General features: G+C 38.0%; 2 protein-coding genes and 1 pseudogene across 4 annotated transcripts in view; all 3 read right to left on the reverse strand.

Moving 5' to 3' along the window:
• Positions 1-22,453: 22,453 nt before the first annotated feature.
• On the reverse strand, positions 22,454-24,020 carry LOC104669417 (annotated as a pseudogene).
• A 2,318-nt stretch (positions 24,021-26,338) lies between these two features.
• REXO2 (RNA exonuclease 2) lies at positions 26,339-37,555 on the reverse strand. 2 transcript variants are annotated; one of them, XM_010372357.1, is made up of 7 exons: positions 37,266-37,555; positions 36,205-36,288; positions 32,359-32,436; positions 31,640-31,751; positions 30,229-30,337; positions 28,745-28,798; positions 26,339-26,777 (listed from the first exon to the last, which is right to left on the reverse strand). In XM_010372357.1, exons 1-7 carry the CDS (start codon positions 37,410-37,412, stop codon positions 26,648-26,650), a joined length of 714 nt encoding a protein of 237 aa, XP_010370659.1. In that variant the 5' UTR covers positions 37,413-37,555; the 3' UTR covers positions 26,339-26,647. The 2 variants fall into 2 exon arrangements, with proteins under 2 accessions (XP_010370659.1, XP_030774162.1); XM_030918302.1 differs by lacking the exon at positions 28,745-28,798.
• A 29,079-nt stretch (positions 37,556-66,634) lies between these two features.
• Positions 66,635-72,089, reverse strand: part of RBM7 (RNA binding motif protein 7) — a 9,289-nt gene continuing 3,834 nt past the window's right edge. Inside the window, exons 4-5 of one of the 2 annotated variants that reach the window (XM_010372361.2) lie at positions 70,883-70,973; positions 66,635-69,467 (exon numbers count right to left, since the gene is read on the reverse strand). In XM_010372361.2, coding sequence (XP_010370663.1) covers positions 69,105-69,467; positions 70,883-70,973 — 454 coding nt within the window. In that variant the 3' untranslated portion in view covers positions 66,635-69,104. Of the gene's footprint in view, positions 69,468-70,882; positions 70,977-72,089 lie in introns of both variants that reach the window. The other variant, XM_010372360.2, reaches the window with a different exon arrangement.

Genomic DNA, 72,089 nt, shown 5'->3' on the forward strand with positions numbered 1-72,089 from the left:
CTAATATGCAGAAATTTCAGTTGCCATAGTTTAATTAACACCAGTCCCTCAACAACATGGTTCAAATTTCAGTTACCATGTGAATTAAATATGAGTAACTGCATAAAATAAAAACTTCACTGCTAGCTCCTCAGTCCACAAATCACCATGTAAGTAACAGATGGGCATCGTGATCAGTGACCAGTCACATCATTTCTTCCCGAGTCTACTGGTGATTGGCTACTGTGTGTGTGTGTTATTCAGTTCAGGCAGAAATGTCCAAGGGTGTAGTTGTGTTACCTTCTGGTCTCCCAGTAATAAATCTAAGTGATATTTTACAAAAGTGGATAACTGAAAGAGGGAATTCACCAAAAGATGAAAGTGCAGCAAGGAAACAAAAAGTGATTTCACTGGAAATGACATTCAAACTGAACATAAATGGGGTTACAGAAGAGAGAGCTAACTATGGCAATGTTGGCACTGCCACTGTTGGAAAGACTCTAGATATGCAGCCCGAGGGACACCGAGAAGGCAAACTTACTGGACATAAATGAGGAAAGCGGCTGTGGCAAAAAGGATGAAGATGCCCTAGAGGAACTGATGCCAGCAAAAAGTTCACATTAAGGCCAGGTGTGGTGGCTCATGCCTGTAATCCCAGCACTTTGGGAGGCCAAGGTGGGCAGCTCACGAGGTCAGGAGTTCAAGACCAGCCTGGCCAACATGGCAAAACCCCGTTTCTACCAAAAATACAAAACTTAGCCAGACATGGTGACACACACCTGTGATCCCAGCGACTGGAGAGGCTGAGGCAGGAGAATCACTTGAACTCAGGAGGCGGAGGTTGTAGTGAGCAGAGATTGCACGACCTACACTCTAGCCTGGGCTACAGAGCGAGATTCCATCTCAAAAAAAAAAAAAAATTTAAAGGTCACAGGACAATCATAATCCTTCCCACTGATTATGAAGATTGCTTTGCATAGTTTTTGCTTGCATGGTCCTTGCTATCATGCAAAGCAAGGACTGCCTCAACTCTTTATTCCTCATTAAATAAAATATAAGTACCTGAAACGGTATCTGTCACACAGTAAGTACTCAATATATGTCATCCATTGTTTCAAAGACATTACATACCATTTTTCACTTTTATTGCAAAGCTTCTTTTTTTTATGTCTATACTTGCTGCTCCTATTTTGCTCCTTCCATTCTCTCTTGAAATCATTTCAATCAGGCTTTGTCCACATTCTTCACCAGAACCGCTCTCATCAAAGTCATCAATCACTGCTGAATGTCTAAATCCAATGACAGCTGTAAGTCTTACTTGATACACTTGACAACAGCATTTAATTCAATTACTCAAGAAAGACTGACTTCTAAACACCAACCTCCCCTGGTTTCCTCCTACCTTACAGGCTGATCCTTTTCCATTTGCTTGCTAGTCACTACTCTCTCTGACATCTAAATGTCAGAGTGCCCTGGGGCTCAACCTTTGGATCTCTTCTCTAACTACAATTACTCCCTTGTTGACCTCATCCATTCTCATGATGTCAAATGCCATTCACATACGGATGGCCCCCAGATCTTCACCTCCAGGTCTGACCTTTCTTCTGAAATCCAAGCTTGTATGTCCAACTATCTATTCTACATCTCTCCTTACGGTGGCTACTAGACAACTGAAACTTAACTGTGCAAAAGCAAATTGATGATCCTTCCCAGACCTCTTCATCTTTCTTAATTTTTTTCCACTTCATAAAGGACACTTTAATTTACTGGAAACCTTGAATATAACTCTCTCTCTCTCTCACCCCCATCCTTCCTGCCCTCCACCCCACCCCAGCCTTCTCTTCCAACCCAACACTCTCAAATACACACTGAAGTCATCAGCATATTCTGTCAACCTCTGAGCTACTCCCATTTTAGAGGTAAAGAAACTGAGCCATGAAAAAGTTATTCACTGGTCCAAGGTCACAAAATTAATTTGCAGCAGAACTGAAATGGAAAACCAGGCAGCCTTGCTTTAGAGTTTTTAAATGGCAATTTCCTCAATTCTAGTCCTCAAGGATTCCAAAATATTGAGGTCTAATTTCCAGAATGCTTTTGATAAAGACCAAACTAAACAATTTCTAACATTTCTTCCAATGAAACAATTCAATAAGTAAATGTATACCTAATACAAAACATAGCTTTGTAAACCAAAGCATAGTCTGTAATGAAGTTTTTCAGTTTTATAACCTCTGTGTTTGTATATATTATTCTTGAAAATTGAGAGCTTTTTCTGTTTCTTAATTTGTTTTTTAAAAATTCACAGTGTATCACAACATTTTATCCATCATAACGGAATGCCCTAGCTAAAAGTAAATTCCAATTTTTTGGAAACCTTGAGGACTAGAAGTAAGGAAATTTGTTATTTAGAAACTACAGGTAGTTTTTATTCTTCTCTAGAAATAGATGATTGAAATCACCTTAACACACTGATTGCTGTGGCAAAAACACTCTTTTGTGTTGCAAAGATGAGGCAAAGAACTTATTCTCAAACAGGAAATGTTGAGAAAATCAAAAGCAATTTTCTCAGCAAGGAGGCAAGAAAACTGGATAAGCTTGATCAAATCTAATCTGATTTAATCACTATCCCAAGACTGACTTGGGGAAAGTGGTATTTGGGAAGACCCTCGGAAAAATCCTGATAACCTTCATCATCTAATAATATTTCTTTTCTCAGAGAAACAGATGAAATGAGCAGATTGTAATTGTTGTCTGTTATTATTCAGTTATAGCAATGCCTATGTGTCTCTTTCCCAGATGTTCAACACTGAAGGATAAAAAAAAATTGCACTTGAAAATCACTTGCTCAAAAACCTCTTTGAAGACTGTACTGGCATTTTTATTAGAAACACATATTTAAAACAAAACAACCCCCCACTTCATTTCCCAAACAAGGAAAGCCAGTTATGATAGGATGATATCATGAACCCATATGTTTGCCATGAGAAGACAAGAAAAGTCTTCACTTGCTTCATTTGAAACAGTTGCCTGCCATTAGGTAGAACATTCATGATGGAGATTAGTGCTTTTATAAAAGAGACCACAGAGAGCTAGTTCTTCCTTCCACTATGTGAGGACCAGCAAGAAGTGGGCCCATGCCAGACACCAAATCTGACAGCACCTTAATCTTGGACTTCCCAGCCTCTAGAACTGTGAGAAATAAATCTCTGTTGTTTATAACCCACCCGGTCTATGCTATTTTGTTATAGCAGCCTGCACAGACTAAGACATAGTCTCATCATTCTTTAGAACAAGCTTGTCCAATCCATGGCCCATGGGCCACATGTGACTCAGGATGGCTTTGAATGTGACCCAACACAAATACATAAACTTTCTTAAAACATTATAAGATTTTTTGTGATTGTTTTTAGCTCATCAGCTATATTAGTGTTAGTGTATTTTATGTGTGGCCCAAAACAATTCTTCTTCTTCGAAAGTGGCTCGGGGAAGTTAAAAGATGAGACACTCCTGCTTTAGGACAATTAAAACAGTGGGAGAGGGCTAGACCAAGCCAACAAATACAACTCTGCAGTTTGTGCTCAGTATGTGTTTCATGTATTCTGTCTTCCAAGCCTAATGTGAGGATGCTTCAGCCCAGAGGAAGGTGTGCCTCCTTGCAATTTGCACACAGACTCTGTGTATGCTAGAAGTAGCCATGGGGCTAGAGGCCAAATGTTGTTTAGCATTATCTTTTATTGGGAATCAAATTTATTAAACTCTTTGATTTATCTTGATGCCCTGAATTCTCCAAATAATAGGGGATTAAAGGGATCAAAGTAATGCTAAGAGCAGAAAGTGGGAGTTACTCCTAATTTTGGCAAACCTGTAAGATAAAGTATACACTACTTCTGGTGTTTTAGGGGGATTGGTTGCTTGGTTCTTTGCTTTTTGCTTTTATTCTATTTGGTCCCTAGGAAACATAACATTTCCTCAAAGGCATCATGCCCCAGTAATTTAGCTAAGATTTTCTATAGGCTGATTATCATATACATCATTTACCAAGGCTAGCATTAATTACTGATGATGTTTGGAGGAGATAACCCAAGGCTCAATACCAACCAATGGGAAATGACCATTGGCAGCAGCTGCTCTGCTGCGTTGATTAAACGGGCTTTCTTGACTATATTAGAATGAGATGAGGACCCGGGGGGTTTCTGTGCTTCCTGTTGTTTACACTTAATTTCCAGTTTTATTGTGTTATTTGGCCCAAATCAAGAGTTTATATATGGCTAATAAGGTCAATTTTTATAAATGCTCCATAGATCTTTCAAGAATCCTTAGCCTTTAAATGAGGGTATATTATTAATTCTATTATTTATACCCTTAAATGTGTTTTTGCATACTTGATCTGCAAAAATCTACTAGTGTTTTTCAACAAATGGTGCTGGAAGAACTAAATACTCATATGCAAAAAGTGAACTTCAAATACCTCACACCATATACAAAAATTAACTCAAAATAGATTATAGACCTAGAGTAAAACCTAAACCTATAAAACTTGTAGAGGAATAAAAAGATGAAATCTTTATGCCTTTGGCTGGGCAATGATTTCTTGGATCTGACATCAAAAACCTGATCTATTAAAGACAAAAATGATAAACTGAACTTCATGAAAATTAAGACATTCTCTTAGAAAGGCACTGTTAAGAGGATGAAAATACAACCCAGGCTGGGAGAAAAGATTTGCCAATCACAAATCTTATAAAGGACTGGAATCCAGAATATAAAAACTTCCAAAATTTAGTAAGAAAACAAACAACTTGTCATGGTTAACTTTCAAGTTTTAACTTGGCTAGGCCATTGTACTCAGTTTTTGGTCAACCAGTAGTCTAGATGTTGCTGTGAAGGTATTTTTTAGATGTAATTAACATTTAAATCAGTAGACTCTGAGTAAAGCAGATCACTCTCCATAATGTAGATAGACCTTCTCCAGTCAGGTGTTGGTCTAAAGAGGAAACAGTGAGGTTGCCCGAAGAAAAAGAAATTCTGCCTCCAGCCTTTGGACTTGAGACTGCATCATCTCTTCCCAAGGACTCCAGTGGCCAGCCTGCCCTACAGATTTTGGACTTGCCAGCCCCACAATAATGTGAGCCAATTCCTTAAACAAGTACCTCTCTCTGTGTATACACACACACACACACACACACACACACACACACACAGATTCTTTTTCTCTGGAGAACCCTATTACACACCCAATTTTTTAAATGAGCAAAAGATCTGAACAGACATTTCACCAAAGAAGATATACAGATGACAAATAAATATATGAAAAGATACTCAACATCATCAGTCATTTGCATTAGGGAAATGCAAATTAAAATACAATGAGACACCACTATACACTCATTTAAATGTCTAAAATCCTAATGAATAAGCATATTAAATGTTGGCAAGAATATGGAGTAACAGAAATTCTCTCACATAGCTGGTGAGAATATAAAATGGAACAATAACTTTAGTAAACAGTTTAGCAGTTTCCTGAAATATTAAACTCATACTCACCATATAACCGAGCCATTCCATTCATAGGTATTCTTCCAAGAGAAGCAAAACATATGTCCATACAAAGACTTGTTCATGAATGTTCACAGCATCTTTATTCATAATAGCCAAAAACAGAAACAACCCAAATGTCCATCAAAAGGTAAACCGATAAACAAATTGTCATATATCCATACAAGTGAAATGCTCCTTAGCAATAAAAAGTGTTGACACTTGCAAAAACTTGGATATCACAAAATAAATATGCTGAAAGAATACATATAAAACAAAGAGTACATGCTGTATAATTTCACTTATATAAAACTCCTGAAGATGCAAACTCATCTACAATGACAGAAAGATCAGTGGTTGACTAAGAATTGGAGAAAGGGCAGGAAGTGGGTAGAAGGAGGGATTCTAAACAGGCACAAGGAAACTTTTGGAATGGTGGAAATGTTCATTATGTTAACTATGGCATTATTTCACAGGCAAAGACATACTGAGGTGGGCAAATCATGAGGTCAGAAGTTAGAGACCAGCCTGGCCAACATGGTGAAATCCCATCTCTACTAAAAATACAAAAGATTAGCTGGGCGTGGTGGGGGATGCCTGTAATCCCAGCTACTCAGGAGGCTGAGGCAAGAGAATCACTTGAACCTGGGAGGCGGAGGTTGTAGTGAGCCAAGATCGCACCACTGCACTCCAGCCCAGGCGACAGTGCAAGACTCCATCTCAAAAAAAAAAAAAAAAAAGTATGAAATTTTATAATTCAAATTTGTGTAGTTTATTGTATGTTGATTATATTTCAACAAAGTTATTCTTTAAAAAAGCTAGCACTGTATTTAAATTACTCCTTACATTCTAACAGATTTTGTTTTATATATTTCAGGGTTATACTATTTCGTGTCCAAAGTTTTATGACTATTTTCATTGTGAATTATGCCTTTTTGTTAAAAAATTATCCTCTCTGTAAATCCTTTCACCTTAAATTGTATTTAGGCTAGTGGTAATGTAACCACTCTTCTCTGGAACGTTTGCATTTTTCGAACATGCATGTTTCCCTTTGGCCATATGACACTGGACAAGTTACTTATCTGCCTCCATTTCCTTACCTGAAAAATGAGTAGCTTTCAAAGGGTTGCTATGAAGATTGAATGAGTTAATATTTATTAAATATTTGCAACAGGGTTTTGTAATCTTGACACTATATTTGGGGACTGAAAATCTGTTGTGGGGACTAGCCTGTGTATTTTAGAATGTTCAGTAGAATCCTTGGTCTCCAACCTACTAGATGCCAGTAGCAGTCTCCTCCCAGTTGTGCCAACAAAAATATCTCCAGACATTTCCAAATGTCCCCTGGGGGGCAAAACCACCTCCAGTTAAGAACCAATAATTTAAAACAATCTCTGGGAGGTAATAAAGGCTACATAAGCATTTGTTAAATAAGTGTTCCGTGGCAATTATTATGTGACCCTTTCTCCTTTCTGGGCCACTAGTCACTGCACCATGTAAAAACTCAGTGGTATGTCAGAAGCCCCATTGCCACAGACTACTACTTGATGTGGCCATACTTACCCTGGGGTCTCCCAGCCCACTGCTTCAGATGCTGTAGGTTCATAGCACAGAGAGCTCACTTTCTGTACCAAGCCCACCCCACCTCTAGCTCTCATCCCTCTAAATCAAACATGTCCAACCTGTGGCCCAGAATGGCGTTGAATGCAGCCCAACACAAATTCATAAACTTTCTTAAAACATAATGAAACTTCTTTGCAATTTTTTTTTTAGTTCATCAGATAACAGTAGTATCAGTGTATTTTATGTGCGGCCCAAGATAAATCTTCTTCCAGTGTGGTCCAGGAAGGCCAAAAGATTGGACTTCCAGCCTTGTTGTAAATGAAGGAGTATTATTAGGTTCTCCCATAATTTCTTCTACTTATTTCTTGGGGATCTGTTTTTTTGTTTTGTTTTGTTTTTTGAGATAGGGTGTCTCTCTCTCACCCAGGCTGGAATGCAGTGACACAATCTCGGCTCACTGCAACCTCTGCCTCCCAAGTTCAAGTGATCCTCTGACCTCTGCCTCCCAAGTAGTTGGGACTACAGGTGCACACCACCACACCCAGCAAAATTTTTGTATTTTTTGTAGAGATGGGGTTTCACCATGTTTCCCAGGCTGGCCTCCACCTCCTGGACTCAAGCCATCTGCCTGCCTCCACCTCCCGAAGGGCTGGGACGACAGGCATGAGCCACTGCACCCGCCAAAAAGTTTTGAAAAAGCAACATTGCAGGCCAGTTCTAATGTCCCCTTTCGGCGTAACTCCTCCTGTGTGACAGTAAGTAGATGGACCCCGGTACTGAGGCATATAGATAGCCTTCTTCCCTATTTCCAGGGCTCATTTAGGGTTGGTCCTATTTGGGGATCATCTTAAGTAGTTTGAGGAATGTGGGGAAGTCTGTGGAGGCTTAGCTTACATATTTCCTAGGCCTCTATCCTTGATATTTTTAGGACTAGATCTCCTTCAAAACTGACCTTTTCTTCCCAAAAAGAAAAGATTTAGCTTTTCTCAGTCAAAAATGTGGAACAAACTGGATTTTACTAGAAAAACAATGTACTTAGGAACTCTTGGTAGGAACTAAAACATGTTTTTAAAACTCCTGCAAATTTTTACCACCACAATATAAAAATGCTAACAGTTTATAGATTTATTAAGTTAAATCCCTGAATCTTTGACCCTTCACAAACATCAGTGTTATGCTTTCACTACAGATAGATGTTTTCCTTTGGATTGCCTGATAAAGTATACACAGTATACTGAAGTCACTTGAGATAAAATTCTGCAAGGAGTCAGAAAGTTATAAATGCTTGACATACTTAAATTTAGGATCACTATTGTATCATAAGGGAGATTATATTTCATAGCTATCTGTTGTCTGGAAGCTGTCTAAAGAGATGTGTTATTTGTTGACTTACGGAACTGGCAAGGATCAGAGCTCACAATGCTTCAGCCTCCAACTCAATTCTGCAATCGGGGCCACATCATCACTGCCAAATGACCATCTTCCCCCTGCAATAAAAGAAGACTAAACTGCTCTACATGAAATAAGAAGAAAAGGCTGGGAATATTTGCTCCTGAAGAAGAGGAAGAAAAGATGATAGGTAAAAAAAGAGTAAGTTGAAATTTTAAAGCCAGTTCCAAACTGGGGAGAAGAAAATTGCAACAAGGAATGATACCATCCTAAATATACAAACTGGTTTTACAAATTAATTTTTGAAAAAAACAAAAACAAAAACAAAAACACTACTCTCACAATAGAAAATTAGTAAAGGACATAATTCACATAGAATGAAACTTGGATTCTCTCTCTCTCTCTCTCTCTCTCTCTCTATATATATATATATATATATGAAGTTAACAAGTAAAGGAATAAATGTAACAGAAAAAAATATATTAAATTGCCAAAAATTATTTTAAATATTATCCAATGCTGCTCACCAGGGGAAAAGGAAACGGGCACTCTCTTACACTGCTGGTGGTGGTATAAATTAATACTAAACACTACATATAAACACAAAATCATAGTCTATTCTGTAATAGCATTATGGTTACAATACTCAGAAGGCTTGGGTTTTCAAAAATAGAGATATTAAAATCAAGACTGTAATAGAGAAAGGAAGAGTAGAGAGTTACAGGATTGCAATACCAAAATTATTTTCACTGCAGAATTTCAACAAATTCATCTAAGTACCTTTTCTTTTTTCAAGCTACAAATAAATTTATTCAATAACTGTCAGAAAAATTACCTTCATACAGACTACATCTTCTGAGTCTAATGCAGCACTATTATAAGACAAAGAGAGAGATCAACTGAACAATCCTATATGCCTGAAAACTAAAATAGTCTACTAAATAATACTTGTTTTAAAGCATGAGGGAAATTTGTTAAAGACTTCAAGCTAAATAAAAGCATTACCTGAAAAATGTATGGGCTGCAGCTATAACTAGATGTACAGGGAAACATTTTGATATTAATAACTAAACAATAAATATAAACATTTATTGAGTATTTTCTATGCGTCATGCAGTTGTTAAGTTCTTCATACATTATCACATTGACAGTTTTAAATTTATTTTTTATTCATTTTTTAGAGACAGGGTCTTCCTATATTGCCCAGGCTGGCCTTGAATCCCAGCGTTCAAATGATCCTCCTGCTTCAGCTTCCCAAGTAACTGGGACTATGTAATTGTATTTTTATTGTAAAATAAATAACTATGGAAATAAAACACATGTATTTTAAAGGATAAAGATAATAAAAAACACATGGGTAAACACATTTGTAGTGTGAAGGAAATATTGCCAAACCTTAGAAACTTCCTGTGAAGCCCTCTTCCAATCATATAACCTTCTTCCCTCACTAAGGTAAGCCACTATCCTGATTTTGCTGCCCTTCCTTCATAATCATTCCATTTATGTACACCCTAAAAATACATTGCTTAGCTTTGTCTGGTCTTTTAATTTTATTTAAATGAAATCACATAGTATTATTCTTTTGTAGCCTGCTTATTTTGCATAATTGTCTGTAAAAGTCATCCATGTTGCTGCATGTAGCTGCAGATCTTTTTATTGCAGTATCATACCAACACAATTAATTATGAATTGTACTGATGATAAATACTGAAGTTAGTTTCATTTTAGGGCTGTTATGAATATCTTCACACTTGTCTTCTTGTGCATATGTGTAAGATTTTCTCTACTTTAAATATCTAGAAGTAGAACCACTGGATCTTAGGATGAACATACATTTAAATTTACTAAGTAATGTCATGTGAGTCTCCAAAGTAGTTGAACCAATTTACATTCTCACCAGTAAGTGCTTAAGACTCATTCTTAACCCCAGGTATGATCACACTTTATATTTGCCAATGTGGTTGGAATATAACAATTTCTTATTGTAGTTTAATATGAATTTCCTGATTAATAATGAAGTGAACTTTTTTCCTGTTTATTGGACATTCAAGTTTCTCTTTTATGAAGTACTTGTTCTCATGCTTTCTTCATTTGTCTATTGCATTTCTTTTCTTGTTCTCTTGTAGGAAATATTTTTGTATATTAGGTATGAGTTTTTGTCAATTATATGATTTGCAATTATCTTCACCTAGTTTGTGACTTGTGTCTTCATGGTAGATTTAGAGAAAAGAAATTCTTCATATTAATGCAATTGAATTTATTAGTCATTTCCATTATGCTATGTGCTCACGTGAACATGTGTGTATAGCTTTTAAAATTCATTCCTTTGTATTTCATATTTTTCTAAGCTATTGTAAATGGTACATTTTTAAATTTTCATTTTTAACCGATATCCGCTGGTATATTAAAATGCAACTGATTTTTGTATGCAGACTACATACAATTGAATTACAATGGGGTTATGTCCTGATAAACCTAAAGTAACATGAAAATATCATGAGTCAAAAATGCATTTAATACCACAATAAACCCATTATAATGTCAAAAAACTAAGTCAAACCCTTGTAGGTTGAGGATGGTCAGTAGTGATTTTCATATCCAACTAACTTGCCAAATTCTTATTTCTAAAATATATTTTCAGTCTGGGAAACAAGGCGAGACCCCACCTCTACACAAAATTAAAAAATTTGTGAAGCATAGTGGTGTGCCTGTGGTCCCAGGTACTCTGGAGGCTGAGGCAGGAGGATCGCTTGAGCCCAAGAGATGGAGGCTGCAGTGAGGCCATCCATGTTTGTGCCACTGCACTCCAGCCTGGGCAACAGAGCAAGACCCTGTCTGAGACAAAAAAAAGTAAATATATATACAGTTCTTTTGGATGTTCCATGTAGATAATCAAATCATCTATTGAGGAGTTTTATTACTTGCCCCAGTCCTAACATCTTTAATTTCTTTACTGACTATGTGGGCTAGCTCCAGTATGATGAACGACAGAATCAGTAGTAGGCATCCTTGACAAGTTCCTCAGTCTTGGGAATGCTATGAACTTGCACCATTAAGAATGATGTTTGATGTCTGCAGTATTGTTGTCTGTAGATATCCCTTGCCAGGTTTAAGTAAATTGCCTTGTACTCCTAATTTGTTTGCTTTCTCCTTTAATCACGAATGGATGGTGACATCTAACAAATGATTTCCTGCATCTATGAAGATGATCATACGATTTTTCTCACTTAGAATGTTAATACGTTAATTTGATGTTTTAATATTCATTGAGTTCAAAATTCTTTTTTTTTTTTTTTTTTTTTTTTTTTTGAGATGGAGTCTCATTCTGTCTCCCAGGCTGGAATGCAGTGGCCCAATCACGGCTGACTGCTACCTCCACCTCCTGGGTTCAAGCGATTCTCCTACCTCAGCCTCCCAAATAGCTGGGATTACAAGCACACACTGCCATACCCAGCTAATTTTTGTATTTTCACTAGAGACGGGGTTTCGCCATGTTGGCCAGGCTGGTATCAAACTCCTGACCTCAGGTGATCCGCCCAATGCGGCCTCCCAAAGTGCTGAGATTACAGGCATGAGCCACTATGCCCGGCCTCAAAATCCTTGCTTTATAACACTCCAATCATTGGTTCATACAAGCCATCTTTTATTTTTTTAATAATAAACACTGTGAACCCAATATAGGAACTAGAAAACTGACATTTTTATACAGCTAAGTGATCTTCCCTCCACCCCATCCTCCACCTCCCACACTCAAAATATTTCCTGAATCTTTTAATCACTCGTGATATATCTATACGTCTCTCTATAAATAGATATGCACACAGGTATAGATATATTCCTGAAGAGTATGTGGCTGAATTTAAGTTGCACTTTGAATATTAAGCATATTTAACCTTTTGGAACTTAATTATTTCACTCAATTTTATGTAGTAGAATTTTTGAATATAGATGTTGTTCAATCATTTTGTAGCCATATAATATTCACTTGAGAATGTGCTTTATCCATTCCCCTGTCCATGGGCATCTATCTGGATCATTTCCAGGTTTCTGCTTTATCAAATAATACTGCTATGAACTTTTTGTACATTTCTCCTAGCATATATTTTCAAGTTTCTCCTGAACCTAGAAGTGGACATGCTTGGCAGATGAGTATACAAATGGTTAACTATTAAGATCATGCCAAACTGAGATACCATCTTACACCAGTTAGAATGGCAATCATTACAAAGTCAGGAAACAACAGGTGCTGGAGAGGATGTGGAGAAATGGGAACACTTTTACACTGTTAGTGGGACTGTAAACTAGTTCAACCACTGTGGTAAACAGTGTGGCGATTCCTCAAGGATCTAGAACTAGGAATATCATTTGACCCAGCCATCCCATTACTGGGTATATATCCAAAGGATTATAAATCATGCTGCTATAAAGACACATGCACACCTATGTTTATTGTGGCACTATTCACAATAGCAAAGACTTGGAATCAACCCAAATGTCCATCAATGACAGACTGGATTAAAAAAAATGTGGCACATATACACCTTGGAATACTATGCAGCCATAAAGAAGGATGAGTTAATGTCCTTTTTAGGGACATGGATGCAGCTGGAAACCATCATTCTCAGCAAACTATCGCAAGAACAGAAAACCAAACACCGCATGTTCTCACTCATAGGTGGGAACTGAACAATGAGATCGCTTGGACACAGGAAGGGGAACATCACACACTGGGGCCTGTTGTGGGGTGGGGGAAGTGGGGAGGGATAGCATTAGGAGATACACCTACTGTAAATGACGAGTTAATGGGTGCAGCACACCAACATAGCACATGTATACATATGTAACAAACCTGCATGTTGTGCACATGTACCCTAGAATATAAAGTATAAAAAATAAAAATTAAAAAAAAAAATAAATGCCAAACTGTCTCATAAAATGGCGGCACCAATGTACATTCCCACCAACAAACTTTAAGTGATATGGCTGATTCACATCTTCTCCAACTCTTGGTACTGTCAGACCTTTGATTTTTGACATCAGAATAGGTATGAAATGGTTGTCATACTGTAGCCTGATGTCATGTGTTGTTCACATTATTTTCTTATCTTTTCTCTGTCTGCAGCACTTGAGTCTTGCTCATTCCTGATACTGGTTATACATCTTCTTTTTCCTTGAGCCATCTTGCCAAAAGTTTCAGTTTTATTATTCCTTTTAGCTTACCTTGCTATTGAAACACTCTCTACTGAATATTCATTTTCTATTTCATTAATTTTTGCTCATAACTTTAACATTCTCTTCACTTTTATTCCTTCCTAATATAGAATTTATAGCTATAATTTTCCCTCAAAATCCTGTTTAGCTGTGCCTTAAAAGTTTTTATCTGTAGCATTTCCATGATCCTTCAGTTTAAAATATTTTCTATTTAAATTGTTTTGTGACCTGAATTTTATTTGAAACCATATAAAATTTTTCGAATTACTCTTTAATTGTTGAGTCATAGCTTAATCACACTGTTCTCATAACATTCTCTGAATGATTCCAATTTTCTAATATTTGTCATAATTCTTTATCATGTGCCTGAAAAGAAGGTTTATCCTCAACTTGGTGGAGACAGTGCTCTATGTGTAAGCTCATTGGGACAAGTTTGTTAGAGGGAAATTATTGGTTCTCAATACATGTATCAGAAAATAGGAAAAGTTGAAAAATAACTAAGCACAACTGAAGACATAAGCAAGAGACGAAGAGAGTACACCCAACGAAATTAAAAGAAAGAAAATAATAAAAGGTAGAACCCAAGAAAAAATAATGGAATGGTATAGAAAAAAAAAGGTTAATACTATCAGAAGCTTCTTCTAGAAAAAGACTATTGCTGATAACCTCAGGAAATAACAGTTCAACAAAATAACAATAGAATGCAAGCAAACAAAATATACTTGAATAAGGGAACAAATTATAGCTATAATAAAGACTTTAAAAGTAGTTTTATTATAAAATGCCTACAGCCAAATATTTTTAAAAACCTATAATAAATAGAATGAAAAATTGTATTACCAATAAAATTAGCATAACATAAAATAGGAAACTTGAATAGACAACCATGAAAAATCGAAATGATGTTGCCCAATGATCTTATAGGGTGTCCCACTGAACTGAAACAGAGCATTTCTATGTTATATAAATTTAGCCAAAATTAGAAAAATTGTGGAAACTGCCCAATTCATTTTTCAGTTTGTCACAATCCTTGAAACTATCAGATGAGGACAGCAAAGGAAATTATAGGCCAATTTCACTAGCAAACATAGAAGGAAATCCACTCAATAAAATGTCAGCTAACAGAATCCACTCAGGTGTTTGAAAAAAATAACCCTAATAATACTTATTAGGTTTTATTCTAGAAATGCAAAGATAATTTAATATCAGAAAACCTATTAACATATTTCACCACGGGAATGTATTAAAGAAGAAAATGCATGATTATCTCAATAGACTTAAGAAAGGCATTTGATAAAGTTCGCATTCAATTAAGATTTTTAAAAACTTTTTAACCTTGAAGGCTAGAAAGAAAACAACTTTCTTAACTTTTTGAAGGCTATCTATCAATGCCCTCATCATAATTAATGGAGAAACTTTGATGTATTTCTTTTTAAGGCCAACAAGATAAAAATGCCACCACCATAGCTACTGTTCAATATACTATATGACATTCTGGCAAATATAAGACAAGAAAAAGAAACAGGTTAAAACAATTGGAAGAGAAGAGAGGGTGTTCATTATTTGAAGCTGACCTGATAATCCACATAGAAAACCCAGGATAATTACCATCCAACTAAAAGGTATTACAAAAGGATTAAGACACAGTACTAAATCACAATAAGAAAAACAGTTGCATATGAGCAAAGACTAACGGAATAGAATTTAAAAGCTGAGAAAGAGACCCATTTGAAAACCTGGTGTATGATAGAGGTTGTATCACAAGCCAGTGGACAAAGGATAAATACTTTGGAAATGGTGATAGGAAAATTGGTATACTCCCTGGAAAATATTAAGTTGGATCCTTACCTCACATAATCTCCAAATGTGGACTTCAGAGGTATTAAAACCAAAAAGTGAAAAGCAAAAGTAAAATAAAAAGCAAATAAAAGTTTATCTAGATTATCTTCATGATCTTGATGTAGAGAACTACAAATATTAACAATGGTCTTCTCTATACAGAATTGTTATTTTCTAAGGTATTCACCTGTTATTTTATAATCAGAAAAAAATGACATACAAAAAAATACATGCACTTGTAATATTATTCTTCATTGCGGAGCAAGGATATTTCATCCAGCATCAACTTCACCCACAAAAAGTACTCCCAAAGATCTTGATCCTCTTCTAAATTTACTGAGCGGGCTTCTGGTTACTAATTCAATTTGCCAGTGCCCTCATGCTGGAAAAAGGAACACTCCCTATATCATAAGTTAATATGGCAATTATGGTCATATTATTCCAATAATTATGGTCTATATTATTCATTCATATCTAATTATGGTCTATATTATTCATATAATTTCTAATGACCAATATTGGTCATTAGAAAAGAAGATCTCAATGTAAATTGGTCAGCATTCTGAATTAATACATCAGTCCCTGTGTGTTTGGTTGGAATAAGTTCCTCCTCAAGGGATTAGACCACTGTTGATATACTGAAATCAAACTCTGGGCCTGTAGCATGAAGCCTAAAATTTAGGTACCCAACTGAGATGCTGCTCTAGAGTCTCTGAGTTGACCAGTTGGCCCATCACCCTCAATGATATCTATCCCTGATTCCTCATTACTCTTTATGTGCAATAAGGACTGGCCAGAATTAAGACTGTAAAAATCTTTCACTCATCTATTTGCTCATTCACTAAGCAAACACTTACTAGGGCCCTATTAGAACCTAGCGTGTCCCCTTTGTTAGCTCACCATGCTTCATCCAAGTTGATTTTCTAGTAGTTCCAAGAATAAACTAAGTTATTTACTACCACAAGGCCATTGTTCTCTGTGCCTCCTACAGACTTCTTCCCATGTTCCTGGACTACACTGTCACCTAATCAAGGCACCTGCAATAACCATCCATTTTAAAGTTGCCTTTCTCCTCCTCAGCACCGACCATCATTTGTCTTTACCACAACATCTTCCTGTTTAATATGACAATTCTTTATTTATTTATGTATTGTCTAGCTTGCTCATTAGAACATTAACTCTATGAGGGCAGGGATACATCTAAGTCCTTGCTAGATTCCTAATTTTTACAACAATACTCAACACAAACTAGAATCCTCAATAAAAATGAATTAAGTAAAACAATGAATTCTTAATCATAAATTTTCTATCAAATAAATAATATCTAATTTAATTCTGCAGAAATTTGGGTGTGTGCTATCCTATTTAGGTAGTTTAAGCTACATATTTTCAAAGAAGAAATTTCCAAAGCATGGACCATTCTCCCATATAACTTTAGAACTTTTTAAAAATCAGTTGTCTACAACATCCCATTTCCAAGGGTCTTTCAGTAACTCAGTGTATAAAAGTATATGTCATGCTTTTCTCAAAACTGGTATTAACCACAGGAAACACAGATCCATATTATTCAAACCTAAACTAGACTTAGGATTTCATTCAAATAAAATTATTTATAAAATTTTCAGATATCTGAAACTCTAAAATAATTTTAAAACTCATATCTGTCCCTTCTCCCCATCCATCCTCAGAAAAGCAATGTTTGAACATCAGGCTGCATGGCTAAAGCTCACAATTAACCACTTCAGAACATCAAAAGTAGAAAACCAAAGGTCAAATAACCAAAGAATCTGCAGCATTCCTAGAAAAACTGTATAAAGTCAGCAGTAGTGAGAAACACATGAACAAGGCATCTTCATTTATGCTCTGATCATTAACAGACTGTATAATTTTATTAAACTGAATTCTACAAGGCTCTTTTCAATATTTCTGAAGTGCTTTAATTTAATAACTTGTAAAACAAGAATAATTTTAGTAGTATAGCATGTCATTTCTCTCTTCTGTTGCCCTAGGAGAGGGTTTCAGACAAAAGTCCCAGGCATAAATACACTACTGAGTCCCAAACTCCAACAGAGGGACTGATATATGTCCCAGATGAAGTCTGAGTGTTTTTAAATCAATTTAAAGAACATCATTGGATTGTTATGTAGAAAATACAGACATAACTGAATTTTTCACAACACTAAATGTATTCAATTTAAAGTGCCTGTCCTTTATCATGAAATTCTCTCCTTTGTGTTTTAAAACGTCTTTTCTTTTATGAAATGATGGTGATTGCAGCTGGTGTTTTCAACATCCTGATTTGGCAAAATAAAAGTTGGCAACTTCTAGAGAGTACCCAAATAATGCTTTAAAAAATATATACTATTCATAGGCCAGGTGCAGTGGCTCAAGTCTGTAACCCCAGCACTTTGGGAGGCCGAGGTGGGCAGATCACGAGGTCAGGAGATCGAGACCATCCTGGCTAACATGGTGAAACCCCGTCTCTTCTAAAAACACAAAAAATTAGCCGGGCGTGGTGGCGGGCACCTGTAGTCCCAGCTACTCGGGAGGCTGAGGCAGGAGAATGGTGGGAACCCGGGAGGCGGAGCTTGCAGTGAACCGAGATTGCACCACTGCACTCCAGTATGGGCGACAGAGCAAGACTCCGTCTCAAAAAAAAAGAAAGAAAGAAAAAACAATGTACTATTCATAAATCCCAAAGCTGTGTAAAACATATATTGATGGCCTAAAGAAGAAACAACGTTTTCTAGGAAGAGTTGGCCCTGAGGCATGTAATGCCAGTCCCACATTTCTGGAAGCTTATATTTCAACAAAAATAGCTGAACAGTGGCAACCTTTGCTCCTATTCCACTTTAGTGAGGCTAAGATTTTTCTTCATAGTGTCCTTAAGATCTATGCTCTCCTTCAATTCTGAAATTGTCTGCCAGCTGTTACTTATAAACAAAACGATTGGGCTATCATGTCAACCTATTTTCACACACAAAAAAAAATTTGATGACAGAATAAGGTAGAATGATGTTAACAAAGTATCTTAGAGCCCATAGGATAGTAAAGATAAGAAAATGCATAAGAAAAAGAAGTGATTTGGAGAAAGACAGTATAACCAAGATGAGTGAAAATATAAAACTGCATGCAGTCTCTAATTTAACAATTCTATTGCTCAGTATGAATTGTAAGCTGTTTAAGTGGAATACAAAATGGAAGTTTTTCCACAGAAACAAAACAGGGCTAGGTTCCAAGGCAGCCTACATGGGCCTATTAATTTAGATTATCCAAGGAGTACACCTAACTCAGAATTCAGCAGCATCTCTTTCCCCATTTCATATGACTATATGTGGAGGTAAGAAGGCAAGATGCTCCTAAAAGGTATTAATTTGTTAAATTTCCTTTATCTGTAAACCAAAACTGCAATTCCTTACACCACTTTGATGCTGACATAAAAGAAATCACCTCCCTAAATTGTCCACTTCCTGTTACTCCATGATGAGAAACAAAAGGAATTTACTCTTTCTAAGGGCACAAGCAAGGGTCTCAGAGTACAGTTCCTCCAAGCCGGTCCCATTACATATTAATCCTAAAACAGAATCATTCTGAAAATGGATCGTGGAAAATTATGCATCTTTGTGTGTGCACATGTATGGGTGTGTGTGTGATAAAATACATATAAATTTACCCTTTTGTCATTTTTAAGTGTACAGTGCAGTTGCATTAAGTACAGTCACACTATTGTATAACCAAAATCATGTTTCTTATCCTGGATCCCCAAGGATTCTGCAGGTTGCTCATGGTATGCTTTCATTTGTACAATAACAGATTATGCTCCACACTCTTGGAGCACCTGCTCCACAGACTTGTTTGCTGTAGCCTAGCCAGTGGTATAACCTGGATGATTAAATTGCTAAACTGATTAAATTACCCTGAAGACCAACTTGTCTCAGGTCCTGCGCATTCAACTTGACATGTCAACTGTGAAATGCTTGTGTTCCAATGGAATGGAAACTTACAATCCCCCCCGATTTTTTTTTCTTTGAAATAATGTCTCACTCTATTACCCAAGCTGGAGTGCAGCAGTGCTATGATGTCTCACTGCAGCCTTGACCTCCTGGGCTCAGGCAATCCTCTCGCCTCAGCCGCCCGGGCTCAAGTGATCCTCTCACCTCAGTCTCCTGAGTAGCTGGGACTACAGGTGCACTATGCCCAGGTAATTTTGCGGGGGGTGTTTTTACAGCGATGAAGAAATTTTGAAGCCACAACCGTCCTTTACACAATAGCAAATGCTCAACCAGAGAAGAATTCTTCATTTATGTTCCCACCATGCTATCTATACTTCTACTATGAGCCACATAAAATTAAATGCTTTGTTCAAATAATTAAAACTCAACTAATTTTCACAATAGACATAGAGTATACAGTTGGCCCTCTATACCCGTGGGTTCCATATCCATGGCTTCAGCCAATCATGGGTCAAAAATGTTTTTCTAAAAAATTGTGTCTGTACTGAACATGTACAGACTTTTTTCCTTGTCATTATTCCCTAAACAATACACTAACACAACTATTCACATAGCATTTACATTGTATTTGCTATTATATAATAAGTAATCTAGAAATGATTTAAACTATCCAGGAGGTTGTGCTTAGATTTTACATAAATACCACACCATTGTGTATCAAGGAATTAAGCATCCATGGATTTGGGTATCTACAGGAGGTCCTGGAACCAATCCCCCATGGATACCACGGGACAACTGTATTTATCAATAGATACCTAGCATAATAGCTTTTGTCCTCATGAGCGGATATAGAACATAATAGCCTTTGTACTCATCAGCAGATATGAAATATAACAGTTTTTGCCCTCATCAATCTGCTACATAAGGCTTCTCCTTGCAACCACCAATTTTCCATTGTCCCTGCTGCTTATTAATTTTTCAAAATGTTACAGCATTTGAGTGAAACTGGGACATTCATGCACTACCACAGAGCAATCAGTATGACAAAACTGCACTTGAACATTACGACTATTATTTGTTCTTCAAGGCATACACATATAAGAACAGCAGTTCATGCAAACCAAACTATCAATTTCCCTCTGAATTTGTAAGCTGGTCTCTTAACAGAGATATATTGTTTTGTAAATGAGAAAACACAGGTGTCTCGGATTCATTCTCCTCTACTATGGATAAACTGCTAAAAAATGGAGATCTTTCTTGCCCACATACTCAGTACTATGGCTAAGGGCACTCAAAGAACATTTGACTTTAGACTATCAGGAAAGGATATATGTCCCCAACTTACAAACAGCTTGACTTACGACTTTTCTATTTTTTTAGCTTTAAAAGACCATTTATTAATCTTAAGTATTTATGACTCATGGGTTAAAATATTTATCAATTTAATACCAACAGGTAATTTTGTTTGAAAGAGGCTCCAACTGTTATCCTTACCACTTTTATTTCCAATGGGAGAAAATTCTATGTTACCTTTCTTTTTACATTCTCCTTTGTAGATGTTTTGAACCACAGTATCTGGTTATCTTAGGAAATTTAAATGACAGCCCATTAACAGGCTTTCCAGAAAGTTTCCCATCAGTGAAAAAAAGTCCCACTGACTTTCCTAGCCACTCCCATATTCAGCTTGTAAATAACCTATTGTGAGAAGCATATTCCAGTAACGATGACCTTGAGTGACCTCAAGTGTACACCAATATTATTCCAATGGAAAAGCTTAGATAGTAACAGTGTTTAAATAATTGAAAACTAATTGGAATCTCTTCAAGAAATACAATAATGGGGCACATGCAGGCACAGCAAAGATTATTTATAAACAATGTATGAAGGAGACATGATACTTACACCTAAATAACAAACAAAACCCCCTCCAGGCTAAATAGTTCTTTTGTACACATCTTATTAAAGCCCAAATGAAAATATTTTAAAGCTTTAAGAAAATTACCATAAATTACTTCCTCTATAATTTGTGTCTTGCATGGTTCTAAAATGTTCATAATGCTATAATTTGTTACTTATGTGAAATTTTAAAAAAATATCTCCATGCATATCTTGTTCACTTTTTTTTTTTTTTTTTTTTTTGAGACAGAGTCTCACTCTGTCACCAGGCTGGAGTGCAGTGGTGCGATCTCGGCTCACTACAACCTCCACCTTCCAGGTTCAAGTGATTCTCCTGCCTCAGCCTCGGAGGAGCTGGGACTACAGGCGTGCACCAGGTAATTTCTTGTATTTTTAATGGAGACAGGGTTTCACCATTTTGGCCAGGATAGTCTCAATCTCTTCATCTTGTGATCTTCCCACCTTGGCCTCCCAAAATGCTGGGATTACAGGCGTGAGGCATCACACCTGGCCTTGTTGACATTTAACTCACAAATAAATACCTTAACATGCTGTCTAGAGAAATTGCTCCTACATACTTATTCTTAATTACAGAGGATTCAAGCAATTCTGAGTTTTTATAGCATCCTCAAACAGAAAAAGCTTCAAAATTAGCCATTTTTTCCTTAATTATTTAGTTACGTATTTAAGAAATAGAGACAAGCTCTTGCTATGTTGCCCAGGCTGGTCTAAAACTCCTGGCCTCAAGCAGTCCTCCCGCCTCAGCTTCTCACAGTGCTGGAATTACAGGCCTGAGCCACTGTGCCCAGCTAAAACAAGCCAATTTAATGCCCTTAAACAATCAAAATGTAATGTTAAGGAAAATAAAACAATACAAACCAAAACTGGAGTGCAAAAGCAAAAACCTTTTGGCTATAGATTTGTGAACTAATGGGATCCTTTCCCAAGGGCATGCTGGAAATATAAAAAATGAAATGACAGAAGCTTCCCGTGTTTCCCTCCTTCCTTAGGCAACTTCTTATCCTATTTCAGTTTCCTGAAACATATCTAGTTAAGACTCTTCTGATTAAAAAGACAAAAACAAGTATTTATAGAAGTACATCAGATTCCTCATTAAAGCTGAAGTCACACACCAGAGACCGGTGATCTGAAGGATAATTGAAGGATGGTAGCCAGTTGGGTCCAATCTGTTCTTCGATGGGCAGATCAAGAGCTGACCTTACATTTAGAGCATGTTTAGAATACCAGATGTATTCCAGGGTGTGCCTGCCCTCCCCTGGGGTCCAGATCTTCCAGGTAGTATATGGGGGTTCTGGCTGCCCACCAGCACTCAGGGGCTTGTAGGCACTGTTCAGGTTGAGGCTGGAGGAAGCAAAGTGTTTCTAGGCCTCTTGTGTTGGTTCTGCATTGAAGTCCCCTCAAACAACAAGGGGAATCTTGGCCCTTGAGTGACGTTTGGCAAGTTCTGAAGAAGGTCACAGCCTTGAGCTGATCAAAATCACTCCCAGACAATGCGTGCTTTTACACAGGTGACACCGATGCAGTTGGTCTGACTCCTTGCACTCTAGGAACTGTGCAATGGCCACCTGATTGGTTTTCAATGTCATGGCCATCAGCCTAATATTGGCAGTGTTCACTAGCTTGATTTGGTTTTGGAGGAAAAATTAGGCACAGCTGTCTGGTCCATTGTTTTTTGTTCTATACCTAGACAAGATGACCAGGGCTTGAGGAAAAAAAAAATGTGCCTTGATAGCCCAGCCTCCTGAGGAGTGGTTGGAAGGTGTCAAAATACTGTTCTACCTACCTCTTGGAGGCACAATATACCAGGTTGGTAGAATAGGATTTCTTCTAGCATGAGATGCTTCCTTTCTTTTCACTTGAGTGTTTCCAACATTGTACAAAGTTGTCGTTGTCTTTCCAAGAGCTTGGACGAAGTTGTTCCATTGCATGACCCTAATAGGTAGGTAGTTACTGGAGCAGTCTGTCCCCAGATCCACAAAATCTCTCTGGAACCAAGGAGGTTAAGTATCCGGGACAGCCCTGCATTCCTCAAAAAGCTCTTTAGGATCTATGGGCTCCAGATGTTCTAGGTCAGGTAATACCAAACACTCTGGGTGCAGGAGGCAGTACTGCTGCTCAGTGTCTTGGCAAGAGCACTAGAGTCTGCTCATATTATTTCAATCGTACTTCGACTACCCATACAACCATTCTGCTTTTCACCTTCTCTACAGTATTAAGTTACATGATATACTCAACACTTTATTATAAAATAGGTTTTCTGTTAGATGATTTTGCCCAACTATAGGCTAATGTAAGTGATCTGAGCACATTTAAGGTAGGCTAGGCTAACATGTTTGGTAGGCTAAATGTATTAAATGCATTTTTTACTTAATAATTTCAACTTACAATGGGTTTGTTGGGATGTAACCCCATTGTAAGTCAAAATGCATCTGTACCGATTCATTCACCTTGAGTTTAATAGAGGGGAAATACACCTGGACCATCCTAAGAACATAGCTTGCAGGACAATTACCGCACAGAACCACCAAATGAGAGGCCCCCCAAGAGCACTAGAATGGCAAGCTCTACTAAGCAAATATACTTACCATTTTTCAAGCTGTAGTTATATTTAAACCAATTCGCACTGCAGTTCATTTCACAGAAATTACTTCATAGCTTCAGGAATCCCCTGTGAAATCCTAAATACCAGCACTACAGCACTACAAATTTAAACTTAACTTAAAAATAATGAACTAATCACTGAATCAGCATGTCTTCATATATACCTGCACTAGACTGGTTTTGTTTAACTCACAGGCTGCCATTTATTTTATTAAAATTCAACACAAGCTCCATTAAAGGACAATAGAATTAGCTACACAATTAAGATACAGCAGACGGCATTGAAGCAGTAAGGTGCCTGTTCATGTAAGATTTAAAATGAACAGCAGGAGTTGAAAATTTTTAAACTGCCTTGAACAGTTAAACTGGTGAATAAACCAGCCAGTTGTGCGGAAGAAACCTTGAGGCATTAATAGCAGTATCTGGTTCCTATGAACCTTTCTTAAGCCCACTGTTTTCTTATCTATCATTGCATTCAAAGTTAACATTCCTGAAAGCCAAGTTAGGGCAAAGACCCTTTTGCCAAATTTTAGTTGGAAACACTAAACCAAGTCAAGGTCATACTATTGGTGACGTTTACAACAGTCCTCGGCACGATGTAGGCAGTCATAGGCATTAAGTGAACGCTGATTTAAGATAACGCCTCCAGCCTCATAACTAATCACAGTACCCTTTATTATCAATATTCATTAGCTATCATTACAGGATGCTCACTGTGCTGAGCTCAGAACTGTATGAATAGCATTTAAATTAATTCTAACAATTCATTAAGTAACGTTATGAACCTCATTTTACAGATATGGAAACTGAGACTTAGAAAAGCAACTTGCCAAAGTCACTCAGTATCTCAGGAGCCTGAACTTGAATTAAGAGTTTGACTCAAGAGCCCTGTTCTTAACTACAGTTGACCCTTGAACAACATGGGGGTTAGGGGTGCCAAAGCCTCGTGCAGTCAAAAATCTGTGTATAATTTTTGACTCCCACAAAACTTAACTACTAATAGCCTACTACTGACCGGAAGCCTTACTGATAATATAAACAGTCAATTAACATAGATTTTGTATGTTATATGTGATATTACATTTTTTACGCAAACATCAGGAACAATATGTATATTATATTCTTACAGTAAAGTAAGCTCTCAGAAAAGAAAATGTTAAGCAAATCTTAAGAGAAAATAAATTGACTATTCATTAAGCGGAAGTGGATCATCATAAAGGTTTTCATCCTCATCATCTTTACATTAGTGGGCTGAGAAGGAGAAAGGGGAGGGGTTGGTCTTGTGTCCCAGGAGTGGCAGAAGCAGAAGAAAATCCGCATGTAAGTAGATCTCTGCAGTTCAAACCTGTGTTGTCCAAGGGTCAACTGTCCTACCCAATCCTGCCTTCCAAGACACTGAAGTTACTGCATGGGCTAAAACCCATGCCATTCCAGAAAGAAGTGGTCAGAAAGATCAGCAGACTTAGGTTTTCATAAATTCATTCTTAGTAGACTCATGAATTTCAGTCTTAATTCACTCGTTTGGAAACAGTTACACTACAATCCCTCTCTCCACTGATACAGCTGTAGTATAGGTAACGCAACTTAGTACATGTTAAAACGTTACTCAAATGAAAATATTATGGGGTTATTCTGATCTACTAGCTAGTGATCTCTCTGTAACTATCACACATCAGGATCGCGCTACTATGTTCGTATCTGTAATAGAATAGACATGTAATTTGACATCACCACAGAAGTCTTCTCACCTAGTGGTTCTCAAGGAAAGGAAAGAAACCTGTGGGTCTTTCCCAATTTTGATTTGTCTTCAAGGGGCATTTGTCAGAATGAGGTGCACAAAGCAATGAGATGTGTTCTACAGATGATTCTATTGCACATTCTGGCTAGGAAATCACCTTTAGTACTGTGGTCTAGAATATGTAAACTTAGGAGTTAGTATGTTCCAAATGAAATCCCTTCTCAGCTACTTACTGACCAATAGAACTAGAGCAGCAAGCTATTTATATTCTGTAAACCAAGCAGTCACTGCTGTGCATATAAATAAGCCCTAATTATTACTCGCAATAAACCTTAGTTATAGAATCCGTCTGAATTGAATTCCCTGAATGTAGCAGAGTGGCCTAGTCCAGTGCTGTTAATTCAATAACTCTAACAATGAGCCCAAATCTGCTTCTTTAAACTTATCCATGGTTATTCTAAAGCAAAACATGTTCACTTCCTGTTTGACCTGAACTTATTAACCCATTCCTAATTGCATTACAAGAGTTTAAACATTAGCCATATCACTTCAAAAAGAAAAAGCCATCTTCTCCCAGTGATTAAACTACTAAAGAATACATGGTACAAAAAGGTTTGCATTTCAATAGAACTAGCTTTATTTACTTATTTATTTATTTATTTAAACAAAAGAAATGATTTAAAAGCAAATGCATATATGTACCAAGGGATGGACATGACCTGGTACTTACAAAGGAGCTGCTGTGTCATAATGGAAACAGCATATTAGGAGAAAAATAGTATTTCGTGTGCTGTCTGCTTGAGTAATCAATCTGGAGATGCAAGTTAACCGAAGGTGCTCTGCCAAGCCATCAGCGTGAGAAAAAAAAAACCACCAGAAGTTGCCTCCAGATAACTATGTAGTGGCAGCATGATAACTGGCATCAACTCACGGTCTTCTCATTTTCCCCATTTTCTATAATTTTCCTCTTCTTTTCATCTATTTTTTTCTTGAAGATGTTATTTCGGTAAAACTGAAGTTCTTTGATGCTTTCGCTAATGTCGTCAAGTGCCCTGTAAGCAAACACACCACACTGAATCAACTGTCCAAAAACAGGACATGAAAATCATTTTAAAAGTACAACTGTTACAAAATGACTTAAGAACAATGGGTGCTACTATACATGTCACTATCTAGCATCATCAAAAGTAGAACATTTCAGAAAAGCAATTTTCTTTAAATGTTTTGTATAAACTTTTGACAAAAAAATTGGTAAAATATAAAAGATTAAACTTTCCCAAATTGTTCCATAAGATGGTGACATCTTCCACTGGGAGAAAAAATAATTCCAGGGTCAAATAAGTTTAGGAAAAACTAGATTAAACTTTTTACTGAAGTAAAAAGTTAGAAAGCATTTCATATACTAATTTGTATTATGAACTCCCAAAAGGAAGCTGTCCTATATTTCTAATATATTTATTAATTTTCGAAAATAAATACATTTTAGTATTTCTAAAACTTAATCGACCACATTTGCAGAATACTTATAAACAGCTCATGGAACACAGTTTGAGAAACACTGCGCAATACTTAATGAGGCCCCTGAACAAAACAGACTGACATACTTGAACAGAAGTCGTCACTCAGTCATCATAATAAACATCAATTATCAAACAGTACCTAACCATACCAGAGGATCTACCTCCTCTCTCATGGTGATTTGTGCTATAATCAGTGGCAGCCTGCCTCCATCTAAGAGCCTTTCTTTTCTTCCAATATGTTGTTTCCCATCTGTTGCGGTCTGAGAAATCAGGTAACCAAGATTATTAGAACAGTGTGCAAGTAAATCAATAAGCTCTGAATGATGGGCCAAGGGCCACTTCTAGAGAATACCCGGCACAAATTTTAGTGCAAGAGTTTTATGACAGTTATTTGTGTGGCTAAGGCAACCATCTGCTTTCTTCCCAGGTCTTGGATATATGTCAGAGCTGAAGCTGCCAAAATTATAGCCTCTGGCTAAATAATGGTACACAATCTCTTATCCACAAAACTGAAACCCAAAACATACCTGAAAACCCACAGTACTTTCATAACCTATTATGTAGCAAAACCTGAGCAATCTTAACGTGAGGCTATTGACAGGCATCATTAGTTATGCCATTTGGTGTGAATATACACATGTTTCACTACAGAAATATCTATGTGTTTTATTACGGGCTGCTTCTCAAACCTTGTTAGGGATGCTACAAGATAATAAGCAATACAGACATAGTGTTACCTTTCTAAAATCTGAAAAATTCTGAAATCCAAGACACACCCCAGTTGTTTCAGATGAGGTATTCTAGACCTGTATGACTGTGCTACAGTCTACATACACTCAATAAAATAACATGAGAATGCCCGACTTTTTAGGGATTGGTCTTTCTCTGTTTGCCTAGAACTGTGCAAGGTACGTCGTAGAGGCTCAGTGAATGGTTTAACAAATGCTACCCTTAGAAGCCAGCTGCTAAACCTTCCATCAGGTTTCATGTTTCTCCTGAAAGACCACAAAATCAAAAAGAAAAGACCAGTACAGGACACATGAATATATAGGATCTTTAAACTCCTTGTCGACTTGTACCTAAGGCTACAGGCGTAAGAGAAACAATCAGAAAAACTCTAACAAGTGTCAAAGTAGGCAACTATATTATACGATTGCACATAAAGTGTTCTGATTTCAAAAGGCTGCCAGTCCATATCCTCTGTGGGAAGAAAGTTAGCACGGTTCATTACTAGAAAGACTACAGATGGTTTCATCATGCCTATAAACCAAGCTATCTAAGAGTTTTAAAACAGCAATAAAGGCTATAGAACCCTCTCAGAATGGAACACTGGAATCCTGACCAGAATTCCTAACAGTAAGAGAATGTTATGTTTATGATAGTCGAACTTTATCTTTTCCCCAAGAAAAAAGAGTTAAGGGACATTATTTCAAGCAGTCAGGAATTTGGGAGTTAAGTGTGTGTCAGACTGGAAAGTGCTTGGTAGAACTCAAACTTACCTATGAGAAGCAGCCTTCTTTGGTGCAAATTCATATTCTTCTGGATACCAGCGTCTATACACAGCAGAAATGGAACTCTCAAAGGAAGCTGTCTCAAATACACTGAACAATTACCTCCTTCAAGTAATCCATTACCATTGAAAATGGCATTTGAGTCATGATTCTCAAGTTGCTTCTTTGCCAGGGCCTCTATCTTCCACCCTCTCCTCTCTTTCTTCTATATATTTTCTATGAGCAAGCTCATCAGTGTGTAAGATTGCTAAATCTGGAAATCCAGCCCAGCCTTCCCTAGAGTTTCTGTCATGGATATGCAACTGCCCACTAGATACTTGCATCTAAAAATCTACCAGACACTTCTAATTCAACATATATCAAACCACACCCATCATCCTCAGCACCTCCCCGCCCCATCCACCATACTCTTCCTCTTCTCTTCTTCTTTTTATTTGAACACTGCCATCATCCACCAAAGCTGCTCACACTAGAAACATCAGAATCACATTACACCTCTTCCTTTTCACACCACCTCATTTGAACACTGAGTGTCTGTCAACTGACCCTCTCACATTTTTATCATACAAGCCCCTCGTTTCCATGCTCTGCCCTTTCTCCAGTTCATTCTTCTCTCCAAGATGGCGGAAAAGGCTCCTTTCTATCTCTCTACCACTTTTCTTGCCACCTTCGAATCAGAACGATCATATCACTCACTCTTCTACCTATACTTTCTCAAAGGAACCCCATTCCTTGCAAGATCATAGTGAACTTCACTGGCATGGCATGCAAGCCCTTAAGGCTCTAGACCCACCTCCCACCTTCTCCAACCTCATGCTTTGCACTCCAGCATTAATGGTTTGTGATTCATTTAATACATTTTCCCTTAGCTTCCTGCTCCCTCACATTCTTATACTTCTGTCTGCTCTCTCTGAATGCTCCCTCCTCAATAAAATGCCTGGAAGACTTCCACTCTTCTTTAAATCTCAGTTTCAAAGCGATTTCCTTCCTACGTAAAGGTTTCTCTGACTCCCCATTCCTCTTGCTCCAGCACAGTTAGATGCTGCTTCCCTTGTGACCTCAGTAGTCCATATGCACATTTTCACTACAGGAGTCATGAGAGAGTATATTTTTAGGGTGTGTTTTTTACACATATGTCAATCCACTACTTTCTAAAGTACTTAAGAGCTTTTCATCCATATGTTCCCAGTCAGAAGACTTCCATATAATATTAATTAATCCAGAAAATTTATTGAGCACTTATTTTGTGCCAGGCATTGGCTTATTTACTGGGAACATGTCTGATAATTGTTTCTCCCAAATCTCACCAGTCCAGGATAAGTTAAGGTCCTATACAAGCAAGAATGGGATGAGGAAGATATGAACCCACTTGGCAGCCTTAGTTCTATAGCTCTATCCAATTACTTTTCACAAGTTCTCAATTAAAACATGCTAAATGAGGTAATTTAATGGATCCTAAATATAGCCCTTACCTGCACAGTTCTTTAACAGTGCTCACATCAATTATTCTATAATGAAGATGTTTCATGAACTGGGGCATGTATTTGTCAAGAAACTTCTTATCTTCATGAACTGAATTTCCTAGAAAGACACGAAGCATACTGCATCTCTATGTTTCTAGTAGTATACAACAGGATATCAAAATTCATAAAACGTATTTGAAATGGAGATGATTTTTTAAACTTCAAACAATTCCTAAAAGCACCTTTGTATTTCTAAATCAGGTTTGGGTAAATGTGATTAGCTTACAAGTACAGATTTGCAAGTACTTAGTCAGTTTAGCTTATTATAAATTTGTAAATGACCTCTCATGAACAGAAGGACGAATCTATCATTCCACATGCTTGATGTAATGCACAAATCTATTTGTTACTTTTTAAGGTCATACCAGATATGCAAACTTTCTCCCAGTGTCACAAAATTCACACCACTAACCCTAACAATTTAACTGAATCACATAGGTAGATAAACCTTTATTTACAATCCAAGCCTTTAAATAAATCATATGAATATTCATGTTTCCAAAAAGTAACTAAAAACACTAAATTTTAATTGAGACCTTTAAAACACATACCAGCCACATTGGCTGGGGGAAACATTTACACAATATATGCTCTAGTACTTAATGCCAAAACTTATTTTTATAAATGTTTAAGAACAGTATTAGTTACCACATCAACTTACATGTACAAAGGCACATATACCTTCAGAGAAACATTAACTTCCCTCTGGCAATGTCACCCCTTTAAAAATACTGGGAGAAGAGGCCTAGTCTCTTTAGAAAGTCAGTGTCATAGGGGAAAAATAATAGGTGGAAAGTTTTACATTAAGAGACTAAAGAAATACAACTAAACGAAATGCATGAACCTTGACTGAATCCTGGTTCAAAAACAAGTATTCTGGGGAACGTCTAATGTGGAGCAGATATATGATACTGAATAATGTTTAATTATCTTCAATTCAATGACACTGTATTACATAAGAAAATGTCTTTACTCTTGGGAGATGTTTGATGACGTATTTAGGAATGAAGTGTCCTGATGCCTGCAATTTCCTTTAAAATGTCGAACAAAATACAGGTAAAACAAACAAGGCACAAGGTTAACAATTACAAAATCCACTCCTCTGTGCATGTGAAATTTTTCCATCATAAAAACATGGGGGAAATTTTTATTAAGATTTCATGTCAGGTTTCAGGGCATTTTCCCAATACTCGTGCTATAAACTACACAAAGAAACTTGAACAGAAAAGTAAGATGTGTAACCCAAAGCAGGGTAAATGGAAGACATGGATGGGCTCGGCTGGTCTTTCTGGAACTGCAGTCTCTTGAACCAACCACTACATATGGAAGACTATAAGATATACATAGGACTGGATTTTACCTGCAAGTGGACAGAGCCCTGGAGGAGTCTGCTGTCGTACAAAGGACAGAAATTCATACTCTGCCTGCTGCAATGTAATTGTACTCTCCTTCACTGCCTTGGTAAGGCCAGACTGCAAGAGAGAATCCCCAGCCCCCCCCCCAAAAACACATGTGAAGTCAGTTTTCGAAGGCATCCAAAAATGAAACTTCACTTTTAAAATGGGCAAATATAACTACAAATAGACCATTTTCAGAGCTCAAGTTCAAATTGCAACTGCCATCTTTGCACCATTTTTTTTCTTAAAGAATCCAAGCCAACTTAGTTATGATCCTGACTGTTAATAGCATTTCCACAGTCAAAAAAGATGGTGTTCAAAGTCCAAGGATATTAACCTCTGGGAAGAAACAACTATTAACAGGAGAGCAGCAATCCCCCTTCTCTGAAAGTTGATGTCTAACCTTATCCAAAAGACTGACTTGAGTAATACTTGACAATCCGCAATGCGTTCGCGACAGACTGAATGTAGGAGAGAAAAAAAAGAGGACATTCAGGAGAAGATGATCTCGAGAGGTCCCGAAGATGAAAAGTAAACAAGCAAGCAGTTTCCCAGGCTTGCCAAGCAATCTTCTCTAAGCCTTTTTAAAATACCATCCAACAATGGTAGCGGATTCAGGTGTGTGAGCAAAAAGCTTGTTACTGATCCCCAAAGCAGCAATCCTGTTATTTGGTAATGTTACCTTCCCATGATGCTCCTTACACCAATCTGACATGCTGTCCAGCAACTCATCTGGTTGTTTTATAATCAGGTTAGGACCCTGTGGATGGGAAACGCCATCAGTCACCAAGAACCAACAGGAATAACCTTACTTTCAGAGGGAACGTTTAAGCTGTTTTAAGGACTAAATATACATATCAGAGAAAGTAAGAGATAAGGATACTTTAAAAGTGTTCCTCCTTCATTCCAGCACTGTTTGTTAAGGCAAAATAGAACACACGTACACACATACACAACTGAAAACTCAAACGCCTACAAATAGATGACACAGATATCTATCAAGGGTCAGCAAACTATGTCCCCATGCTTCAGCTATTTTTTTATTTTTTTTTTTGAGACGGAGTCTCGCTCTGTCGCCCAGGCGCTGGAGTGCAGTGGCGCGATCTCAGCTCACTGCAAGCTCTGCCTCCCGGGTTTACGCCATTCTCCCGCCTCAGCCTCCGGAGTAGCTGGGACTACAGGCGCCCGCCACTACGCCCAGCTAATTTATTGTATTTTTAGTAGAGACAGGGTTTCACCGTGTTAGCCAGGATGGTCTCGATCTCCTGACCTCGTGATCTGCCTGCCTCGGCCTCCCAAAGTGCTGGGATTAAAGGTGTGAGCCAACACACCCGGCCTCAGCTATTTTTTAATAGCTAAAAAGCTAAGAATGATTTTTACATTTGTAAAAGATTGTTAAAATATATATATATATGATGAGAACATATGACTGTACTCAAAGCCTAAACTATATAATATCCTGCCCTTTCCAGAAAAGTCTGTCAACCCTTGATTATGAGTTCATTTTGAAAAGTGTCTAGGCCAGGCATGGTAATAATCCCAGCACTCTGGGAGGCTGAGGTGGGAGGATCACTTGAGGCCAGTAGTTCAAGACCAGTCCAGGCAACATACCAAGACCTCATTTCCACAAAATTAAAAAAAAAAAAATTAGCTGGGCATGGTGGCACACCCCTACGGTCCTAGCTTCTCAGGAAGCTGAGGCAGGAAGATCACTTGAACTCAGGAGTTCAGGGTTACAGTGAGCTATGATCATGCCACTGCACTCCAGCCTGGGTGACAGGGTGAGACACTATCTCTTCAAAAAAAAGAAAAAAAAAAAAGGCCGGGCACGGTGGCTCACACCTGTAATCCCAGCACTATGGGAGGCCAAGGCGGGCGAATCACAAGGTCAGAGATCGAGACCATCTTGGCTACCACAGTGAAACCCCAACTCTACTAAAAATATAAAAAATTAGCCGGGCGTGGTGGCGGGCGCCTGTAGTCCCAGCTACTCCGGAGGCTGAGGCAGGAGACTGGCGTGAGCCCGGGAGGCAGAACTTGCAGTGAGCCGAGATCGCGCCACTGCACTCCAGCCTGGGTGACAGAGCGAGACTCCATCTCAAAAAAAAAAAAAAAGTATCTATATTGCAGGTGAAAAAAGTAATTGCAGAACCATATATGCATACATATGATTTCATTTACAGTTGTTTAAAAAAAAACACGCATTTATATAAGCATACAAAATATCAAGACAATACATAAACTTGGAGTAAGATGGGGCAAGAGAACAGGACAAAAATCCAATAGTTTACTATACATACACTTTGGATAGTTACACTGCTTAACAGTATTTTTATATTTTAAGAAATTTAAAGAGGCAATTGTTGATATCTGAAACACACACACACACACAAAGTGGTCCTCAAATTCTCAGCTCCATTTCATAGTGTGAGTCTCACATCCAAGTGTGAGTCTCTCAGATAAGTCCTGGCAGTAGGACTTATTTAAAACAGCAGCTGCGGCATTAAAGCAAGTCACCTTAGCTTCTCCCTCTGTAAGACAGTGATAATAATAAACTGCATCCCTTCCCTCGTAGAAATGTTAACAGGATAAAAGAAATTATAGATATGAGCTCTTTGAACTCTCTGGTAGAAAAGTATTCTATAAATCCAAGGTATTATTACTACTAAGGTGGTAAAAACAGTTTGCAATCACTGAAAGAAATGGCTAGAATTTAATTAAAATACGCCTGACATCCTACTACTAAAAAGGAGGTTTAGCCAAACAAGAAAACTGGTGTTGGCAATCTCTGCGGAGAAACAAAAAATTTTGCTTGGATAACGTACGTTTTATGATAGTCACGAAAAAATAATACTCATACTATTAAAAAAAATACTAACAATGATGGAAAAATCAAACTACCACAGATCTAATGCTAGATACCTATTCTAGATCCCAATTTAGCAAGCCAAGGGACCACAGCTACAGAAAAATTTTCAGAGTAGGATGCCTGCTCTTCTACCAACATAAAACATCTTTCTCAGACTCTTATAAAAGAATAAAACATACTGCAGAACTGATAGCCCCTAAGCTTTTTTTTTTTTTAAACATCTTTATCCTCATCTAACTTAGTCCATTTACAAATGCTGCATTCATCTGCAGCTGTGTGAATACATACCCAAATTTCCTCCAGGGTACATATCAACCTACCGGTCCATTAAACTGTCAGTATTTCACATAATATCAACAGTCTAAAGGAAACACTCTTCTTCAGCCAAGGGTAAGTTAGGATGGTAAAATAAAGACACTTCTCTTCACTATTCATCTCCAGTAAATCCCAAGTAACAGAAAAAAACAACCAAATCTAAAACTCAGGGCTTTATTTATACAAAGTTAAAAAAAGTTGTTATGATGAGAAATACGAAGTCTCATGATTCTCCTACAGCTGATATGTGGGGAGGATAAGCCTGGTTCTCCACAAACGCAGTCATTCATCTAGAAATATGTCCTCACCTCTTTTACCTACACAGCAAATCAAATGAAAGTGTTAACTGCAGATTTACGAAATTTATTCAGTGCCAGTAATGTATCAATGCTACCCTCTAGGAACTTATTTTAACAAGACTCTCTTTTCCACAAACATCCCTACTTTGTTCCTATTCTGGAGTTTCTGGCTCTGAATACTGCTGACAGTCTAAAACAGAATTATCCAGGGTCAGGGATTTCACCCCCTACCAGATGGTGTCACATCCTTGTTAAATGTTTCATGAGTGGGTGAAATGCAGCAGGTGTGTTTTATTTGTTTTGCTAAATGTTTCAGTCGAAAGTAGCATGCAAAAACCTTAATCATGCCCAGTCTGTTAACAAGAGAATACTTTATGGGTGTGCATTAACAGAAATTCTAAAATCTTAATATAGATCTAGAATATCACATGATCTAGTTGAAAAGGCAGAATTGTAAATATGGAGTCAAGTGAAAGTCAAGGTTATGATATAAAGACGCAAACACTGGCACGAGTCACCACATCTGATGGGAGGACAGTTGGCTGTCCTACTTGCTAGGAGCACCTTACTGAGACGGCCTGAGTTAAACTATTGGCTCCCCTAATAAATAGCCACTGGGGCCTCAGACAAATTACCCAACATCTCTATGCTCAAGTGTCCTCATCTATCAAATGAGCATTACAACAATACCTAACTTACAGTTGCTGTGAGGACTAAGAACAAAGACATATAAAGCACTTAGAAACTGCACCTGGCATACAGTAAGCTCTCAGTAAATGACAGAATTTATGTTTCTGTAAATTTCTGGCATGGTTAATTAAAAAATAATGCTTAATTTTTAAATTTAAATTTTTAATTAATTTTTCACTAGGCTGTGAGATGGATTACTTTGGTTCTAGTACCACCTCTACCATGACCTAGCACATTACCTTAATCCATATGGACCTCAACTTTCTTATTTTTTAAATAAAGAAGCTGGAAAAAATGATGGGTATATCTCCAGTGCCCTTTAAAAAGTATGACTGTATTACATGGTATCACGTACTTCAGCCAAAATGTTGAGATCAGAGTCAGTTATCAGACAGGCCATCTCAATAATCTGGTCCTTCTCAATGTCCAATCCTGTCATCTGCAATTAAAAATAAATATATAACACACACAAAGCCATCATTCTGGCCTCTTTTACCCAAGTTTGTTTAACAGAAATTCCCTCAAACATAGTCAGCTTGTAACCCATAGCCGAAACAGAAGAGAAGAATGCTCCTTGGCCAACTACTGAAGGTACTAAACACGAATCCTCGTTTATTCAACAAACATTTACCAAGGGCCTGCTATTTGTCAAGCACTGAGATTCTACTCCGGGACAGATGCAAAGTAAGTAAAACTGAGTGCTGACATCACTCAATTTTGGAAGAGTTAGATAACTAACGCCACCACGTCTCTGCAGAGTTTACAAAGTTTTCACATTAATTACACCACTTGATCTTCACAATCTAATGGAAAAACTACTGTTATTATCCTCACTTCATATAAACTGAGGCTCAACGGAGGGAGGAGCCCTTGTTTCAGGCATGGAAAGCCTGAAGGGATAGGAATTGGGTTCTGGTCCCAACTCAGACTCTCACTAACAGCACGACCTTGAATGAGTTGAATCCTTTCTGTGGGCCTCAATGTTCTCACTTATGGAATGAGGGGTAGGGCTGAGTCATCTCCGGAGTCCCGTCTGACTCTAACAACCTAGGGTCCCTTAAGGATTTAGTTGGGGGAAGCTAAGAAGAGCCGCTGCCCCCGCCCCCACTCCAGTGACCCAAGCCCAGAGACGCCAGGGCGTTAGGAAAAGTCCACATCTGGGTGGAGGGGTGGGCAGGAGAGGAAGCCACACGGAGGACTCCTCCCTTGTGGAAAGAAGCCCTACAGCCCAGCACTGCGCCCGACATCCGCAGGACTCCTGCCTCCGGACTTGCCCCGCGCCGCCCCTGGCCGGCCGCGCTAACCTGCCACACCTGAGACCCAGAACCCCGCCGCTCTCCCAGGACAGGCTCGGCTCCTCGGTCCCACGCGCGAAGCCTCACTCGCCTTCCCCAAGCCCCCGCCGACCTCACTCACCTCCAGGTCCACCCAGACCATCCGCTGAGCCATGCTCTCCCCTGCCGCCATGGCTGCGCCACCTTCGCGTACACCTCGCGTCCCGAACCGTCCGCGACTCCCACCTACACCCCGCAACAGCCTGGAGCCCAGGGAACCGCCTAGCATCACCCGGCACCAGCAGCCACGGCCCCAGTCTCGCAGCCGGCGCTGGCGCAGGCGCAATAGTCGCTAAACGTCGCAAACCCGTGGGGAGGCGCACGAGCTGAAACCACACGTCCCAGCGTGCGGTGCGCCGGCTCGCCCTCAACAGCCCAGCTTGGCTGCCGAAGGGAATGATGGAACTTAGAGTCTCACCTGCGGTTGCGACCGGATGCCCCACCCCCGCCACGTGTTTTTCGGGTGTTACTGGACGCGCTTGTTTTGCACGGCTAAGTTTGTTTGCTTCCAGGAGTTATTTCCTGAGTTTTGGTTAGTTGTAACCGCGCAGTTAAAAAAGAGCTCTTACTTTGGTTGGTTGGAAAAGATCTGATTATCTATGTATGGTATTTTTTTCATGTATCGCTTTCCTTTTTTTGCTTTTCTTTTTTTTTTTTTTTTTTTTTTTTAACTTACCTGCCCTTATATTCCACAAACTGGATATTTTCCTCATTTATTTGGGACCAAGAGGCAGTGTGCTTTTGGGGGCCAGAAGGCCATTAACATTATCATCAAATCATTTAGAAATATTTAAATGAGATCTTGTCTGAGAAATCATTTAGCACGTATTAGGTGTTCAAAGTTAGTTACCTTCATTTTGTTATGGGAAAAGGGTCTTGATCCAGACCCAAAGAGTGGGTTCTTGGACCTCCTGCAAGAAAGAGTTCAGGGCGAGCCCATAAAGTGAAAGCAAGTTTATTATAAGTAAAGAAATAAAGAATGCCTACTCCATAGGCAGAGCAGGGGCATGGGCGACTGAGCATACTTACAGTTATTTCTTGATTATATACTAAACAAGGCGTGGATTATTCTTAAGTTCTCCGGGAAAGGGGTGGACAATTCCGGGAACTGAGGGTTCCTCCGCTTTTAGATCAGACAGGGTAACTTCCTAAGGTTGCCATGGCATCTGTAAACTGTCATGGCGCTGGTAGGAGTGTCGTTTAGCATGCTTATGTATTATAATTTGTGTATAATGAGTAGTGAGGATGACTAGAGGTCATTTTGTCATCTTGGTTTTGGTGGGTTTTGGCCAGCTTCTTTACAGCACCCTGTTTTATCAGCAAGGTCTTTGTGACCTGTATCTTGTGCTGACTTCCTATCTCTTCCTGGGATTTAGAATGCTTGACCTCCTGGGAATGCAGCCCAGTAGGTCTCAGCATTATTTTACCCAGCCCCTATTCAAGATAGGATCACTCTTCAAATGCCTCTGACAATTTGGCCAAGGGTTATCTCTTATTCCTTATGAAACGCAGCCTGCATTTCCGTTCAGCTATTAGGTGTCTGCATGATGACAACTTGTTGTTCTATTATTAAAAGTTCTCAAAGTTAAATCTCATCCTCTTATAACAAATCTATGCAGCAAACTAACTTAAAATGAACTGAAACAATTCTGCCTGCTCTGTCATCGTCTTTGGCTTTGATCCAGGTGCCTTTAATCGCCTGCAATGATAGCTATAATGTCCAGCATTCCTAGGAGTCCAGGTGGCCAGCATCAGGACCTTTAGCCCTGAAGTGTCAAATGTTGTGAGTCTCTTAAATCTTGGCTATTCAGTAACAAATTTGTGGCAGAGTGCCACTTTGTCACAAATGTCAATCTGGGCTTTGAATTGTAATCTCTATGTATTTTTCTGAAAGCCGTATTACTACTCATTACAGAGCTTGTGGTCCATCCTACCTGGTGAGCTGGTTTTATGAGACAGAAACTTTGTTGCCTAATTGGAGCTTTAAGGAAAGCGTAGGGTACTGGATTTCACCTTCTACTGATTTTCTGTACCCAACCCATCACCTGCAACGGCCCAGAGAAACTCTTTGAAGGGTCATCAAAAGGTATGCACAGATTATACACATAAAGACTTACTGTGCATAATGCATATATATTTTACCTGCATTGCCTGATGTCGCATTGTTTTGCTATAGTTTTTTACTCATTTGTAGCCTACTTTATAAAAAATGGTCTGCGTTTCTTCTTTAGTTTTTTCTTAGCTTTAAACTTGATTCATTTTGTAAAACTTGATTCATTTTGTAAAAATACAAAAATTAGCTGGGCATGGTGGCACGCACCTATAGTCCCAGCTACTCAGGAGGCTGAGGCAGGAGAATCGCTTGAACCCAGGAGGTGGAGGTTACAGTGAGCTGAGATCGCACCACTGCACTCCAGCCTGGGCAATAGAGCACGACTCCGTCCCAAAAAAAAAAAAAAAAAAAAAGAGTAGAGTCAGCTGAAGTACAGAAAGCTTTATCAATCGGGCTTTTTATGATCTTCTTAAAGTATTATATCTTTAAAATTTTAAAGAACACTGTTTTTTTTTCAACTTCACTACTGGAATAATGTTTCTAATAGGACATGGCTAAGGACACACAAACCCTTCCCTCTTTTGAGAGATAACTACTTTTTTACATATTTTTTAATTTTTATTTTTTAACTTGTGATAAAAGATAGATAATACAAAAATTTACAATTTTAGCCATTTTCCTTATAAAGTAGGGATCCCCGACCCCTGGGCTGCAGATCGGTGCAGACGGGTAACGGTCCGTGTCATGTTAAGAACCGGGCTGCTCTGCCAGAGGTGAGGGGTGGGGGAGCGAGTATTACCACCTGAGCCCTGCCTCCAGTCAGATCAGCAGTGGCATCAGATTCTCAAAGGAGCACAAACCCTGTGTTGTGAACTGTGCATGCGAGGCATCTAGGTTGTGTGCTCCTTATGAGAATCTAACTAATGCTTGATGATCTGAGGTGGAATGGTTTCATCCTGAAACCATTACTCCCCCACCCCCATCCATGGAATAATTGTCTTTCATGAAAGCGGTCCCTGGTGCCAAAAAGGTTGGGGACCACTGGTATAAAGCATGGTGGCATTAAGTACATTCACATTATTGTGCAACCATCACCACCATTTATCTCCAGAACTTTTTCATCTTCCCAACGGAAACTACATCCCATTAAACACTAACTCCCCATCTCCACCCATCCACTACTCCCAGCCCCTGACAACCACTATTCTACTTTTTGTCTCTAAGAATTTGGCTACTCTATGTACCTCTTACAAGTAGACTTAAGCAGTATTTGTCTTTTCATATCTGGCTTATTTCATGTACTATCATCTCTTCAGAGTTCATCCATGTTGTAGCATGTGTCAGAATGTTCTTCCTTTTTCAAGCTGAATAATGCTTCATTGTATGTATGTATCACATTTCATATCCATTAATCCATTAATGGACACTCTTATTGCTTCCACCCTGTGGCTATTGTGAATATTTACATGGTTTTAAATTTTAATTGTTACATTTTATTTTATTTTTGAGACAGGGTCTCACTCTGCCACCCATGCTGGAGTTCAGTGGCGTGATCACAGCTCACTGCAACCTCCATCTCCTGGGCTCAAGTGATCCTCCCACTTCAGCCTCCCAAGTAGCTGGGACTATAGGCACAGACCACCACACTGGGCTAATTTTTGTACTTTTTGTAGAGATGAGGTTTTACCATGTTGCTCTGGCTGTCTCGAACTCCTGGGCTCAAGCAATCCACCCATCTCAGCCTCCCAAAGTTCTGGGATTACAGGCATCAGTCACTGTAACCAGCCCTAATTTTATTTTTTATTGCTCCCTTCTTACCAGTGACTTTCCCAGCCCAGTTTTGTTCTTCCCAACTGTTTAACAAAGATCACTGTGATAATCAATCCACAACTGACCCCCCACTTCCCTGGTCCCTCTTTAGAATTATCCCAAATTATATCTTTAAAAGTCCTTCTCAGCCAGGCATGGTGGCTCACACCTGTAATCCCAGAATTTTGGGAGGCTGAGGTGGGAGGATCACTTGGGACCAGGAGTTTGTGACCCACCTGAGCAGCAAAGCAAGATCTCATCTCTAAAATAAATTAATTAACTTAAAAATTTTTTAAAGTATTATCCAGGTGATATAGTTTGGATCTGTGTCCCTGCCCAAATCTCATGTTGCATTGTAATCCCCAGTATTGAAGGCGGTACCTGGTGGGAGGTGTTTGGATCGTGGGTGTGGATTTTCTCATTAAGAGTTTAGCACCATCCCCTTGGTGCTGTCCTCATGATAGTGAGTGACTTCTCGCAAGATCTGGCTGTTTAAAAGTGTGGCACTTTGCTATCTCTCTCTTGCTCCTGCCCTGGCCATGTGACATGCTATTGTCCCCTTTGCCTTCTGCCATGACTGTAAGCTTCCTGAGGCCTCCCCAGAAGCAGATGCCATCATGTTTCCTGTACAGCCTGCAGAACCACGAGCCAATGAAACCTCCTTTCTTTATAAATTACCCAGTCTCCGGTATTTCTTTATAGCAGTGCACAAATGGCTTAATACAAAAAATTGGTACCGAGAGTGGGCCATTGCTATAAAGGAACCTAAAAACGTGGAAGAAGCTTTGGAACTGGGTAACAGGCAGAGGTTGGAAGAATATGGATGGCTCAGAAAAGACAGGAAGATGAAGGAAAGTTTGGAACTTCCTAGAGACTGGTTAAATTGTTGTGACCAAAATGCTGATAGTGATATGGACAGGGAAGGCCAGGCCTAGGAGATCTCAGATGGAAAGGAGGAACTTATTGAGAACTGGAGCAAAGGTCATGCATCTTATGCCTCAGCAAAGAGCTTAGCTGGATTGTGTCCATATCCTAAGGATATGTGGAAGTTTGAACATGAGAATGATAACCTAGAGTATCTGGTGGAAGAAATTTCTAAGCAGCAAAGTGTTCAAGAGGTGACATGGCTACTTCTAACAACCTATGCTCAGATGTGGGAGCAAAGAAATAAGTTGGAACTTATATTTAAAAGGGAAACAGCATAAAACTCAGGAAAACCTGCAGCCTGGCCATGTGGTAGAAAATAAAAGCAGCCTCGAGACACTGCTCCTTACATCCAACTGCTTGGGCTCCAGTCGCCACTCTAAGGGGTGGAATGACATAGTTTGGATACATGTCCCCACCCAATCTCATGCTGAATTGTAATTCCCAATGTTGGAGGTGGGGCCTGGTGGGAGGTGATTTGAACATGGGGTGGGTTTCTCATGAATGGTTTATCACCATCCCCTTGATGCTGTTCTTGTGACAGTAAGTGAATTCTTGCAAGATCTCGTTGTTTAAAAATATGTGGCACTGCCCACTCCCTTGCTCCTGCTCTGACCATGTGATGTGCCTGCTTCTCCTTCACCTTTCGCTGTGATTGTAAGTTTCCTGAGGCTTCCCAAGAGGCCAAGGAGATACCAGCATCATGCTTCCTATACATCATTTAGAATCATGAGCCAATTAAACCTCTTTATAAATTACCCAGTTTCAGGTATTTCTTTATAGCAATACAAGAACAGCCTAATACACCTGGCATGGTGACACATGCCTTTAGTCCCAGGTACTCAAGAGGCTAAGGCAGGAGGATCATTTGAGCCCAGGAGTTAAAGACTGCAATAAGTCATGATCATGCCACTGCACTCCTGGTGACAGAGTGAGATTCTGTCTCTAGAGGGGAAGAAAAAGGAAAAAAGTCCTTCCCTATTTTCTCTTAGGAGAGGCCCCTGGTTCCTCATGTTAACTGTTACAGGAAGTTCATAAACCTAACATTGTTACAATTATGTTATTTGGGAACTTTATCTGATATACTTTATCACCATTCTATTAAACTAGACTTTAATTTACAGAATATATTTATTTTATACTTTTATAGTACTAGCATAGAGCCACGTAGTAACGTTGGTAGTACTGGTTAGTGGTCACCAAAGTACTGAGACTATCTCATGCCTGTAAACTGTCCTGTGTTTTATAAAGCACTTAAAAATATGCAGTAGGTACCCAATGAATACTCACTGGTTAATAATGATATCTCTTCTCTTCCTGTTTTGTGAAACTTTATCTTGATAAATATTGATATAAGGGTTTATTGCTGATAACTGAAAACTGCTGTTTACATCCCTCCAGTGGTCTGGGAAGGAATAAAGGATGACAAATCTTTTGGCTTTACCCTCTGTCGCTGTAAAAATGCAGGATAAAAATAGTGTCCAAACTTGTAATCTTCAAAATCCACCTTGTACAAAATGGATACTCTAAAAGCTTTTATGAAATTTGAATTGCCTTTTTTCTCAGTTCCACAAAGAATTACTGAGTACTTAGTGTGTATGCAACACTATGCTAGAATACAACAATAAAAAATACATCTGTTAAACTGATATTTATTATACTGGAGACTATAGGTATTTAAGAATTTATGAATTTGGAGTTGTTTCTTTTACAGATAAGGAAATGCCTTTAACTTTCCCATCTGTAAAATGGGTTATATGATGATTAAATAAAAACATATAGAACACCATATACATTATGTAGTAGGTGCTCATTTGCTTTGTTTCTTTAAGCAAATAGGAGATACAAGACAATATAAAGAAGATGGTGCCAATGCTTTAAAGAATTATAGAGTGCTATAGGAATAAAGTGAAAGGGGATTCATTTTGACTGAAGAGATACAAGAGGATGAAATTGGGTTAGCTCTTGAAAGAAGAGAACTATGACAGCAATTGCTGTGGGTAACAATATCCCAGACCGATAGAATACCTTGGACGTAAGCAACTACGATAATCGTGCCTTTAAGTGAAAGAGAAGAACAGGAAGAATAGGTAAGAGTTGATGAGTTCAGTTTTGGAAAGACTGAAGTTGTGTTTCCAGAGGGAGATCTGCAAGGGGATATCCAGCAGTCAGCTGGAAAGAGGGCAGGGATAGAGACTTGCACTTAGAAGGCAACTACATAGAGAAGATAGCTGAAGCTATGGGAGGTAAAGCGATTGCAAGTTGTCTAAAAAGTGCAGCTATAGGCCCATCTTAACCTTGAGAATTTTATTTCTTGCAAACTAATTAGCACATAAAGCAGATCCTCAATTTAATTTGTGCATGTCGGCACATATAGAACAAATTGGTGAAGCAAGCCCGCCTAAAGTCTATTTCTTGGAAAAGTAAGGAGTACCCTGGGAGAAAACTCAGGTAAAGGAAAAATCAACCAGAAACAAAGAGCATGGTACAGCATGAAAGCTAAGTTGGAGGGAGGGAGAGAATAATTCTGACAGCACAGCAACTATCATGTTGATTTGTCTCCTAGCCTAGTCCTTACTGGACTCATGTCTAAGGCCAATGGAGGACAGAGAGCTGCAGGTTTTCTAAAAGGGCTTTTTCAATTAAAAGCATGTATAATAATGTATCACACAGCACTGATTGAGTTCTGTGGTAGCACAGTTTTTAAAACAGACAAAACTGAAGCAAGGCAGTAGCACGAATGGGGAACAGAGAGGAATGTTTTCTCTTCACTTTTGATATTTCCTTCCATATGGAAGAAGTGCCTCTAGCATAACATTCCTGGCCCCTTGCACCTGACTTCTCTTATTCCCCTGTAAAAAGGTGAAGTAAACATCAAGATTTGGGACAGAAATTAAACACGGGCAATCTAGCGCCCTCTTTATTTTTCTCACCACTCCTCACTAAAGGAAAAATCCAACTACAGCCTTGCTCACTTCACCAGAAGCCACACTGAAACAGTGGCATTGTGAGAATTCTAGTATACTTGCCAACCAAAGCAAAGACAGTGTCCTGACAGGTGGACTTTTTAGGAATCCTAGAAATGCTTGGGCAGGAGGCTTTGGGGAGAGCAGTTATCCTGTGTTATTCAGGTGGGGGACATCAGAGAGTTATTTCTATCACACATTTGCACCCACATGCTATTGAGATTTAACCACCTCCCATACTACCAACTTTCCTGGTGATCTCTAGGTGTCTTGATAACAAGCTTGAATTGATTAGTGATTCTCATTGCAACCAAATTCAGACAATTCTATCATTTTGAAGAGTCCAGTTTCAATTCCATGAGAAATTGTGACATCAAACTAGAGTAATCTAAATAATTATTGGACAAAAGGAGATAGGTGTGAATAAAGATTCAGTGTGGGCCATGTATAATAATTAAAAAAAAAGACAATAGGCTTTGGAGACAAACAAAGCTGAATTCAAGCCCTATCTCAGCTACTTTATATCTGTATTTCCTTAAACAGGTTGACGCTTGCAAACTAATTAGCATATAAAGTAGATCCTCAATTTAATGTGTACATATTGGTGAAAAATATAGAACAAATTGGTGAAAAAGCCCGCCTAAAGTCTATTTCTTGGAAAAGAAGTGCCTGGGGGAAAACTCAGCTAAAGGGAAAAGCAGCCAGAAACAAACACTGAAATCTTTTTGAGATTCATTTTCCTCCTTTTAAAAATAGTTAAAGCACTACTTCATTTGAAGAATGATTGTAAAAGTTTGAGATAATATTTGTGATGGCAGCATGATGCCTGGCACATGGTAGGTCCTTAATAAGTAGTATAAATAAATCACTTATTATTATTTAATAAGCCCACTCCACTGAACAATTATAAATACCGATCACTTCTCATCTTGTAGCCAACATTTGAGAAAACAGATTGTGACAGAGACTTGATAATTGCCTATCAAATACACCTCTTTCTTCGTTAATAACATATTTTTGGTGTTTATCTGGGCACTTTGACACCCTTGTGGCTGGGTATGGTCATGTGACTAAGTTCTAGCTTATGAAATTATGGGATTTCCAAAAAGTTTCTTAAAAGGAGTTGATTTAGCTGAGAAAATGTTCCCGTGGCCAGGTTCTTTTACCTGTAATCCCAGTACTTTGGGAGGCCTAGGTGAGAGGATCACTTGAGCTCAGGTGTTTGAGACCAGCCTGGGCAACATAGCAAAACCCCATCTCTAAGAAGAAGAGAAAGTAAGCGCTCCTTTACCCTTCCTGATATCTGGAATTTTGGCTTGGCACTGATGCCCCAGTGTCTATCTTGAAACATGATGTGATTTTGAGAATGAAACTAGTGGTGAGGACAGTGGAGGACAGTGAAGCAGAAAAGAACCACCTAAATCTCTTGATGGTGGCTCAGGGGAGCTTTCATTCTAAGTGGAAACTTGGGTCATATAAAAGAAAATCCCTAGTAGATTAAGCCACTGTGTTTACTGCCTAACCCAATTTCTAACTCATGCAGAACTCACTTTGGAGAGTGCCTATATCTAAATGGTGAGTAAGGAAAAGAACTCAGAAAAGGAAACAAATAGCTGTTGGTAAGAATGGGAGGGAGAGATTCAAGAAAATACAGCATTACAAAATTAAAGGAAGAGGAAGTTTGAATGAAGATGTGAAGGCACTGGTATCAGACTCAGGATGAGGTCTCAAAAGATGTCATTGTATTTCTCACTAGAAGCAAAATTCTACTGCAGCTTGAGAAACAGCAGAATTGCAAGTTGATAAAACACAGGAAATAAACATTCTCTCTTGATATCTTGGAGAGAATGAAAGAAAAGTAGTAAAGGAACAAACTTTGCTAAGAGTAAAGAGTATATTGCAGCCAAAAGAAAAAGCTCAAGAAATGAAAGAGGTGGAGAGAGGAATAAAACTTAGAAAGGGATATATGCAAAAGATTCTGGAAGAACAAAACCGTAGGCACAGATGCACAGCTATTCGACAAGCCTTAGAATTATCATTTTAATAAAGGAATCTTCTCCTTTGAATGAACTGTTTTTTTTTTTTTAATAATTATGTTTCACTGACAAAATTTTTTCAGATGTAAGTGCTGACAACAGTAATTTTATTTCTACCTGGTAAATTAAGTACCATCTTCAAATACTTGCTTTACATTTTAAATAAGCATAACAACACTCAATATTTAATATTGAACAGGGAAAGATTTTACAACAAAAATCTTCATATGGAAACGCAGTTGTTGGGGGAACTACATAATTAGCTTAAATGGGTCTTCTAATTTTTTACAATTGTAATTGACAAAGAATAGACTGAGAGTAAACTAATGTAGCAGAAGCATGTTCAGGAAATCAAATGCTCTTCAGAGCTTATCGTGTACCTCTAAATTTCAGTCCCCATTTTGTGCCACAACTGAAGTTTTTAATAATATATTTTTGTTTCATCTAATTGCATTTTGTTTTACAAAAATTATAAAGGTGATAACGCTAAACTTAGGCATTCCCAAAAATGCAGACTCTACAAACTCCTCAGTCCTATTTCATTCCAGGAATTTATTGTCTCTATTTTGCTTCCTATAAAATCAATAAGACAAATTATATGAATGTATTAATTTATTGCATTTACACCCAAAATATGCTTATCTATTATGTATACATAAAAAATAAATTTTTAAAGCCATAAGAAATATGTACTTCACTTTAGAAAACACTTTGATTACTAATCCTAAACAGGAGGACAGCTCCCATTTCCTGTCTTCTAATTCAACACTGACCTCAAAGTGGCCTATTAATAATTTTATTCCAAGGGGAAAAAATAGAGAATAAAAAACGACAGACATAAAAAAAGGTGTTTTGTTTTTGTTTTTTTGCCACATATAAACAGTTGTTTCCAAAGCAAAACATTTCATGGGGGTTAGAGAGAGAGAATATGTGATACCTCAGTGTTTCACCGTGGGTTTAGGAGTCAGAAAGATCTACGTTCAAATTCTGACTCTACAGATCACTGCGTGACCTTCGACTAGTAATAAAACCTATCTAAATTGCTTTTTCCTCCATTTATTTTTTTTTTTAAAAACTATCCCCTACTTTTTGAAGTTACTGTGAAGATTATATCAGTTCATGTGTTAGCCACATCTTATGATAAATGAATGAAATTATTTATAATTATAATTAAATAATAAATGAAAACTATTTTATTATATTTCTTCTCTCTCAGAAATACATTTTGGCAGATATTTGAGAATTTTTTTAAATAGATACTCCTTTTTCTCCTGTTTAGATTCTTAAAATTCTCCAAGGGCGTAGCAACAGAGAACAGGACATTTTGCAATTCAAAAACTGCTATGCTTCCTCCTTTTTTTTTTTTTTTTTTTGGAATTATGTTTATGTTTCTGAAAAAGTTGAGTGAGACAGGAAACAGAACAATACATATATTCAAGAACTTCTTGGCACTGGACCACTCCTAACCTGCTTAATTTTTTTTTAGGTTAGTTGTTTTTAAGAGCTGCTCAAAAACTAATCACCTATTTATTTCTTTAGGAAAGAAAATGTGAACGTTTTGTGGTAGATAACCAAGTGGTTGATTAAAATAGAATTATTTCTCTTCACTGTAGTCAAAATGTGGAAATAACCCAAAGTGTCCAGAAACAGATGAATGGATAAACAAAATGTGGTGCACACATGCAGTGGAATGTTATTTAGTCATGAAATGCAGTGAAGCTCTGATCCATGTTACAATATGGATGGCCCTTGAAAACATTGTGCTAAGTGACATAAGCAAGACATAGAAAGACAAATATAATCACTGTCACTTAACAATGGGGATACATTCTGACAAATGTGTCCTTAGGCGATTTCATTATTGTTCAAACATCATAAGAGTGTACTTACACAAACCTAGATGGTATAACCTACTACATGCCTAGGCGATATGGTATAGCCTATTACTCCTAGGCTACAAACCTGTACAGCAGGTGACTGTAGTGAATACCGTAGGCAGTTGTAACAGAATCGTATTTGTGTATTTAAATATATCTAAACAGAAACGGTACAATAAAATATGGTATTATAATCTTATGGGACTATCATGATATATGCAGTCAGTCATTGCCTGAAATGTTATTTTGTGGTTCATGACTGCATTGTATTATTTCATTCATATGAAATAACTGGAATAGACAAATTCATGGAGACAGAAAGTAGATTAGAGGTTACCATACTTAGTGGGTACACAGTTTGGGGTGATGAAAAAGTTTTAGGGTGATAGTTGCACAACTTTGTAAATGCACTAAATGTTTCTAAATTGTACACTTTAACATGGTTAAAATGGCCAATTTTATGTTACATATATTTTAACCCAATGAAAATTTTTAATAGAATTATTTCATAATGAATAGGAATTAAAAATTTTAATTTAAGACTTGCAGATCACCAAATTTGGGATCACCTTCTTAATACATAAACGAGAAGATATTAAATTCACACTCAAGCTCTATTGCCAGTTCTTCCTGTATTACTTTGAGGCTTCACACAATCACAGTCAAAATCATAATTGAATTTTTCTTCAAACCTGAAAAGTAGTGTCTTAATCCAATTTTGAGCTCTGAAAAACTAGATAAATAAAAGCATTTGTTTATAGTGTTGGAGAAATTGACTAGGGAAAGAATTGGTTCAACTAGAATTCATACAAATTACTAAAATAAATTTTAGATGGATTAAACAGTTAAATATAATAACAAAGTTATGAAAAATCTTGCAAACATAGGACTGAATTTTCTTGGGGGGTAGGAAAGGAATGTATAAATTTCAAAAGAGCAGAAGGAGAAGAGGGGTGGAGCAACATGGCCAAAAAGAAGGCTCTACCAGCCACCCCCACCCCCTGTAGGAGCACCAAATGTAACAATTGTCTACACAAAAAGAGTACCTCCGTAAGAACCAAAAATCAGGTGAACACTCGAAGTACCTGCTTTTAACCTCGTATTGCTGCAAGAGGCACTAAAGATGATAGGAAAGATAGTTTCGAATTTCCAGCAGCATGCCTCCCCCATCCCCAACAACCACGTGGTGCGGAGAGAGAATCCATGGCTTGGGAGAGCCAGAGCACAGAGATTGTGAGACTTTTCACTTCACTCAGTGACGCCCAGTCACAGCAGAAAGCAAAACTGGGCTGGGCTTAGCTGACACAAGCCCATGGAGGGAGTATTTAGACAAGCCTTAGCCAGGAATCGCCCTTCCCAACAGCCCATTTCAGTGGTCAGTACTTGAGTTCTGGCAAGCCATGCCACGTGGGCTAACATGCTCTGGGCCTTTACTAAACATGAAAGGCAGTTCAGGCCACAAGGAATGCAACTCTTAGGCAAGTCCTAGTGCTGAGCTGGGCTCAGAGGCAGTGGCCTTCAGAGTCATGCAACCTACTGAGACACAAGCCAGGGCAGGTAAGGGAGTGCTTGCACCACCCCTCCCCCAGCCCCAGGCAGCACAGGTCGCAGGTCCAAAAGAGACCCCTTCCCTATGCTTGAGGAGAGAAGGGGGAAGAGAGAGGAACGGTAGAGAACTTTGCCTTGAATCTTGGATACCAGCTTAGTCACAGTATGGTAGGGCGCCAGTCAGAGTCACAAGGCCCCCATTCCAGGCCCTAGCTCCCAGAAGACATTTCTAAGCATACTCTAGGCCCAGAAGGAACCTACTGCCTTGAAAGGAAGCAGGCAGTTCAGGCAGGACGTATCACCTATTGACTAATGAGCCCTTGGGCCCTAAATAACCAGCAGTGACACATGGACATTACACCACGGGCCTTGGGTGACACTCTGAGACATGCTAGCTTTAGGTGACACCCAACATATTTCCAGCTGTGGTGGCTATGGTGAGAGACTTCTCCTGCTTGAGAAAAGAAGAGGGAAAAGTAAAGAAGACATTGTCTTGTACCTCAGATACCAGCTCAACCACAGGGGGATAGAACACCAAGCAGGCTCTTGGGGTTCCAGATTCTAGGCCTTAGCTCTTGGACAGCATTTCTGGACCTACCCTGGGCCAGACAGGAGCCCACTGCCCTGAAGGGTGAATCCCACAGCTGGCAGCATTCACTACAAGCTGACTGAAGAGACCTTGGGCCTTATGTGAATATTGGCGGTAGCCTGGCAGTACTCCTCATGGTTCTGTAGTGGTGGTGGCAATGGGGTGAGGCTCCTGTGCCTAGAGGAAGCAAAGTAGGAAGGACTGTCTCACGGTTTGAGTGCCAGCAACAGGACGACAAAACACCACATAGGTTTCTAAGGTGTTTGAACAGTCCCCAGCGCCTGGATGGCATCTCTGGACCTGTCTGGAGTCTGGGGAAACTCACTGCCCTGAAGGGAAGGACACGAGCCTGGCTGGCTTTGCCATCTGCTGATTGTAAAGCCCTAGAGCCTTGAACAAACATGGACATTAGCCTGATAGTGGCTACAGAGGGCCTTAGGCAAGATCCAGTGCTGTGCTGACTTCAGGTCTGACCAAGCATAGTCCCAATGGTGGTGGTCTCAAGGGTGCTTCTGTCACCTCATTCCCAGCTCCAGGTGGCTCAGCACAGAGAGAGAGAGAGAGACCCTGTTTGGGAGAAAGTAAGGGAAGAGAACAAGGGTCTCTGCCTGGTAATCTACAGAACTGTTTTGAATCTCATCTAAGACCACGAAGGTGGTACCTCTATGAGTCTGAAATAACTACAGTGTTACTGGGCTTGGGGTGACCCTTAATGCAGATATAGCTTAGATCACAACACCCAAGTCCTTTTGAATACTTGGAAAGCCTTCCCAAGAGAGATGGGAACAAACAAGCCCAGCCTGTGAAGACTGCAATAAGAACTTAACTCTTCAATGCACAGACACAGACAAACATCCACAAGCATCAAAAAAATCCAGGAAACTCGATCTTACCAAATGAACTAAATAAGGCACCAGGGACCAATCCTGGAAAAACAGAAATATGTGACTTTTCAGACAGAGAATTCAAAATAGCTGAGGAAATGAAAAAAAAAAAAAATTCAAGGTAACACTGAGAAGGAATTAAGAATTCTATCAGATAAATTTTAAAAATAATTAAAAAGACTCAAAGGAAATTCTGGAGTTGAAAAATGCAACTGACATACTGAAGAATGTATCAGACAATCTTAACAACAGAATTGATCAAACAGAAGAAAAATTATTGAGCTTGAAAACAGGCTATTTAAAAATACATAAAGGAGACAAAAAATACAAGAATTTTTTTAAAATGAGGAGTGCCTACAGGTTCTAGAAAATAGCCTCAAAGGGGCAAATGTAAGAGTTATTGGCCTTAAAGAGAGGATAGAGATAGAGATAGGGATAGAAAATTTATTCAAAGGGATAATAAAAGAGGAGTTCCCAAACCTAGAGAAAGAAATTAATATCCAAGCACAAAAAGGTTATAGAACACCAAGCAGATTTAACCTGAGAAGTCTACCTCAAGATATTTAAAAATCAAACTCCGAAAGGTCAAGGATAAAGAAAGGATTTTAAATACAGTAAGAGAAAAGAAACAACGTACAATGGAGCTCCAATATTCTGGCAGCAGACTTTTCAGTGGAAACCTTATAGGCCAGGAGAGAGTGATACGACATATTTAAAGTGTTGATGGAAAAAAAGTTCTTTACCCTAGAATAGCATATCCAGTTTATACAAAAATGTTGTATATATGGATATACAAAATAGTATATCCATATCAACTATGAAAGAAAAATAACTACTTTTCTAGGCAGGCAAAAGCTGAGGGATTTCATCAACACTAGACCTTTTCTAGAAGAAATGCTAAAGGGAGTTCTTCAATCTGAAAGAAAGAGATGTTAATAAGCAATAAGAAATCATCTGAAGGTGTAAAACTCACTGGTAATAGGAAGTACACAGACAAGCACAGAATATTATAACACTGTAACTATGGTATATAAACCACTCAAGTGAAAAGACTATAAGATGAACCTATCAAAAGTAATAACTACAACTTGCCAAGACCCAGACAGTACAATAAGATATAAATAAAAATGACCAAAAGTCAAAAAGTGGGAGGACAAAGTTAAGATGTAGAATTTTTATGAGTTTTCTTTCTGCTTGTTTGTTTATGCAAACAGTGTTAAGTTATCAGATAAAAAAATGAGTTATAAGATGGTATTTGCAAGCCTCACGATAACCTCAAATTTAAAAACATAAAACAGATACACAAAAATAAAAAGCAAGAAATTAAAGCATACCATCAGAAAAAAACACCTTCATAAAAAGAAGGTAGGAAGAAAAAACATAATAAAGAGAAGACCACAGAGGAGCCAGGAAACAAACAACAAAATGGCAGGAGTAAGTCCTTACTTATTAATAATAACATTGAATGTAAATGGACTAAACCCGCCAATCAAAAGACAGAGTTGCTGAATGGATAAAAAATAAGACCAAATGAATCTGTTGCCTACAAGACACACACTTCACCAACAAAGACACACAGACTGAAAATAAAGGGGAAAAAATAATATTTAATGCTAATGGAAACCAAAAAAGAGCAGGAGTGGCTATACTTATATCAGACAAAATAGATTTCAAGACAAAAATGAGAAGCAACAAAGAAAGTCACTATATAATAATAAAGAGGTTAGTTCAGCAAGAATATATAACAACTATAAATATATATACACCTAACACTGGAGCACCCAGACATATAAAGCAAATGTTATTAGGGCAAAAGAAAGAGATAGACTCCAAAACAATAATAGCTGGAGACTTCAACACCCTACTTTCAGCATTGCAGAGATCATCTAGACAGAAAATAAAGAAACATTGGATTTAACGTGCACTGCAGTCCAAATGGATCTAATAGAGATTTACAGAACATTTCATCTAACAGCTGCAGAATACACATTATTCGCCTTAGTACGTGGATCATTCTCAAGCACAGACCATATGTTAAGCCACAAAACAAGTACTAGAACTTTCAAAAAAATGAAATTATATCAAGCATCTTCTCTGACCACAATGGAATAAAACTAGAAATTAATAAAAGAGGAATTTTGGAAACTATACAAACACAGAGAAATTGAATAATATGCTCTTGAACAGCCAGTGGGTCAAAGAAGGCATTAAAAAGGAAATTGAAAAATGTATTGAAACAAATGATAATAGAAACACAAAAAACCAAAGACCTATACAATACAGTGAAAGCAATATCAACAGGGAAGTCTATAGCTATACATGCCTAAATCCAAAAGGAAAAAAGCACTCAAATAAGCAGCCTAACAATGCATTTTACAGAGCTGGAAAAGCAAGAGCAAACCAAACCTCCCAGTAAGAGAAGAAATAAAATAATAAAAATCAGAGCAGAAATAAATGAAATGGAAATTAAAACAAAACAAAACAAAACAAGATCAATGAAACAAAAAGTTGTTTTGTCGAGTACATAAACAAATCGACAAACCATTAGTGAGACCAACTAGTAAAAAAGGAGAGAAGACTCAAATACATAGAATCAGAGATGAAAAAGGACATTACAATTGATACCACAGACACTCAAAGGATCATTAGTGGCTACTATAAGAAACTAGAAGCCAAAAATTTGGAAAATCTAGATGAAATGGTTAAATTGCCAGACACATACAATCTGCCGAGATTGAACCATAAAGAAATCCAAAAGCTGAAGAGACCAATACCAAGTAATGAGATCAAAGCTGTAATAAAAAGTCTCCCTTCTTCCTTTTGTAGAGAGCCGAAAATGACAACAAAAAGCCTCCCAGCAAAGAAAGAATGAATAAGATTTAATATTTGCTAGCAAAATAGGGTGACTGTAGTCAAAAATAATTTAATTGTACATTTTAAAATAACTAAAAAGAGTATAACTGAATTGTTTGTGACACAAAGGATAAATCTTTGATGTGATGCATACTGCATTTCCCCTGATGTAATTATAATGCATTGCACACCTGTATCCAAATATCTCATGCATATAAATATATACACCCATAAATATATACTTTTACTATGTACCCACAAAAATTAAGAACAAATAAAAGAGAAAATGAAACCACACAAGAAAACAAGGTTAACGTTCACCCCTCTATCTCCATGCGCACACAACATGGACATTTATTACTTATTTTAAGACTTCAAAAAGCACTGGAAGCAAAATTAACTAGGGAAAATATTTATAAGAAACATTTCAAACAATGTTCTGGTATTCTTAAATATGAAGAGCTTTTGAGGATCAATAAGAGGAATGTAAAATTCTAATAAGGAAATGGACAAAGGATGGGAACACAGAATTCATGAAGGAATATAATGGGTACATAGAAGCAAAACTATCCAATCTCATTAATAATAAAAGAAATTTTAAAATAGTTATCACTGATTAAAATACTAATAGACTTTAAAACTAGACAAACTGATTATAAATAGGGCCGGGCACAGTGGCTCATGCCTATAATCCCAGCACTTTGGGAGGCCGAGGCAAGCAGATTACTTGAGGTCAGGAGTTCGAGACTAGCCTGGCCAACATGGTGAAACCCTGCCTCTACTAAAAATACAAAAAAAATTAGCTGGGCATGGCGGCACATGCCTGTAATCCCAGCTACTCAGGAGGCTGAGGCTGGAGAATTTCTTGAATCTGGGAGGCGGAGGTTGCAGTGAGCCGAGATCATGCCACTGCACTCCAGCCTGGGCGATAGAGCAAGATTCAGTCTCAAAAAAGAAAAAGAAAAAGAAAATAAAAATAAACATGTAATAATTAGCAAAATTCTGAAAAAGAAGAGTGATGGCATATGGCATGGGTGTGGGGGAAGTCCTCCAATAATTAGGTTCTAGGCAATAAACAGTCAAACATTTACACATAAAGTCCAGAAATAGACCTAATACGATGGGGGAATTTAGATATGGTAATGACAACCACTTCATATAAGTGGGATGTCTTAGTCCATTTGTAGCTCCTGTTTATAATAAGATACTTGAAATTGGGTACTTTACAACAAACAAAAATATATTGACTCTCAATTCTGGAGGCTGGAGAAGTCTGAGATTAAGGTGCCTACAGGTTCAGTTTCTGGTAACACCATTTTCTTCTTCCAAGATGGCACCTTACTTGCTTCATCCTCCAGAAGGGAAAAAGGCTGTATTCTCACATTGCAGAAGGTAAAAGAGCCAAGAGAGACAACCCACTTTTAAAAGCTCTTTTGTTAAGACATTAAACCCACCCATGAGAGTGGAGCCCTGATGGCCTAATCATATCTTAAGACCCCACCTCCCAATCCCGTTACATTGACAAGTACATTTTAACATGAGTTTTGGAGTGGACAAACATTCCCCAAAAGTAGCATGGGGAAGAGATGGATTAATAATACATTTTATCAGCAATTGGGTAGTTATCTGGAAAAAAATCTTAAATGGCTCCTGACTTCACAATTTACACCAAAATAAAGTCTAAATGGATTAAGCATCTAAATGGGAAATATTAAAAATAAAATTGCTAGAAGAAAACAATAGCAACTGGTTTTTTGTTTTGTTTTGTTTTGTTTTGTTTGTTTTCCAGAATCCAGGTGGTGTGGCAGATTGAATTTTTTATTTATTTGTCTTTTATTTTTTATTTTTTGAGACGGAGTTTCACTCTTGTTGCCCAGACTGGAGTGCAATGGCGTGATCTTGGCTCACCACACCCTCCGCCTTCTAGGTTCAAGCAATTCTCCTGCGTCAGCCTCCCCAGTAGCTGGAACTAAAGGCATGCGCCACCACGCCCGGCTAATTTTGTATTTCTAGTAGAAATGGGGGTTTCTCCATGTTGGTCAGGCTGGTCTCAAACTCCCAAGCTCAAGTGGCCCACCCGCCTCAGCCTCCCAAAGCGCTGGGATTACAGATGTGAGCCACCACGCCCAGCCAGCAGATTGAATTTTTAAAAGATGATCAAAACAATAGCTACTGTCCCCCACACTCTTCTCTTATAATCTGACTGAAATTCCTCTCACTGAGTAGTAGGCTTTGTGCCCCCTCACCTTGAAAATAGACGATTGTGACTGTTTTGACCAATAGAGTACATCAGAAGTGGCTTCTCAGGCTAGATCATAAAATACCCTGTTTTTCCACCTGGCTGTCTTGGGATGCTCACTCTTGGAACCCAGACACCATGCTGTGAGGAAGCCCAAGGAGCCCACATGGAGAGGAACCAAAGTGCTCAGCCCACAGCCCTTTCTAGCACCCAGACAATAACCAGCCCCAACCTGATAGCCATGTGAGTAAGCCACCTTGAAAGTGAAGCTTTCAGCCCCCGTTTAAGTCACCTCAGTGATGCTAAGTGAAGCAGAGAAGAGCCATCCCTGTTGAATCTGGCCAAATGATTGTTTTTGTTAGCCACTGAGATTTAGGGTGGTTTGTTGAAAAGCAACAGATAACTAGAACGAATGAATTTTTACCTTCACTGCTAGAAACTGGGTCACTTGCTTGTTTCTTAGGCAAAGAAATATTAATGTATTTAAGGAAACTTATTATTATTTGTTTTTAGAAAACAAAGTATATTGTACACTAATATCGAAGCAAAGCAAAGCAGTAAGACACATAAAATGATAATCTGCAAATTTCCTGAAAAATGTTCTTTATCAGATCCATAAAAACTGCATTCAAACAATAACAACTCAAGACCTCTGGGTTATATTAAGCGCAAAAAGCACCATGTGAAAAAAAATAGAGTACATGAAAATATATTTGATAAAGGAACAGTAGAAAGACACAAACTAAGAAAATGATTCTTTACTGGGAACTGGTAGGAAATGAGCTGACAGGAACAGGATTGAGTGGAATACTTCACAATATACACTTTTTAATATTGTTTTGATTTTTGAACCGTGCAAATGTATTATCTAGTCTAAGAAATAAATTGTAAAAGCAACACAAATAAATACATTTTAAAATGGTATATCAATAGAGCTTTGTGTTTCAAAAGTCAATATTAAAATAAATATAACAATGACTCTGTTCAATTTGGCTTTTCATTTACTGAGAATATAAACTACATATAACTGTAATTGTTGCGTAAGTAGTTATACCCTTGGCATCTTTGCTATTATCATTTACAGAGGGGAAATTACCAAAATAATAAAAACTAAACAATTTCTTATTTTAAGCATAAAACATAAGAATTTCATAAATCAAGCCACAAAAGCAGTTTTGTCTGTGTTCAATGCTGCCACACATGATTAAAATAAACATAATAGTTAAGAATTTGATCTCTGGGACATTTAAAATCCCATTTTAGCTATTTTGAAATACATAATACATTATTATTAACTGTGATCACTATGATGTGCAATAGTACACCAGAATGTATTCCTTCAGTCTAACTAAAACTTTGTACCCTATGACCAATGCCTCCCCTTTCCCTGTCTACCCCACCAGCCTCTGATAACCATCATTCTACTCTCTACTTCTATGAGTTCAACTTTTTTAGATGAGATGGGATAACATTTTAAAATATTAATGACAACGTAAAACTAAAATCTAAGTGATTGTGTTAAAGCACTGCACTAGGGGTGGTCTTTATGGTTTGACTGTGTCCCCACCCAAATCTCATCTTGAATTGTAGTTCCTATAATCCCCATGTGTCATGGGAGGGACCTGGTGGGAGGTAACTGAATCATGGGGGTGGTTATCCCCATGCTGCTGTTCACGTGATAGTGAGTTCTCACATGATCTGATGGTTTTATAAGCTTCTCCCTTTGCTCAGCTTCTCCCTTTGCTCAACTCTTATTCTTCTCTCTCCTGCTGCCTTGTGAAGAAGGACGTATTTTCTTCCCCTTCTGCCATGATTGTAAGTTTCCTGAGGCCTCCCTAGCTATGCTAAACTGTGAATCAATTAAACCGCTTTCCTTTATAAATTACCCAGTCTCAGGTCTCAGGTGTCTCTTCATAGCAGCATGAGAATGGACTAATAGAGTTTGCTAAAGGTATTTTTTTGGTGGGGTGCAGGGGAGACAGATACAATACTATTGTAGTGGCTTTGTATTGTGTCTACTTAGCTGAGGTGTAACTATAGTTCCCAGAATTCCTTTCCCTGTCTAGTTTCCATTTAGAGTTGGTGTTGTACACCAATGCCAACAAAGGTCAGAATTTGGCCTATGTTCCTGGTTCCTGGGAGAGAACCTCTATATTCTTGGAATTTCCCAAGTGATAGGAGTATCTTTATTATTCCTGGTGAGCCCTGATCATTTATGCTACAAAGGTGACCTCTATAGGGTCCCTAGATATTTCAAGATGAGGCCTAGCCATGCTAGAAAAGTCAACCACATGATTATAGGGTTGGGGCTTTATGCCATGTGGTATCAGTCTGATATTGATTGGGATAGGAGGGGACCAGAGACTGAGTTCAATCACGTGGCTAAGGATTCAATAATGCCTATGTAATGAAACTCCAGTAAAAACTCTGGCTATTAAAGCTTGGATAAAGTTCCAGGCTGATAATACACGGTGACAGGAAGTGAACACAGAAATTTCACCTTCAGGACCCGCCTGGGTCTCACTCTATGCATCTCCCCTTTAGGCTGGTTTTGATGTGTTTTCTTTTGCTATAATAAATCTGTAATCTTAAGTATAGCTTTTGCCAAAGTTCTGTGAGTCTTTCTAGCAAGTTATCAAATCCAAGAAAGTAGTGGAAACCCTTGAATTTGTAGCCAGCTTGGCCAGAAGTGTGGGTGGCCTGGGAATCCCTTAGCATGTGGCTGATGTCTGAATTAAGGGCAGTCTCATAGAGGACTGAGCCCTTAGCCTGTGAAATTTGGCCTAACTCCAAGCAGTTAGTATCAGAATTGCAATGCAGTTGACCACAAGAGAAATTATCTTGAGATTCGGAAGTCATAGGGAAGTAGCAGCCATAATTTTTACCCTCTGGAAGATTGATGCAGGGTGCCAGGCACTATGGTACCTCATGCACATTGTTGCTGATTCCCTGGCTCACCTTGTTGGCTCACCTTGATGGCATGTGGCAGCACCCAACCCGCAGCTCCTCCAGCTGCTGCCACATCTCCTCAAACTTCTCTGTGTTCTGGGCCAAAGATATGTGCAGCCCTATGGCTAGAGGTGCCAGCTACTCCTGCAGGCCTCAGGCCATCCAAGTCACATAAGGTGGAGTAAAGCGAAACAGATGCAAGCTCCATTTTTTTCTAGAAGTTTTTGGTTGGTTCCTGCTTTTGTTCTTGTTCACCTTTCCTTCCCAACTGCTGGTCTGGCTGACCCATGGTGACTTCAGGCCCAGCACCACATACAGGCCAGCAGATTGCCCCACCAGCAATCCCACTTGCATAATGTTGAATCCCTAGAATCAGACTCTTATTCTAGATCACTCTTAGTTCTGCTTCTCTGACGTTTACCTTGACTGATACAACTGTTTCAGTCTCTCCATTGATAGAAAATGATAAGTTTGTGATTGCTGAGAATTTAAGGGGAAACACCATGGGAATAAAAATAGTGTGACACTAGAGTTCTCAACCCTAACAGAATATTCTTTAAAAAAATATTGATACCACTCTCTTCCTCTGAGATTTTGGGGGTAAAGTTTAGGCACTATTTTTTTTTTTTTTTTTTTGAAAGGTGGTTACAGTTTGCAATCGGAATTATGAAATGCTGCAGTAGATGAAAGAAAAAGAACAAAGAAAGGTGATCAATATCATAAATATACACATATAAGAAAGCATAGCAGGAATACATCAGAACATAAGAGACTCTCCTGAATTCAAATGGCAGAGAAGTACTAAAAATTAACCGATAGACAAAGACATATTAGGGAAATATTAAGTAAAATAAAGATATGATGATAGTAATATAAAACAAAATAGAACTAAAAGTTAAAAGAATGAAAATGGGCCAAGGATATTTACACTGCTAAAGTTTATAGTACATGATGAAGAAATGTTATTATTCTTTTTGCATCTAGCATAGCTTGGAGTTACACAAGGCAAAAACTGACGGAAATACTCAGAGAAAAATGAGAAAGTAAAATCATCTCTCTCAGAATTAAGAGATCAAGAAGAGGACAAATACAAATAATGTGAAAAATATAATTAACAAGCTTTATCTATCATATTAGAAGCTCTTTTAATGCCACATACCTGATTCATTGGATTAACTGATGTTCCTTATTCTTTCTATAACAAATGCCAATGCCCTTGATATATGAAGGCTAGAGGAGTAAGCCACTTTCTTATATTCATCCAGTTTTTCTCTTGCCAGTCAGGTTATTCCAGATCTTCTAACGTCAGATCTTATTAATGTAAGTTATTTTTAAATACTATGTAAACTAATAAAATATGAAGGTAAAAAATAGTAGTTCTTTCTAGAAAACTAGTTGAATACTTTGTAAAGATTCAATAAAGATAGATTGTTTTGAAATTTATTGTCAGATAAGTATGCATAAGACAACTATAAAATGATTTGAGTGAGAATCTTGGAAAACTTGAATACTCCACCAGTTTCTCTACATTTGCCTTGCACCATAAAGAAACCCAAGTTAGAACTCATAGGCAATACAGTCTGGTGGTGATCTATACAAGAAAGCAGATTGAACTCCAATCAGTGTACTCAAGATTTTTTTTTAAAAGACTAAAAAATAGTCCTGGCCCTGCATCAAAAGACTGACAACTGAATGTATATTTTTGTGTATTACATTAAAATAAAATGCATAGAAATTTTTTATTTTTTAAATGACCCCTCAGTCTGACTTTTGGGTTTACAGATCTTATCAGGTAAGAGAGTATTTTGTAAAGATAAAATTTTGACACAGAGAAAACAAATAGTTTTCAAACATCCATGAAACCATTATAGAAGCTGGGAAAAGAAATCATGAACCAAATACCATGCAAGTAAAGTGATGCCATGCCAGAACCACACAACACATGACAGACTCAGCCAGGGAGGTTGGACGTGGGCCTAGACTCTCTTGGCATCTTCTGGAGAGGTGTGCTTGAGCAGCGGTTCAGCATAGCTAACTCATTGCCAGGCAATGTAGAAAAATCCTGTTATCAACCAGTTAGCAATCTGGTTTGTCTCTTTATGAGTTTTTATCACATAGATGACATTCTCTGTCTACAAAGCTATGAAATTAGAAATCACAACAGAAGAATAAAGAAAAGTCATTTAGAAATAAAGACTCTTCTGAATATCTAAAGTTAAAAGAGAAAAATCAAAACTAAAATCACAGACTATTAAAAATGAAGAAGAGTGAGTGCATTACAAATCAAAATCCATGGATTAACTTCAACTTCTGGCCAAGTTGGAGTAACAGGGATTAGATTTACCCCCCTGCCTAAAACATGCAATACAAAGGCAAAATACGTAAAACAAGACCACAGACATCAGGAACAAAGGACAGTGATCCCAGAGGAACAGAAAACAAATGAAGTGAGTCACATGATTGCTTTGCATGCTACCTTGAGGGAATGTTTAGGCTGCAGTGTGTGGGGTTGGGAGACAGGGCAGGCAGAGCCTGGCAAACTCACTGAGTTCAGGAGACACGACTGAGAGTCCAGCGAAACAAAGGCAGCTGGAATGGCCGGTACACAGCACTGAAAAGTGATAAGTCGCACAGGAAGAGAACTCCCGGAGACCTGCAGGTTTTCTCCCATATTCATGAGAGAGCTGATCAGTATACAGGTTTAAAGAAACTACCTAAAGATGGAGAGAGGATTTCCCAAAAGAATTAGAGGGAATACTTCTCAGCACTCACATGTGACCAGAATCAGTGTCTGTTCCCACTAGCCAGAATGGGACATTTCATAACTCATGAGGCATCTACCTATCAGAGTATTCAAGAAACTTGCCTCACTAACGGGGTGAATTAACCCAAGACTAAATGCTTGTCAAATGCAACCTAACAAACCTTAAAAGCAAGTCCTGAAGGGACACAATTGTTTATAAGTAACTTAATTATGTCCCAGAACAAAACTCCTGATTATTTATAGAAATACAAGTACTATAATTTTACTTTATTGGTGAAATTCAGCATGCTCAGCATACAATTAAAAGTATAAAGCACACAAAGAGCACGAAAATACATCTAGTAATGAGAAGAGTGGGACACCAACCCAGAACCAACAAAGATACTAGAATTAGCAGATGAGGACATTAAAAATTACTATAAAGTATATTTTAAATGTTCAAAATGTAGGTAGAGACAACAAAGACATAAAAAAAGATCCATGATCAGGCAAATAACTTGAAATTTAAAAAAACAAAAAAAGACAAAAGACATTAAAAAGATCCCCCCAAAAAGTTATGAGGAATACTACAATGTCTGAAATGAAGATTATATTGAAAATTGCTGATTAGACATTGCAAAAGAAAAGATTAGTAAAGTTGAAGTCATAGCATTAGAAACTACTCACAATGAACAAAAAGAGAAAAAGTAATTTTAGAAACTTTGTACTAGGCTGTTGGGCAAGATGGCTTATGCCCACAATCCCAGCTCTCTGGGAGGCTGAGGCAAGAGAATCACTTGAGGCCAGGAGTTAGTGACCAGCCAGGCAACAAATTTTTTTAGAAAAAACTAGCCAGGAATGATGATGCGTGCCTGTAGTCCTAACCACTGGGGAGGCTGAGGCAGCAGGATCACATAAGCCCAGGTGTTTGAGGCTGCAGTGAGCTATGATTGTGCCACTGCACTTCAGCCTGGCAACAGAGGGACATCCTGTCTTTAAGAAAAAGATACATAGGCCAGTTGTGGTGACTCACACTTGTAATCCCAACACGGGGAGACTGAGATGGATCACATTGCTTGAATGAGTCCAGGAGTTCAAAACCAGCCTGGGTGACATAGCAAGACCCCATCTCTACACTACAAAAAATAAAAAATTAGCCAGGCAAGGTGGCATGTGCCTGTAATCCCAGCTACTCAGGAGGCTGAGGTGGGAGGATCACTTGAGCCCAGGAGGTTGAAGCTGCAGTGAGCTGTGATCGCACCACTGCACTCAGCCTGGGTGACAGAGTGAGACCTTGTCTATAAATAAATAAAATTTCAAAATATAAATAAAATAACATTTTATACTTAACAGAGAGCTAGCTATATGACAACATCACGCAGCCTCATATAAATGCATTGGAGTTTCCAAAGGAGTGGAAAATTGGTATTAAAAAATTCAAATGTGGCCGGGCGCGGTGGCTCAAGCCTGTAATCCCAGCACTTTGGGAGGCCGAGACGGGCGGATCACGAGGTCAGGAGATCGAGACCATCCTGGCTAACACGGTGAAACCCCGTCTCTACCAAAAAAAAAAAAAAAAAAAAAAAATACAAAAACTAGCCGGGCAAGGTGGCGGGCGCCTGTAGTCCCAGCTACTCGGAAGGCTGAGGCAGGAGAATGGCGTGAACCCGGGAGGCGGAGCTTGCAGTGAGCTGAGATCCGGCCACTGCACTCCAGTCCAGGCGACAGAGCGAGACTCCGCCTCAAAAAAAAAAAAAAAAAAAAAATTCAAATGTCTAAAATTTTTTTTCAAATCAGGTGAAAACTCCAAAGATTGATGCAGCTCAATGAACCCCAAGCGCAAGAAACATGAAGAAAACTATGTCAAGGCACATAGTAATCAATTGCTCAAAACCAGCTAGAGAAAAATGACACATTGTATACAAGATTTCCTTATGGGAAATAATCAAGAGAACAATGGACCAACTATTTTTATGAATTGAAAGACAAGAACCTCATCAATTTAGAATTCTATACCTAGAATTTATTTAAATATATATTTCAAAATATTCTTCAAAATATATTTCAAAACGGTGAAAGAGACTAAAAGATTTCATCACCTGCAAAGCTGCCCTATGGGAAATACCACAAGAAGTCTTTCAAGCAGAATAATTATACCAGATAGATAAATGGATCTGCACAAAGGAATGAGGAGCTCCAGAAATGGTAACTATGTGGGTAAACAGTAAGATTTTTTTCCTATTTTTTCTTAATTATTATATATAATCTTATTATTTAAGAATCTGCCTATTTTAACAAAAACAAGGTAGTGTAGGGCTTATAACATATATAAATGTAAAATGTATGCCAAAATAGCACAGCCAGTCTCATCTGAGGACGAGAGGGAATGTAAAATATATTGTCAGGAACTAAAACTGCACTATAACCAGAGATATTGGGAGTTTTACAAAAATTGTAAGAAATACTATGTACAACTCTATAGCAATAAATTCAGAAAAAGGGAATGGTTGATTTTCTTGAAAAGTATAAATTATGCAAATTATTTCCTGAGAAAGTAGCAAACCTGAAAAGATGATAACTGTAAAGAAAATTGATAAAGGAATCAAAGAACTATTTCTAAAGCAAACCCAGATAGCTGTATAAATGAGTTCAACAAATCTTGAAGAAACAGCTAATTCCTTTATCATTCAAATTTTGGGGGGGCATGGAAAATGATAAGCTTGCCAATTTATTTTATAAGGCTAGCAGAACCATACTCCTAAACCAAACTAAGATATTACAATTAAAAAACAAAAGCAGGCCGGGTGTCAGTGGCTCACGCCTGTAATCCCAACACTTTGGGAGGCCAAGTCGGGCAGATCACCTGAGGTTGGGAGTTCAAGACCAGCCTGGCCAACATGGGGAAAACCCATCTCTATTACAAATAGAAAAATCAGCCAGGCGTGGTGGTGGGTGCCTGTAATTCCAGCTACTCGGGAGGCTGAGGTGGGAGAATTGCCGGAACCCGGGAGGCGCAGGTTGCAGTGTGCTGAGATTGCGCCACTCCACTCCAGCCTGGGTGACAGAGCAAGGCTCTGCCATAAATAAAATAAAAACAAAATCACACATTATTCATGAATACAGATCCAAACCTTTTTGAAGTTTGACAAAATGAACAAATAGAATTCTAGAATGCATGTACTGTGACATGTAATTCTCAGGATGCCATGTTTTAGGTTTAGAGAGGCTATTCAAAGTTTTATGTGTTGAATCCTCCTTTTCCTTATTCAATTAACAGAGGTTCTTCCTTTCATCAAAAAGTTTCAATGTTAAATATATGCCAGGCACTGGATCCTGGGAATGCAGTGATGAATAAGATAAGGTCTGTCTTCACGGAGCTGTCTATGGAGACAGACAAGTAAAAAGAAAATTATAATACAGTCTAAAGGCTATGGTAAGATATGAAGATATTTGGGGAATACGTAACTTGGCACTGAATCTGCATTTCAGAGCTCTGGAAAGGCTTTCTAAAGGAAGCAGCGCATAGATTGAGCAGTGAAGGGCAGTTACTATGAGAACTAAAGTGGTGAAGTCATCAGAAGAGATGAAGTAGCAGATGCCGAATAGGGGTCATATTAAGTTGAGAATTTTGTACTTAAGTCAGAGGACACTGACACTTTATTTCAGGCGAGTGACAGATTTACATCTTCAATTCTCAAGAGTGTGGAATGAATTTGAGGAAAAAACACTGGAAGCAGGAAAACATTAGGGTGTTCTGGGAATAAACCTCTTGAGAAAACTGCCTACTCTAAGATGGTAGCAGTGGGTATGGGGAAAGTGGGCACACACAACATAATCAGAAAGTGGTAGAAAAATTTTATTTTAGATAGGGAAAGGTAGAAAACACTAGATTAAGTATAAAGGGATTTTTTACTATAGTACTTGTCAGAAATTTTATGGTGCTGTTTTTACGTAAAAGAAAAGTCACACAATAACACACAATGGCTTCCACGCATTTGATTTTTTTTTTTTTTTTTTTTAGAACACCTTTTGAGACTAGCGTTCCACGGGAAACACTCTGGGAGAAACTATTCTCCCACAAAAATAATTTCTTCCTTTCTGTTCTTGCAGCTCTTGAAATAGATGGAGCATCCCAAATCTGAAATCTGAAATGCTCCGAAATATAAAACTCCTTGAGTGCCAACACAGATGTGACACTCAAGGCAAATGCTCATAGGAGCACTCTGGATTTTCAGACTTGGGATGCTCGACCGACAAGCATTAAAGCAAATATTCCAGAACCCAAAACACTTCCCAAGCATTTTGGATAAGGGATGCTCAACCTGTACTTAGGAGTTGTCTCACCAACTATATTCAATTTTTTAAGGCTGTCTTGTCCTGTTCTTTACGCAATACATGTATTTAGTTTGGTTACTTTCAGCTCACTGAAAGTGAAGTGAAAAAGAAGATTCACTGGAACTTCACAAGCTTCCCTCAAAACGCCATTGAAAAAGATTATTCTGAGTCAGGGTCATCGGTTAACCAATATGAAAGGATCTGACCCACAGATAAAGTTGTAATAACGCAGTATTAGGCCGGGCACAGTGGCTCACGCCTTTAATTCCAGCACTTCGGGAGGCCGAGGTAGGTGGATCACTTGAGGTCAGGAGTTTGAGACCAGCCTGGCCAATATGGCGAAACCCCACCTCTACTAAAAATACAAAAACTAGCCGGGCATGGTGGTGGGTGCCTGTAATCCCAGCCACTCAGGAGGCTGAGGCAGGAGAATCACTTGAACCTGGGAAGTGGAGGTTGCAGTGAGCTGAGATCCCGCCATTGCACTCTAGCCTGGGTGTCATAGCAAGACTGTCTCAAACAAACAAACAAAAACAAACATGCAGTATTAATCTTTGTTAACATCTACAAACCTACTAAGTTTTCATATAGATAAGATACCCAAAAATAATAATCTCATTGGAGACAAATTCTGTGAAATTGCTTAAGCAAACAAATTGTTTATCTTAATTCTATACTGAGTAGTTGAATAGCTCCATTTACTTAGATACAGAAAAACTGAATTCATTTATAAACAGGAAATCTAAGTGTACTTTAACTCCTAGAGACCACTGAGGGTAACTAAAGTACTCCAAACTACAATCGAGGGGTCACTGAAAATCTATTCTGAAACATCATGCTCTGTATGTACAAAAGATGTATTTCAGGATGCTCAAAATTAAAGAACTGACATTCTAAACAGCAGGCAATTAGTGAATAAAAGTATGTTGGTAATTCTTTGTATACAATGTCTCTGAAGTCAGTGACATAAAAAAAAATAACACACACCCTTCCTTTTATATTTTCAGTATATTAAAAAGGAACAGTACAAATGCTGTGGTATTAAAAAGGATCCTTATTTTTCATAGAATGAACTTTTATAAACAATTCTGTAATGAAATGAAAACAGTATCTTAATACATTAAAAGTTTTTGTTAAACAAGATTTTAAATTTTTAAAATTAGAAAACGTTGAGATTAAATTCTTTCAAAGGTTCAAACAAAAAGAAAAACCTGTACAATCTCCATTACATGTGTCTTTGTACACATCCTGGGCACTTTGAAAATGTTAAAAGTTTTTAACGTTTGACTGACAGAGGCAGCACTTAAAGGCTCCATGAATCTTTTTTCCGAAAAAGTATGCTTTCAGTAAAACATTTTACCATTTTATCTAACTATGCACTGACACTTTTGTTCTTCCTGAAAAGGGGATTTATGCTAACACTGTATTTTTTTATAGGTATATTTTTTAAGGTAAAAATATACATGTAGAGATATTTTAACTTCCTGAGTGACTTATACCTCCAATGTGATTTAATGAGCAATTTCTAAATTTTAGAGTGAAACAGTATGTTTAGGTCTACACATGTATCTTCAACTAGGGTAAAGCTCAAGAGCATGTCACAGAATTTATACCTAAATTATCTAAGAAGTTAAGCAATGCCTTTATCCCCAAACTTTACCAATAAGTCTTCTCAAATAGAATGTTAGTAAAATGAATCACTGAAAAGTTATATTTTTGAATTAACAAAATACCAGTAGCCATTGCAGACTGTCAACGTGGACATTTTCTTGATTCACTAGCAAGAAATTTCTTGCAATACAAAAAGATAACAAATAATTCAAATATCTGCTTTATCATACAACTTCACTCCCGCCTAAAGTGTCTAAAATGATTAGGAATTGTAGCACTTTCTTTTGCATAAAACCCTTTCCTCTTCATAAAACCCTGAGGTGAAAGGTTATTAATGTAATAAAACCATAATTCATTTTGTATTAAATTGTAGCTTTAAAAAAATGTATAAAGAAATGTGACAACTTGTAAAGCTGCTCTGTACAGTTTTTCAACAAAGTATTTCCGTATCAACTTAGTCGAAGGGCCTAAAATGACCCTATAAAAACAATGTCCTTTTAACACGTTAGTGTCGAGATGAACGCCATTTTCCATCTCTACTACTGTCTCTTCTGTTTTCATAGTCATGGCTCCAGCCATCATGATTCCTATCTTCATAGAAGAAATCATCTCTGTTTCCTCTGTAATGATGGTCAGAGCCATGATCAGTGTAACGCTGTTCCCGGCTATAATGTCTATCTGCTAGGTAGGGATGAGAATTCATTCTGACTTTACGCTGTGATGACGGTGTATCTTGGCGCCACTGAGAGCTTGAAGACTGGTTAAAACTATGACTGTGTGATTGAACTGATGGTGAAAATCCTGATTGATCCAGAGGTGGAGAACCAAATTTTCCACCATATGACATTTGTCTCAAAGCACTGTTCATCTGAGGAAGAGGAAAAGCAGAGATGTTAATACTTCTAGATACCAAAGCCAATATGCATTTGGTCAGTTAATGGATGAAAGAAAATAAAAGTCACTCTTGCCTAGAGGGATCCTAAATTAAACACAACTAAAGTAGTACAATAGCCTCAATCATTCCAATTTATACCTACAAAACATATATACATACATAATACGCTTTGTCCTCAAGAATGCAACTCAGAATAAGTCACACAAAATGACTATCATGCAAAATCACTGTGTAAAAACATAAAGAATCAGGAGGTCAGTATCATTAGGAAAGGTTTCATGAAGGTGGCATATGATCTGGGTATTAAAACAATGGATGGAATATCTGAAGAAAATATTTTAAGGGGGAGATATGCCAAGAAAAGGAAATTGCACAAACAAAAATAAAAGGGAAACACAGACCAGGTTCACAGAATACCAAGTAATTCTGGCTGAGACAGGTTACGGATCTTAATAAGTAGCAAACAATGAAAAGTAAGGCTACAGGGTTTACTGGAATCAGACAGTAAGAATCCCTAATAATTGAGTTAGAGAAATCTGACTTTATCTTACAAACAATGGAAAGTCAATGTGCAAGAAGATAAACAAAACAGAACTGTAATATTAATTCTGAAATGGTGTGCAAGATGAACTAGTGAGGGGGAAATAGGGGTGTAATTGACTAGACTGGTGGTTCCCAAATTCTGCCTGTGGATAAATATTAGTATATGATCATTTTTATTTGAATAGTCCTACAGTAAAATTAGAAAAATAGGCAATATGTACATAAAAGTTAACATCCTCTATACTGGTCTCTCAAATTGATTTTCACATCTATTATTTCATTTTGCAGACCTATGAAATACAAAAGCCTGGGGACTACAAGCCAAGATCATGATTTGGGTACCAAATAGTTACCAAGAGCTTCCTACCTGAACAAGTGATGACAAAGATGAAACAGTAGAAGATAGCTAAGATTTTAAGCCTAGTCTCATGATGACATTACCACCACCAGAAAAAAAAAAAAAAAAAAAAGTTTACGTTTAAAATGGAACTGGTCTAGAAGACCCAAGTTTACGATAAGTCACTCAGGATAGGGTACAAGAACATCAGACAATGAGTAAATGATGGTTGAAAAGAAAAACAAATGTAAAAGCAGTTTTACTGCTATTTATCTTCAGTCTTTTAAGTGTATAGTTCAGCCCAGTGAAAACTAAAATGAGTGCTCAATCTATAAAGATCATGCTAGTCTAACAAAAATTTGAGAAAAAATTTTTCTTGAGGACTAAAGGAATAAAACCTCCAACTTTGAACAAAGTTAATTAAAAACCAGTTATTTGATACAATATGAACACTTTAACTAAGGATGAATTTTTTTTGGCAACTCAAGTTGAAAAATAGTCAACCTACCACTGCTTGTCTCTGAAAATTTTCTGGAGAAGAGAAAGATCTCTGAATTATCTGAGCTGATGAAGTCATGTTATCCATAGTCCTTTCGTACCTGCTAAAAAGAAAACCAACATATAACCATTCATTCACTAAATATTTACTAAATGACAACCATGAGCAAAACGCATTTCTCAAAGGTTGGCATGAGTAAGACAGACAAGGTATCTGCTCCCATGCAGCCAGAATAAGAATACAGACAAGAAGATATTTTCTCATGATTGTAAGTGATAAAATGTCTGATTAAAGATCAAATGGAAGTGAAACAGGAGGTTCCCCTATCTTTTAGCTGGTGAGGGACTGCCTTTCTAAAAAGGTGACATTTGTAGTTAGAACTGAACACCAAGGTTACAAAGAGGCAAAAATTTCCCAGCTGAAAGACTAGTGCAGGGGCGAGCAAGTATAGCCAGTGGGTCAAGCTGCCAAATCCAGTTTTCCCTAAACAAAGTGTTATTGGAACATAGCCACACCATTGTTTTTGTATTATCTATGGCTACTTAAGTGCTACAATGGCAGAGACAGAAACAGTATCTTCTGCAAAGTCTAAAATATTAACTATATGGCCTTCTCTAGAAATAATTTGTCAGTCCCTGAGCTAATGCAAAGACCTAGACTGAAAACTAAAATGAAGAGAATTTGATCGACTGGATATGTGGAATGAGGGAAGAAATAAAGGATCAAATCTAGACTTTTGGCTTGAGTAATTAGGTAGACATTTCCTGAGACAGAAAAGAGAAAGAAGTTTTGGGAGGTAAGGAATTAAGAGTTCTGTAACATACATAGGACATTACTTTTGAGGATTTATACCTTATTCCTTATTTATTAAAGGGATAACTTGTTCTACAGAAAAGCTCACTTTAAAAATGCTTTAAATTATTTTAAAATGTCTTTAGAATCCTATAACCAATTGGCTAGTCTTACAGTTTGGATCTTTTAATTTTAGGCTTTCTCAAATCAGATTATATTATATTATCTGTATGCTAAGGGAAGAATACAATTTATAGTATAGAAATGATAAACTCTCTAGCCTTTGATTAAAACCAAAGTATTTACTTGTACTTTTTTTTTTTTTTTTCAAAGAAATTCTTTAAATAGAGAGACTGCCTTGCTATGTTGCCTAGGCTGGTCCCAAACTCAAGGCCTCAAGTGGTTCTCCCACCACAGCCTTCCA

Source organism: Rhinopithecus roxellana, chromosome 15 (genome assembly GCF_007565055.1).
Source record: "Rhinopithecus roxellana isolate Shanxi Qingling chromosome 15, ASM756505v1, whole genome shotgun sequence".
Taxonomy (NCBI): domain Eukaryota; kingdom Metazoa; phylum Chordata; class Mammalia; order Primates; family Cercopithecidae; genus Rhinopithecus; species Rhinopithecus roxellana.

Coding starts and splice junctions, on each gene's coding strand:
- REXO2 (XM_010372357.1), bottom strand. CDS start 37,412: ATGCTAGGCGGTTCCCTGGGCTCCAGGCTGTTGCGGGGTGTAGGTGGG. Junction 31,752..32,358: donor GTAAGGAGCATCATGGGAAG/GTAACATTACCA, acceptor TCTCTCTTGCAG/TCTGGCCTTACCAAGGCAGT. Junction 26,778..28,744: donor AAGAAGGCTGCTTCTCATAG/GTAAGTTTGAGT, acceptor GTTTGCTTACAG/GGCACTTGACGACATTAGCG.